At 42.0% G+C, this 71,794-nt stretch overlaps 2 protein-coding genes across 2 annotated transcripts; one reads left to right on the forward strand and one right to left on the reverse strand.

The window, feature by feature from the left end:
- The first annotated feature begins 4,621 nt into the window (after positions 1-4,621).
- MTAP (methylthioadenosine phosphorylase) lies at positions 4,622-36,897 on the forward strand. Its single transcript, XM_030969232.1, has 8 exons — positions 4,622-4,677; positions 9,654-9,740; positions 17,159-17,217; positions 19,488-19,655; positions 24,782-24,884; positions 29,585-29,824; positions 30,343-30,465; positions 35,956-36,897. Exons 1-8 carry the CDS (start codon positions 4,639-4,641, stop codon positions 35,992-35,994), a joined length of 858 nt encoding a protein of 285 aa, XP_030825092.1. The 5' UTR covers positions 4,622-4,638; the 3' UTR covers positions 35,995-36,897.
- An 8,913-nt stretch (positions 36,898-45,810) lies between these two features.
- Positions 45,811-48,506, reverse strand: LOC115915597 (cyclin-dependent kinase 4 inhibitor B-like). Its single transcript, XM_030969113.1, has 2 exons — positions 48,369-48,506; positions 45,811-46,107 (listed from the first exon to the last, which is right to left on the reverse strand). The coding sequence occupies exons 1-2, from the start codon at positions 48,504-48,506 to the stop codon at positions 45,811-45,813; spliced, it is 435 nt and encodes a 144-aa protein (XP_030824973.1).
- Between the last annotated feature and the right edge of the window lie 23,288 nt (positions 48,507-71,794).

A 71,794-nucleotide genomic window follows, 5' to 3' on the forward strand; every position in this document is an offset into this window, starting at 1 on the left:
GATCTGGTCCCATCCAGAGCACAGCTGTGTGGGATGGGCATGTAGTAACTGAAGGATTTATTAGGTCAGCAGTGACTACCCACACACCCATGGCCCGGAGGAGGCAGGGAAGCAGCCTCTGAGTCACTGTGCCTCCTGGGCCAGGACCTAACTTTTAATCATCAAGACCGTTCAGAAGTGATGCCTGAGCAGAGCCAAGGAAGGCACCTGAAGTCAAGATGCAGTCAAAGAGGGATATGAGAAAACAAAATCCAGCTGGGGTGCATAAACCAATGAAATACTTAGGCCACTCTTTTTCACTCTTCTCCTTTTAACACCTGTGTGGTGGCAGCTAAGCTGACATGTATGTTAGAAAAAATGCTGGAACTAGAACCATGTGCTAGAGGAGCAAGTTCCAGCCAAGCCACATGGGAAGGCAGCTTTTACTCTAGCTACCTACATTAGTTTTATAAGCACTTCTATGCACAGGTATATGGATGCACTCATGTATTTCATGAACAAAAACTAATTAACTGGTATGTGGACCAAATTAGAGAGAATCTCTCACATCTTAACACTAGCAGACCAAAGCAGATATTAATTAAAATAATGCTCATATTCTGTAACCATTTCCTACATGATCTGAGGTTCCATTTTCTCTGTAGCATCACTGAAGATAATGGGGACTTTGAGTCCATACATTACAATCAGGAAGAGAAGTATGACCACATAATTGCAGTTTGCATTTTATCTTCTGAACTAGCTTATGTCAGTAATGTCAAACGTCAAGTTTCTGAACTCCACTATCTTATCTTGTGCATTTGACATACCTGAGCTCACAGTGTGTGTTTCTTTGCATGTACGCTTTCAGAGTTATTATATCAGTAAATTGTCTGTAAGATGAAAAATTCTCTTCTGTAAATCCAAGAGTTGCTCCATCTGTGGACTGTGTAATCTTCATTAAATTAAGGTTATTTAGTGCACAAGAAGCACATCTCAGCTTTGAAGATGATGAGGTCATCTTCTTCATGGTTCCTCCTTGTGAAAAAAACCATGCTAGAGAGGGAATTTTCTGGTGTTTGTTTTGTTAAAACGGTCCCTTCAAGACACTTCCACTTGTTTCAAATTAGGGAAAACTCAGCTGCTCATTTTACAAATGTATGGACCAAGGTAAAGTGTTACAATCCCACAGCAGAGTCAGTGTAAAGACAGATGTTTTCAGCTCCTGCTAAAGATCGTTCGAACTTCCTCAGTTAGCCTTTTGCTGGCATGCTTTTGAGGGTTCACAGACCCCTCTGCTGCACAAGACATCTGTAGAAACAATAAACTAGCAGTTTTGGTATTAGATCTCAATAAAGAGTTTGAAACGGAAATTTTCAAATATTCCTGAACCTGACTCAGATGCTTACATACCGTCCTTAAGCTTATTTATGCTTTAAAATCTATTTTTCCTAGCACCAAACACAGAAATTAATTTTTCTTTGAAGTCAGTTGAAATCATAAATCATTATTTTGAGGACAGGGGCCAGAAAATTGTTTCCAGTATACAGGAGCAAAGATGAAAGCAACATGGAATCTGAAAGAGAAAGCCAGTCCCCAGTAAGAGCAAATGGCAAATATGGGCTTCCTTTTTGGGTCAAATTTTGTCTGACACAGAATACTCTTCTTTTAACGTGTGCAATATTCCATCACTATTTAAAACATTCTGTGAACTTTTAGGGTAGAAACAACAAAGTCAACAAGCAGTGCAGCATAATGGGAACTCTTGACAGGGAGATCAGCAAGAATGAATGGAGAAGGTTAACTGGACTTGACTTCGGCTTTATTTTCCCTTCTTCCATGCAAATACTGTTTCTTTGAAGTAACATTAGCAAAAGCAATTCAAAGCTCAGCTATGTGTGCACAGCACTGTTATTTCTTTACAGAAACTTTTGTTGTAATAAGAAAAGTAAGACCTTTTACCTTGATACAGAGCTTTTCATCTTCAAAGCATTCTCACAGATACATTCTAGCTAATCTGAACACCCCTTGACACAGTTGATGTTGATTACTATCACAATTCTGACTTCAGGAGGGACAGGGTTTAAATTATGTATATGGACGAAAGTATTTGATGTCTGAAGAGGGATTAAAACTCAAGGGTCACTACATCCTAATTGCCCACAACAGACTTTTTCTCAGCTTTGGTTTGTACTGTGAAGAATTATTTTCCTATACACAAACTGTTTTCTATATTTACCTAAATAATATATTATTTTTGTAATTAAAGTGTTTCTTACACTAACATGTTTCTGTCCATGTGATCAAGGTTTCCAAACTCTGTCAGCCCTATGACCAAAACTGTTAGAATAGTTGTGGGGGACTTAAATTGTCAGCTCTTCCCAGACTTCTAAGGACTTTCAGGGTTTTCAGGTATTGACTACATGTAGAGTTCCACAAAAATTCCCTCGAGACAGAAAAATTACTTTACATTTAAGTTTGAAAGGCATTCATCTCATATATTAACTACATCTAAATGTTCTTTTGTATTTTTGAATGGTGTAATGGTTAAATTATTTTTACACATTATTTTAACTTCAGCTAAGGAAACACTGCCCATGAGACAAAGCCAACAAAAATATTGCAAAATCAAAGCAGATAGATTCCAAATAATTGTGCATTTATTTTATTTTTGAAAAATGAAACATCATTTAACTGTTCATTTTTATTCAGATAAATGGATTTACAGATTCTCACTTAGAATATGAAGTACAAAATGCAATCTCTAGGAAAATACAAAGCTATCACTTTATTTTACAGTGCTCTTTTCTGCAATGCCATAAATGGAATTGTGAACTGGAATTGCAACCTCTCTAGTAATCCTGTAACAAGCTTTTTATAAGCAATTCAGCAGAGGAGAATTGTAGGATCAAACAGAAAGAATTGCCAAGAATTATTCATTAAAAGATTCTGTACACTAAAAGCAGAATATATGCCTTCAACAGAACAAGAAATACATGGTAAATTTCAGTCGTATTGTGGTATTATGGCTACACACTGAAGCATAAAATAAGTCAGCTACAACTTCAACTGAAAAACTGTAACTTCAACTGAAGAAGTTAAGATGTAGCATCACTCATGTCCTTCTTTTTCTTTATGTCACAATTTTCCAAAGTAAATTGCATTACCAGTATGCTCTACATTTTTGACCTGCAGTAAGAAAGTTTCAGCCTTTGTAACAAATATCCCAGCAGCATACCGAGATCGTCAGCACACACCGAAGACAGTATTTTAAAAAAAAGTGTTTAAAAAAAAAGTGTTTAAAAGTGTTTAAAGCTGCACAGAGAGCACATTCCAGCTGAAGCACGAGTTCAGCACTAGCTCCTACTGCCTGAAGTTATTGGGAATACACATTTCTTTCAGTATACAAGGAACTACCCCATGATCTTAGCAGTTAAAATGTAGGACATATGTCCAGTGACAAATCTGAGCCTGCATTTACTAGCAGATGTGTGACAGTTTTTCAAAAGGCAGGTTAGGTGGCATGTGAGAATAGCATGCCTGGTGGCCAAGGTGTCTCCAGTCGATAAAGTTGCTTCAAAGAAAATATATCAAACACTTTTACAAGCAAGTACTCCCAATCAACAAGATAGTGGCTCTTTTTGAAAGCTATACATTTTATTAAAAATATATATAAATTTGTAATACCTATAGAAAAAATGCATAAATATATAGAAGCTATTGATGTGTCTCAAAATGTAGGATTATGGTACAGTAAAATGAATGGTCCTCCTAAATATATGGACTAGCAGCAACAAGAAAAATACCACAGATAGGAAAATCTTAATTATTAAAACACAATAAAAGTGTTTATCTTTTTCTACCACTTGAAGCTCTGTTTAGCTTGGAGAGCTAAAGGTGTAAACTTTCTATGTGTCTGTATTTCAAAAAGAACTATTTTTCTTCTTTGCAAAATGTGCTCCAGTTTGTTCTGAGACATCTTTTTGGATATGGAAAGGACAACCCTTAATTAAAACTCTAAATTAATTAGGTTTTTTTTTATTTAAAACAAACCTATTTTACGTCATTAAGAATATTCTAGATTAGAAATTTTCATGTAGGTTAGAGCTAGAATTTTGGTCTCATTTTGCCGTTCTGGCACTGCAGGGCTAATCAGCACTTTTTCGCTTCATGTTACTGGCTTTTTTTTGCTTCGGGGATTTGTGGCTCATTTTAGTTCCACCTCTGTTGGCAAATTCAAGCATTTGAATTGTGGGGGGCGATGTCAAATAAACCGCTGTTTCCAGGAATATGGAAAGGTGGTCCGCCCGAAACATAGACCCTCTGACAATTACGTTTTCAGAGAGACCGAGCCAGAGCCCGGCAATCTGAGCACACAGTTACACCTTTAGGTAGACAAACTATTTCCCGCAGCACCACTCCGGCTCCACGCAGCGGAGGCTCCCAGAGTCGCCGCGGAGGGTGCAGGCGGGAAGGATTAAGCAGCAAGCAGGACGGCCTTGCGGCGCTGGGCACAGCACGGCTCCGGCTCCGGCTCCCCTCACGGCCCGGCGCTCCCGGGCCACAGCGCGGGCTGGTGCTGCCCCCTGGCGGCGGGCAGCGCCCTTCCCCGGTGGGCTGAGCGCGGCCCCCGCGGCACCGCCCCGCCCTCCCGCCAGCATGGCCGCCGCCGCCGCTGCCGCCTCCGTGCCTGTGAAGGTAAGCGTGCTTCCGCCCAGCGGCGCCTCAGGAGGGAGGGGGTGGCGTCCATCGTCGCCCGCAAACCCTCCCCGCCGCCGTCTCGGGCCGGGTGCGGGAGCCAGATGGCGGGGGCCGTGCAGCTGCCCTCCCGGCGCTGCCAACCGCGTGCCGAGAGGCGCTGCCTTCTCTGCTTGCTTGCTTGCTTCCTTCCTCCTTCCCTCCCTCCTGCCCGCTGCATTTTTCTCCGCTTCCTGCCGCCTTCCCACCCTGCTGCTGCGCCTCCTGTCGGGAGCGGGCCCGGGAGCGCGGCGGGTGCCGCTGCTGTGGGGGGCGGCGCCCGCCCGAGCGCTCCCTCGCCGAGGCCCGTGCAGGGGCGCCCGCAGCCGTCCCGGAAGGGACGATTATTTTTTTTTTTGTTGTTGTTGTTGTTGTTGTTGTTGTTTTTTTTTAATTCGGAGAAATCTCCTTTTCCGGTTATCTGACCCCCATGTGCGGTGTGTTGGATTTGTCAGTGAGAGGGATCGTGGAGGGTCTGTAGCTCTGGGCTCTGTTTTTAAACGTGCACGGAACTCTAAGCTTTGACAGAAGTAAGCAGTGCAAAACTTCCTCTCTTAAGACTCATTTCTTATGTGTTTGAAGAGCTGCGTAGAGCGGCGATGGCACCAGGGGTGAGCAGGCCGGTATGCAGCTGAAATTTGAGTTTTCACAAACTGTACGTTATTTTTCTGCCATGAAGTAAAAGATCCCAGTCCTTTTTGATGTACAAAAAAGTTAGAATACGTCTTCAGTGTGCAGATTTATTCTCTTAAGTGTAACTTATATGCAGTTTGAGGTTTGTCTCCTTTTAAGCAAAATTATTTGTAATGCCATCCCCGTCCCTTTCTCAGTATCCCCAAAAGGGAAGAGAGGAATACAGAAGGATTTGTGTGTGGTTAGTTGTCAAAAAGACCCATAGATGATCATGATATGTACTAGTTTAAGACTCACAGATGAACAAGTGTAGGCTGTTACTACACAGATACCTCTATGCTTTTCACTTAAACCTTGGAGAAGTTCACCAAACACCACATGAAGAAAGGCATACACACTTCAGTGTGATTGTTACTTGGACTTTGACAAGAAATGGGTTTGATTTTTGTAGTTACTTTGTGATAACTTTTTGTTAGGTATCACTTCTGTTGCTCTTCATCCCACTGTTTGAGATTCACTCAAACAGTTTGAGATTTAATTCTAGATAACCTTTGATACAGGCTCCGTTAAATTTTACAAGTTATATCCTTTGTGTCCCTTTGTAGGATGCAAAGTCTGGAATGGAGAATACAGTCTTACATCTTTCCATTCTTGAAGTCATTCCTAGGTGTGAGGTCAGTTCTCTGGCTTTTGAGGAAAGGTGAAACTGTTCTTCCTTGGTCACATCTTCTCTGCCTTCCCATGTGTTCAGCTCCTGGGCCGGTACCTGGGAATAGAAGTCAACACCCCTGACTTCTATTTGGGTGTTGTGGCTTAGACATGACGCTCTCCAGTTTAGTGTTCCCACTGAAGCCACTCCAAACCACACATCTCCCCATCCCAGCAGCAGAATGAGAGGAGTGTTGGGGGCACAAAAAGTGCAGATCATGAGTTGAGATAAGAACAATTCACTGGAAACAACAATCAGATAAGAAAAACAGTAAGAACAACTATATAATCGAGAGAGGCGAGCAGCTAATATGCAACTGCTCACCACTATGCACAGCCCAAAAATACCCAGTTGTCATGCTACCCTGACCCCGGGCCTCTTCCCCTGTTTTTGGAAAATGATACTAAATCATGTAGAATAACTGCCAACCAGTTCCTAGTCATGACCCTCCCAGACTACTGCAAAAATTAATCCTGTGCTGGCTAGAGCCAGGATGTAGGGTATCTCTCCCACTGAGCCTAGAGCATTTGCATTTGTTTTGATAATTCACTAGGAGGTTTGCAAAGCAGAATTTAGCGTAGAATCAGATTTTGCTGTCTAGTTCCCAGATACAAATAGTATTTCTGGAGATCATGTAAACTGGAGGAAAAAGAATTGTCAGGTAAAATTAATTTTAGGATGAGAGCTGCCAGCTCCAAGTTGACCTTACATGGTTGGAGAAGCAGCTACTTAGAAATCTCTGCTGCCTAACTTTCCTTCTACTGAAGTAGGTCTCCGGTGAGTTATAAGTGAGCCTAGCATTTCTCTGAGCCAGGGTTGCCTCAGGTAGCCTGACTGCCACTGCAGTAAGTTTGCAGTGGGTAAGAAAGCACAACAAACTCAACATAGTCTAGGTCTTCGGTGCTTTGGCTTCTGCATCCTGGGAGCTGTGAATATTTTGCAAGCTCATTGCAGCCTGCAATTTCTGACAGCAGGGCTATTGGTGTAAAATCCTGCACAGGAACTGAACAGTGCAGCCAAAGTACGTATTGGTGCCGCTGCAGCCCCTGGGTTATGGAGCCTGAGAGCAAATTTGAGAGCAAGCACACCAGGCCTATGCTGCCACAGGCCAGGCATGCTGCTTTCTGTACAGGAACACTGTTACTGTGATGGATCTGTGTGTTTATAATAACCTTAAAGCACTGCAGTTCCAAAGTAACTTTTATGTTGTGCATCTGTAGCTGCTCTCTCCAGAATTGCACATTTTTCCTCTGTCCCAAGAACTTTTACTTTGCTGGATGTAAAACTTCAGTTCCCTTTTGTATCCTAAGTCATAGGCCACTAGTGTTATACCGAGCTAAAACCAGTAAAGTGATTGAAGGAGCCTTTTTTTTTTCCCCTAGATTGAAAAAAATTAAGAAAGGCACCATTTTGGTCCTGTCCTCTGGCAATGTACCAATCATCAGTGTTTACTGAATATATGCATGAACAGTGTTAAAGATAGTCTTTTCTTGATTTTGAGTTTTGTGGTTGTTCCTGTTGCAGACCCTTCACAATTCTTAAGGCAATTTGTTATTCATCCTAAAGTGTATGTTGTTTTCAGGATTTTCGTGAGCAGTGCAAGTCAGAACCTTTGTGGTAGCTAAGCAACCCGAGTAACACGGGAGCAGACTTAGCAATATTACCGCAAACAGTGGTCTGGGTCTTCCCTAAAACTTGTGTGTGTATTCCGGGTCGGAGTGTGTGGGTTAGCGCTGCTGTTTTCCTTTGCACTTCTTCTCGTGCTCCACAGGGGGGTAGCAGAAGGAAGTGGGAGGCCGGTTGAAACCATCTCATGTATCAGCATTTGCACCACCGGCTGTGGAAAGCTTTTTTAAAGAGGTGTTTATTTGTAACCCAGACCACAGAGCCTCTCATTGTTGAAAAGAAGTGCTTAATGCGCCAGCTAATACAGTGGTTGAACAGATGGGATCTCTACGAATGTGAAAGTAAGAAAAAGCTGGAGTAAGAGACAGCTCTCTTCGTGTTGTGGAAGGAGGGGTTGTATGTTGCAGTCTGGAGGTTTTACTTGGGAAGTTTTCAGTCTTTGTGGTAATAAGTTACGTCATAAAGGTTCAGATTTTGAAGCAAATCAGTCATGATATGTATTCAACTTGAAAGTGATATGAACTTTGCAACAACTTCAGCAACTGATCATGCTGAAGAAAAAAAAGAGGCACTCTTTTTCTCTATGTGTGATACATGGTGACATAACTTTTAAGTACCATTACCAAGCTTTCAGTTGTGAAAAGCTTGACAATAGCAGTTCCGTCTGAAGAGTTACAAGTGTTCTGAATTCCAGAAAAATCTTCACTTGATAGAAAATCTAATTATCCCTAGAGAGACAAAAACCAAGTTACTTTTCAATGGCGAACTAGAAACAAGAAAAATCAGATGCATTTTTCTTTGCTGGAATATGCAATCACAGGCAAATCAAAACACAACAGGAATTTTAGTTGGGAAAACTTTTAGATTTTGTCGAGTCGGCACAAAAAACTTAATTTTTTTTTTTCCCCACAAGGTTTTCTTTCTTTTGGAGGTATAATGCCATATAGAAATGCCTGTGTCCTGGTTATGGCTGTAGTAAAAATTTCCCCTCAGTCACTGTTCCAGTGCTCTGTTTTGGATTCAGAATGAGATTGGTGTTGATAACACACTGATATTTTGGGTTTTGCTGAGTCATGTTAATCCTAAATCAAAGACTTCTTTTTTCCCTGTCTCATGCTGTGCCAGGGAGGGAGTGGAGGGGGTACGCAAACAAAACTGGGAAGGAGCATAGCTGGGACAGGTGACCTAAACTGATTGAAGGGATATTCTACACCATGGAATGTCATGCCCACTATATAAACTGAGGGAGTTACCCAGAGGGTGGCCATTCTAGATTTGGGAATAGGGTCTGGCAATAGTCAATGGGTGCAGAGCAATTGTATTGTACATTGCTAGTTTTTCCCTGTTTTATTATTATTATTATTATATAATTTACCCTTGTTATAATGTTTAACTTTATTTTCAGTTATTAAGCTTTTCTTATATCAACATAGAAGTTTTACTTTGATTCCACTCCCTGCTCCACCAGAGTGCAAGAGGAAAGAAGAGGGGTTTGAGCAAGTAGCTGTATGGTGCTTAACTTCCAGCTGGGCTTAAAACTATGACAGCCTGATATTCAGTATGGTGGTTATATGTAAGACTTTTTGTCTATATAAACAAAACCCCTTTGTTTTAGTTGGCTTTCTACATGCATTTCTCACTCATTACAGGCATTCCCAAATAGTCTTAATTTATATATTGGAAATAAATGTTTAATGGCACATCTTTGTGCATATTTTTCATAGCTTTTTTTTATTTGGTACTTAAAGAGGAGAATCATGGGGTAAGAAATTGGCAAGCTAAATACAGTTGTTTAAAATCAGATATTTGACATTTGCATTCTGGAAAAGTATGGTGAGCATATTATGATTTGTTGATCTGTTGTCTATCCTCATCTTGAGAAGATACATTTTGTAGCTTCCTGGTTAGTTTTTCAAGCATGCAGTTAAATGTGAATTGCAAGAAGACTAATATGTACTTTCTTTGTAAGATTGGAATTATTGGTGGAACTGGCCTGGATGATCCGGATATCTTAGAAGGAAGAACAGAAAAATATGTTGACACTCCTTATGGCAAGGTCTGTATAATCTTTTTATTTATTACTGAAAGTTTTTGCTGATTCTCAAGATGTTTGTATGCTTTAAGAATTTTCAGAGTGGTAAATGAATGTATAAAGGAGGTGCTGGCACAACTATTTTTAGTTGTTATGTATTGTGGGATTCTTAGTTTGCAAAAACAAAGTATTATTGCAAAGATCATGTGCAAAGTAGACTATACCTCTTCTCATTTGTGGATTGGATGAGTTTAGAAACTCACTGCTGAATTTGCAATCAAGGGATAAACCTCTCTTTCAATTTTGTACTGGTGCATGACCTGTATTATCTATCAGATTGGTCCAGGAACCTTTCTGAATTGCAGAAAACTGTTCTTTGAGGTATATGAGATACCATTTTCCCTCTAACTAATGAATTATGTTTTACATGCCAATGTAAGATCATGCTTATACCCAGATCATTTGAAAATAATTTGAAAATTAAGCTCTGAAACAGTGATTGTGAGGCTGGTACACCTAAACAATTCTCTTTTACATTGCTTCTGCCCTTTTCCTCAGCAGAAGGGAGTGGTGGCTGGGGCTGTTGCTCTATACGCAGCGCTGGGTACGTTTTGAAGGCCAATTCCTGGCACAAGACGTTTATAGTACAGCCAGACAAGACAAAGGATAAGGGGGTTTTATAGGCAGGAAATCAAGGGAGAGGGATGTTCTAGTTGTCACATGAAGCTCATAGAAGAATTGGATCTTAGGTAATCATGTCATAGGACATGGGGAGTCTGGGTGTTTATAATTGCCATTGGAATTATATATTATGCAGTCTATCAGTATATGCTGGTATACATTCAAAAAAAATCTGGTATCTGATAGCAAGTGCTATTTTGTGACTGGAAGCTTGCCAGAAAACTCAGTGGTATGGTGTGTGATTGAAAACCAAATCCATGCCTCCACTCAAAAATGGTTTAAAATGGAGTATAAAGAGCAAGAGGAGTTTGTATCCACACCATTAGGAAGGGGAAGTATATTAAAGGAAGTGAAAACATAATCAGAAGAATGCATTTGACTTCTCTATCCTCTTTTAGAATTAGTTAACAAATTGTAGTAGAATGAAGGGAACTTACCTCCTCTGTTTTCTTTACTCTGGCTTCCAAAAGTAGCCAGCTTTGGTCTGAAGGAGAGTCCACTGGCTAAACCGAACCAGTTGCCCTGCATTTCCTGTTTCTTGAGAATTATGGATGGTCATCATAGCATGGATGTGTTTGGAGACTGCTGACAAAGCAGGAGTAATACTATGCTTGTAGCAGATATTAACTGAAGCATTCCTATCTAGGAGAGATGGAACACTTCTCCCTTACAGGGTTCTGTTCAGATCAGAGTTAAGGGCACAGTGGCAGCACGGAATTTGAAGGTCTGTTCTGTCACAGCATTGAGGTGTCACAGGATTTGAGGAATGCAAATTCTGCAGTGCAGTAAGTGGCCTGCAAGGGTTCATTGTTCCTGAGAAGAGTAAGAATACTTGCAGGATGGCTCCTGCATGGAGTGAAATAATCTTCATCGGCCATGCAGCTTTGGTCAGTACAGAGGGCTTTTTTACTATTTTTTTTAACTAATAAGTAGCTTATCTAGTGGTTTGGGTTTTTTTTCTGTATTCTTCACAGAATGTAACATAAATAGCAGAAAATTAATGTTGGTGCCTGCTGTGGGTTGTGAGAGACCTTATTCAGTGGATTGCCTGTGTCTGAGCCTGCATGTTACATATTTAGCATAGGCTGAACTTAAAAAATAAGAGCTTATGAATATTTTTTCTTTTTGTGAGCGGGATGAGACTAGAACTGAGATACCATGGTATGAATCCAAGCCTGAATTTGAGATAATGTCCTGAGTTGAACTGGGACTGTTAAGCTGACCTAAATGGAGTCAGGACACAGTCAAAGAAAGACAGCAAAACAGGAAGCTTTTATCCTTTTACCTGTAATGGCCTGTCTTCCTTCTTTCTCTCTATAGATCTGAACTTCTGACAATCAGGCCATTGACCTGATGTTTGTTTCATGTAGATTTCCTTCTGTATAGAATCACATTAACTTCAGCAACTGAATGCAGTTTGCAGTTCAGCAGCTGATGGATCAGCCTTAGTGTAAGATGTGCAGAGCTTAGTCCACAAGTTACAGTTGCACAAAGTGCAATGGATTTTGATTGAAGAAAAAAGCCTCAAATTCAATTAGTATTATTAATTATAAATAGGTGGATCAATATTCACTTACTTTGCTGAGACTATTTAATATTCAGGAAGGAGGTGTTACACAACCTACCACACGTTTAAGAGCTACATAGTTGAGAGGAACAGCTATTGCTGAGTGCAAGAGGGCAGTTTTATTTTTATTTAAGTGTGCCTGGAAAAGTTTAGAAGTTTATGGTTTGTTACTATTTTTTCCTAAAGGTATATTTTGTTCTTGATTGTTACTGGAGTAAAATCAAATTGGCACTTTTCTGCCATAAAGGTACTTTTTCATAGAGCTGTGAAATCAATGGAGACATAATCTGCCTGAAATTTTAAAAAGTAAAGGGCTTAAATTAAATAAAATTCAGAACTTTGTGGCCCTTGATTTCCTGAGAAACAGACATGAAACATAAACCTATTTAATTCAAGCAAACCTAGGAAGAATGAGAATGAATGAATGAACGTCAAAAGGAAATTGCAAGGCATAGTTACTAGACTATATGTCTGTTTCCTTCTGTCATGTAAAAATGCAAAGTGTACAATTCCACTTCACTTAAATCTTTAATTCTTAAGTTTCTAGACAAGAAATCTTGTAGCAAAAGATTTTTGACTGATAAGCTTTCTGGGGTAGATGTTCCTTGGCACCTTTGACATTTGACAGCAGCAGAATACATTTTTCTTTAATGAAAAATGCTATTTTCTTTTCTTTTAAAAGATGAATAATAGCTTACTTTTTCTTTATAGAGAGTTCTTGAATTGTCTTCTGCTTTGGCCTTCTTGAATCCTAAGAATCATTTAACTACAAAATTTAGCATTAGGGAATGTGGGAAATATGGAAAGGTTTAAAAGAAACTATTATGACAATTTTTTGCTGTTCTCTATGTTGACTTTAGTCCTCTATGATCTATCAAGTTACATTAGTAATAGTGAAAATGCAGAACAAGAGTTTTTAAAAAAACTAAGTATATTTACAGCTGTTAGTATTCCAGCTGTCTTTTCTCCTTGGCTTCCACCATTTTCAGTACATCAAAATTTTAGTATTCTATGGAAAATATCCCAAAACCTTTTGAGATTCTATCTCCAGATATGGAAAATATTAGTCTCCTACAGGATAATAGATGCTGTTCTAAGCAATTTTATCTTCATAATTGAATTTTGAAGCTCCTAAAAGCTTTCTTCAGAATATATTTTCAGTTAGATTATCTTCCTTTCTGGATTACGGGTTTTGATTCTGAATCATCTTCCCTGGTGGGCAAGAGCTCTTCCCACTGTAGAAAATTATTCTAGAGGCTCTGTGTTTTTTGCTGGTCATAAATATATCTAGCAAACAAAGTAGGGGGTAGTTCCAGCTTTCAATGGAGTGATTTTTGCTTAGCATCAGGAAAACCTGATGCATCAGGAAAACCTGATCATGTAACATAATACTTCAGCTCTTCTTCTACCTCCCCAAAACAATGTACATTGTTTGGTTCCTAAACTAGCTCACAGGTTGAATGGAAGCTTACAGAACCTCTGAAGTACTTTTTCATCATGAATGTTCCGTATTCATTCTGTTTTCTGTTCCAGCTAGCCTCTTAGAAGGGAGACCAAGGGAAAAATTAATTCTGTAGACAACACATGAACGATACTTTATGCATATTTACTCTATAGACAAAGAGGATTTATTCTGATTGTTTGTTATTGTAGCAATTTAAGGTTAATTGCCCAGGATTTTATTCTTTCTATTCTGTTTTGCAACAATAAGTAATATATATCATACTTATATTTTGTGAAAAGAGGGAAGTAGTTAAAGACATTTATGAATTTTTAATGTTTGAGAACTTTTTATTGGACCTTTTATTAAATCATCCTTTAAAAATATAGTATTAGAGCTTTGATTTCAAATTGTACCATTGAAAGTTTTTATTATTTTATCATCACTCCTGGCTATGACCGTGATAATAGTAGAGAGGTACAGCACTTGGAAAGAAGTAGTGGGACAAAGAAAGCAGAATGGAAGTATACATTAGCTATGTTACATGGTTAACACCACGTGGTTTGAAATGTCTGTTTCTGTAACTTTATGTGTGTATCAGTAGTTGGTCCAGCTATTCAATCTCTTTACAAACAACCTGGATGAAGGGATAGAATGAACCCTGAGCCAGTCTGCAGATGATAGAAACTGGGAGGAGGGGCTGACACACCCGAAGGCTTTTTTGCCACTCAGAACGACCTTAGTCTGGAGAAGTGGGCATAGAGAAACCTAATGGAATTTAACAAGGACAAGTTTAGAATCCTGAACCTGGGGTTGAATTCCCACCTGCGGTGGGAATAACCCCAAGTACCAGCACAGTTGAGGGCTGGCCTGCTGGAAATGAGCTCTGGGAGAAGAAACTGGGGTGGTGGATGAGAAGTTCACCCTTGCAGTCGTGAGGGCCAATGCTGTCTTGGGGTTCAGCAGCTAGAGTGTAGCCAGCAGGTCAAGGGCTGTGATTCTCTCTCTACCTGGCCCTGGTGAGGCTACACTGGAGTGCTGGGTTGCGTTGTGGGCTCCTCAGTGCAAGAAATACCAGGAGCTACTGGAAAGGGTCTGGCAGAACCATAGAGGTTATTCAGGGTCTTACAGGGAGAGACTGTGGAAGCTGGGCCTTCTTAGTCCAGGGAAGAGAAGACTGAGGGGGATCTTGTCAGCACATATAAATATTTTAAAGGTCAGTGCCCAGTGGATGATACCAGACTCTTTTCAGTGGTGCTCAGTGACAGGATAAGCAGTAATGACCATAAACTAAAACACAATATGAGTAAGAATTTCTTTGAGGATGGCAGAGCACTGGAACAGGCTGTCCAATGAGGACATGGAGCCTTCCTTCCTGGAGACACTCAAACCACCTGGATATATCCCTGTGTGACCTGCTCTAGGCAAGCCTGCCTTGGCAGGAGGGCTGGACTAGCAGACCTCCACGGGTCTTTTCCAACCCTAACAATTCTGTGGTTGTGTGATCTTTATTTAATGTCTTTTAATGAAGCATGATGCAGTATCTGCAATTCTTTTCTTAAACTGTCCACCCATCATTTAGCAGTGCTCTCTTTGTTCCAAATGTTTCTTTTTCTCTTCCATTTTTCTAGAAATCATGTGCCAGAAAGATACTCAGTAAATTATGTGGAAAATGTGCAGAATGCATTTTGTGGAAATCCATGCAAAGGTGTCAGCCAGACTATTACACAACCATCCTGAAGCCTTTTGAAGTGCTAGGATATCAGCAGATAGGGAAGGAAACCCGGGCTACAGCAACTATATTTTGAAGCCTGTGAATTTCAAAGCTGTTATGTTCTTTCTGCATCATCAATGTATATCAGAATTCAGGGGACTTCTGTAATGGGAATGAATATCAAACTACCCTAAGTCTTTTGAATATGGGTATAAGCTTAAATCTACCTCTTGGAATAAATTTTAATCTGTTACTTATAAAGCAAAGAGCTTTATAAGTAACAGATTAAAATTCAGTGTTCAGTTTGCTGACCTTTTTAATAGAAGGCAAGAACTTTTGCTGGAAATCCTCTTTAGTTTTTAAGAGTATTTTTGTAGTCTTTTGGGGACTTAAGTTCCCAATTTTAATAAGTGCTTATTACTTAACACAGCAAATGTGTGTAAACGAAACAAAATCCCAAGTGCGAATTTTTGTGAACCTTCCTTGTTATGGAATGTTGCAATGGCAAGTTGCTGTGGCCAGTGGACAGCAAGGCTTTTGCCCTGTGTGAAATTTCTCTCTTAAAGCCATGTTTGTTTGAGAAGAGTGTATGTAAGGTAAAGATAAAACACTTAAATATCAATTGTTTAATATTAAATGGATACTTGAAAAAAAAAGAAGAAGAAGTCAGAATAACTACTGTTCTAAACATAAATTTTCTGGAATATTCAGTTTTTTTAAAAGAAGTAGTAAGTGTCTGCCAGAATTTCAACCTTGGTGATTGAGTAAATTATAGTGCTTTAGAGAGTTTTCAAATGAATAATTACCAAAAAGAGCAGTGCAATAGGAAGTAGAAGATGATGGGTTTTTTAGAAGTGGGTATCTTTAACGTGGGACTCCCATATCACTTCACTGCCAACCTCTGCAAATTTTCAAGTGTATAATAAAATCAACAGCTGTAAAATAAATGCTTATTTAAATCTTTTCATCTAGCATTATAATTTTATTTCTTTTCTATCAAATACCTGGCAGCAGAACATTTGTAAATGCAAATGTGTGAATCAAGACACTTGCAAACTTGTGATCAGTAAATAAACCATGGTTTTGTTAGTAGCTGTTTTAACAAAAAGGAAAGCTATGGCATAGGATATTTCAGACCTCTGAAGGCCAGGAGCAGAACACAGCCCATAGAGCAGTTAATTTATTGTAATGATGGTTGATGGTACTTGGAGGCTGCCTGTCATGGGCACGATGACCTGTCTCCGTGGCAAGATACACATTCCAGCTGGACAGCTAAAATCAAAATGTTCATCTGTTCTGGCTGATTGGTAGTCATTCGGAAGATAGTATTTTCTTGTTGTGTAGCTGTAAGAGAAATCCCTGGGCTAAGCAAATACAACACTGCTTCTGCCACTTATGTACCAGAATTTCTCTGTTGTATCACATTTCATTTCCCAAAAGCAGGACTCCCAGCAGCGGGGAAGAGAGTTTTTCAGGAAGGTGGGGTTGAGTGAAGGATGGGTTGGAGGAATCCAGAACTCTTCACACTCTACTGCAAGCCCAGGTTAGAAAGGGGACAGAGAAGAGAATGGCGAGTGTTACGGAAAAACACAGATTATATGGTTTTTATGTTGGAAGAGGGCTTTAGTAGAGAATGGCACCTATTTAGCAAAAAGAAACTGAGGTTTACAGGAAAGAGTGAGTCATGCTAACCAATTTGATGGTAACATGTGCATGCTACTATTTTTGTGTTTGAAATACTCTTTTGATACGTTAGAAAGTATTGCAGTTTCAAACCCTAAAGTAAAGAGTTGCAATGTTAATTTTTATATGAACACAATATTTATAATAACCCTTCCTGTTTCAAGTTTGATCTCCCTGTTCCAGGCTGTTTTACTAACCAGCCATATCAAAATGCAGGGCTGAGCTCAAGAAAACGTGAGAGTACAGTGGTAATCTAGTATTTTCTTCTGTAACTATTGTGGTTATTTTTAGGTGATAGTAAAGGTTTGTAATGTGATTGTCGGATGGTAACTCATTCTTATGTGTTTGTTTTGCAGCCATCAGATGCTCTGATTTTGGGAAAGATCAAAAATGTGGACTGTGTGCTCTTGGCAAGGTAAATGAGCATCTTAAGTGCTTTTGTATTAAACATCTTAAAGTCTTCTCAGAATTTTTTCTTTTCATTAGGTGAACTGAATTTCTATGCTGGCATGATCTTACTCTGTGTTGTTGCTGGCAAAGTCCAGCACAAGTTTGGGTTTTTTCATAAGCAAGTTTGATGCTGCAAGGACTGAGAGTATTAAAATGCTGTCTAGATTAGGTAAAAAAATCTAGTGGGAGGTATTACCCTAGTAAGAATGGTGGCCTGCAGGGCCACCTGCTCTGATGGTGGATAGGTGATGCTGATAACCTTACTAATTAGCTCATCTGCTCACTGTGTTTGCAGATTTCCTTTGTGAAATAGAGAAAATGTTAGTTTCCAGATGAACTATGTCTCTGGTACCACTGTAAACTCTCTAAATCATCCCCTTAGGTTATTGAGTCCTCTTGCTGTTACAATTATTGCTTAGGAGGCTGCATCCCCTGCAGTTCTCCCTCCCTATGTAGTTTTTATTCAGACATTTTTACTATACTTGAAGAGACTCTGGAAGCAGGATCTGCAGATGAATGTGCGGAAATTTCCCACTGGTGTAACCATGGGTGTCTAGGACCAACATGCTATTGGATTAAATGTAAGAATACTAACACAGTTCATGGCACCTGGTCAGAATGGACAGAGCAGGTGCTGATGACAGCATCTCTGAGCAGGCCAAGTCAAGTTAATTAGTCAAGCACAGCATCCATCCAGGGAATCCAGGCAGGAGCCTTAGGAGGTAAGAGACGAGGCTGTAGTGTGTGTCTAAAGCCCATCCTGCTCTGGAGACAAAGTACAGATAGGTCTGAAGGCTGTGGAGGAGACTGAGTTGGGGACTGGCACACTATGACATAGCTCAGGCCAGGGGTGAAGACTGGGGCCTGAGCTTGGAGGCAGGAGCACCCAGGCTCACAGGCATCAGGAGTTTCTGTGGAGGCCCAGGGTGAGACTGGCCAGGGCACTTCGGACCCAGTGGTGCACTCAGGGCCCTGATTCTTTTCATTCCAGTGTTTTTCCATTAAAGCTCCTGACTGCTAACCATCTCTATGACACTTCTGTCTGTGGTTTTACTTTTCTTATCTTTCATGGACTTTGCTCATGTATTTTATTACACCTGGACAACATTTTTCTCATTTTCTCAAATGAACTGCTAAGTCAAGTTCTCATTGCTGTACTGTTTCAAGCTAGACCTTGAATAACAGATGTCTGAACAACTTGGCTGTGGTTTACTTTCTCCCTGGGATTTATGACCATTCATATAGAAACCTCCTGAGTTTACATTTAGGGCTAAGGTCCCTGCAAATTTTTCTTTGTGTTTTGGCTTCTGAATCAGATTGGAAAAGGCATGTACATACCATAAGAAGATTATGACATCAACTGCAATAAAGCAATAGATCTGTGTGCCTAGTAGCTTATCAGAAAGGCTAATGACAACTGACCTGGCTGACAGTGCTGGATCATGTTGTGTGTAGTTCCTGAATGATCAAATTCTTAGGGCTTTTTGGCCTCTTAAAAGATCAATTGAGAAATTAAGTTCCTTCTTTTCTCTTACATGGTTGAAAATAATTTTCTAATATGTTTAATCATGTAAATTATGTGCTTCTGTAGCAAAGACAGAGATAGCACAAAAGCTTGTGCTTATAAGACCAAGTATTTCCTGTCTTGGTGAAAAAGAATACTGCAGCAGTGTGAAGTCATACTTTTTTAATTTATGAAAGCTGTCAGATCACTTAAAGATCAAAGAGAAAAATGTGATGATTCTACTGTTTTCTTTGGAAAGATGACAGATTAGAACACAGTGTTCTGTGATGTGCCGCTCTTTGTGTAGGAGAATACAAGCAATGCTTCTGGGCAGAAAATTTGTGGAGGTACATATAAATCTTCCCTGTAGTGTTTGGAAAAGGGGTTTCCGAATCTATGGAACTGACTTAGAAGATTCAGAGAAAAATGCTCATTTTATTCTTGAGGCTGCTGAAATGTATTTGAATTGTATTTTAAGGTTATTTTCATTACAGTCTTGAACTTGAAGTTTTGCATTTAAAAAGAAAATTATATCACTGCTGCTTAAATTGAATTGCAGGAAAAGCTAAATACATTTAGGAAAACAAAATATGGCAGAAGTAGCAGAAATGGTCAGTTCCACTTCCAATATTGTTAGGGGAAGTATGTTTCCTGAAATTCTCCTTACTTGGAAGAAGGAAGGCAATTTGAGTCTGATTTATTTTACTCTCTTACTTCATGTATCTTTGCAGACATGGAAGGCATCATACAATTATGCCATCAAACGTCAATTACCGTGCCAATATCTGGGCATTGAAAGAAGAAAATTGTTCCCATGTATTAGTGACTACTGCCTGTGGCTCATTACGAGAGGAAATACAACCCGGTGATCTTGTCATAATTGACCAGTTCATTGACAGGTGAGTAAGAAGGAGGAAAAAGAGGAGAAACAGGGTTACACCGTATAATAACATGTTCATCTTAAATTAAGATTTATAAAATAAGATGATAGTAGCCCCAGTTCTTCTGTCAAAAAGCAAGATTCATTCAAGAAAATATGATAGGAAATGGGAATGTTATTATAAGAAGTTCAGTTCTAACAGACACAGAAGTACTAGGCTTTGAAGAATGGCCATAAATGAGCTAAAGTGTAGCTCTGTGGGAAGACTGTTCAGAAGTAAAAGAAATCTTCCATTGTCAGATGTGGGAGAGAAACATGAATAAAAGCACAAGCTATTCCAAGCTTTATGAAGAATCTGAAATGAGATGGAGTGCTACAAGAAAGCAGAGTAGGAGTCAGCTAGGTAAATATATGTCATAATAATGAGGTCCTGCAGAAGAGCAATAAATGCAGCACATTAGCAAAAACTAGGAGGTTGTTTTAAAACAAGAATAGATGCTTACATATCTTATTTGTTAAGACACATAAGGAGGTCAATTTGTTTCCAAAGTCTCTGTACACCAGCTGGTCCTATCCTTCATCATTGACTAGAAAAATTCAAGCAAAGCTAGAGGCAAAATAAAACTACATTTAAAGATCACCAGCAACACCAATAATTCAGATATCTGGTTGCACATTTTAAAGGTAAATTTACTTTTAATACTTGGAGGAGTATTATATCTTGAAGTCTTATTTTGGAATTCCACATAGTTTGAAGTATTTAAAATGGCTTATGCAGCGTCATTGGGCATTTGTGGTGCTGGTGGTGGTATTTAATTGCCAACTGAACATGTAACCCTAGATTGTTCCCCACTGCAGTGGGGATAGCACTGTAGTGCTATTCAAATTTTGACTTACTAACTTTTTTTGCATGTGTAACTGAAATGCTTTTTTTCTTGGAAGAGTAGGTTCTAGGTACAGTGTTTCTAAATTACTAAGTACCCTGCAGGGGCAAGCCCCATATAAAATGCTTCCTGTTATACTAGAGTGAATTTATGGGTGAATATGAGCTATATTGCTGACAATACTCTTTTTTTTTTTTAAGTATTGGTACTGATTTATGTAGGAAAGATATTAAACAGACTTGGGGACATGGTTTGGATGATTGTGAGTCAAGCGCCAGTTATTTTGACTGCATTATCACCTGGCAGACTCCTGGGTAAGTGACAGGAGCCTCTATTTGCCATTGGTGAACCACACCTGGAGTACTGTATCCAGTTCTGGGCTCTACAAGGCAATTTGGACATGGACATTGTAGAGAGAGCCCAACAGCAGACTATGAAGATACTGAAGGACTGGAGCATCTCTCCTAAGAAGAGAGTGAAGTGAGGAAGTGGGACTTCCCACTGTGGAAGTGGGACTGTTCAGCCTGGAGAAGACCAGACTCAATGTGAATATCATTGATGTGTAGAAATACCTGAAGGGAAGGTGCATAGAAGAAGCCAAGCTCTGTCCAGCGGCGCCCAGGATCAGAGGCAGTAGGAGCAGACTGAAACACAGGAGATTCCCTCTGAGCCTCAGTGAACACTTTTTACTGAAGGTGACTGAGTACTGGCACAGGTTGCCCAGAGAGGTGGCAGTCTCCATCATTGGAGATACTCAGTGCCATCTGGATATGGAACAGGGCAGCCCATTCTACATGGACCTCCAGAGGCTACTTATACCCTCAGTTGTTCTGTTTTCATTTAGAGTTTATTCAGATGGTCACCAGTAGTAATGGTGTAGCCTATTTATGAGCAGTGTTTTATTTGGGCAAGTAAGTTTCCGTTTTGATGTAGGCAAGTGGAAACTTGTTCTGACTTGTTTAATGGCATCAGGAAACCAGAAAGCTTCTCAGAAAAGCATGTGAAAATGTTTCAGTGTGGAAAATGATATGTAATATGAATTTTTAAATCATCCCCAACATGCAGTTTAATTCAGAAAACTGATACGTTGTAGTAGTCTGTCTCTTTTGACAGCTGAATTTCTGTGTCAAGTCTTCTTCTCATAATGTTCTGTGCGAGGGAGTGTTAGACTGCCAGGTCTTTGGAGATAGGGTCTGTATTTAGCCCTTCACAGCAGTCCAAGAGTGATTGCATTATATAAGTCACTATGCCAACAGTGCTGCTGATTGGAAGATATTTTCATTGGGCTGAATATTTTAGTTGTCCACCAAAGTCTGAAAATATGGAATTTTTCTGAAATACCTTCTAATGCAAGATCATGGTCGTGCAAACAATGTTAAAAGTCTTGGAGAGATGGTACTGGTTAAATTAGCAAAAGTAGTCAGTTACTTCTCTTAAAAGGTATTCTGGCTTCTATATAGTGGTTAACCCATGCCAGGCAGTACATAGGAAAGAAGTCATGGTCTAGGTGGCAAGGCTTTACTCAGGCCACCATTAAACAGTGCCTTCTGGTGTCCAGGTACCTTTTAGTATCTGGCTCTCTCTCTATATATTCTCAATAGGGAGAATTCCTATTCTCAATTCTCCTTATAGGTGCGAAGCAAAAAGAAGGAATAGTGAATAGAAATTGAAGAAGAGCTAGAACTCAGCAAAAAACTGTTGGCAGATACTGTAACTTGCTCTCCTTGGGCATGTGCACCATGAAATTAATGACAGGATTGCAATATAAGAAGTTGTGTAGGACTTCTGCCTAGCACAGATTTGATTTTCAGTGTAAAACACTGAATAGGTGTAATTAGAACTGTATAAGGTTTCCAAACTTTTGGGAGCCCAGTTCTGCAAGTCATTACCTCACCTAGTGTTTGATTCTGTATATAGTCTCTGCTTCCTTTGTGCTTATTATTTTGTGTATTTAAACAATAAAATATACATTTTATTAAATAAATACAAAAATACATCTATTGTGTTCTCCTTGCTTCCAAATCCAAAATAACCACTTGCTACTATAGGCTGCAAAAGTTGTTCTCTAAAAAGGTACTTTAAAAATATCGGATAATTTTTTTCCACCTTTGACTCCTGTTAGTTAATTGCAGCACTGTTAGTCAGTTGATGACATCAGGCTAATTTAGGGCTTTAGAATACTTTCTATTTGGTTTGCTGCTAATATTTGCTAGGAAGAGAAGAGCAAGACAGTAACTACTTACTTGAATGACTGAGCTCAGTTGGGGAGATGCAGAAAATAGCTTCCTGTAACAGCTGCCAGTTTTATTGTTTCAGTTCTCTGTGTCACAAACACAACTACAATTACTGCAACATTGTCACACTTTGTAAATTTTTTTGTAGAATTTTCTTTCAGTGTCCTTGAAGATGCAGAGCATACTGAGATTCATATGCGCTTATGCCAGTCTGAATTTACATTTTGTTCTTTCATTACCAGTAGTTTGATAATTCAGTCCTACTGGAAGAATGAAGCTGATGATGGAAATGATAGAGGGCTCTTTGTCACAGATGGAAATGACTGGTTTGTTCATTTGTTTGGGTTGTATTTTGCTTCCTAGAATCAGTCACAGTCAGAATTGCCAGAAAATCCTGTGTTACTGCCATAAAACCAAAATGAAGGAGCAAAAGCCACCTTATTGTCAGATAAAAAGTGTAACTGTTGCTGCAGGTACAGGGGCTTAATGTGGTTTAATTTCCAGGTGGGTTTAAACTACAGCAGATGGAGAAGAGAAATTATCTAAGTGGAACACATTGCTCAAAGCATTTATAGGTCTTATTGTTGTTACTTGGTCCTGTGCAGCTTGTATGAATAATGCTAAACGTAGTTGGATTTCTTTATGAAGCCATGTCATGATGTTCCTGTTCTCTTCAAAGAACATGGAGCATCTGAAAGTCAGATATTAATATTTCTGCATATGAGATCTTTCTTTGGGCTTTTCTGATTGAAAGTGCCTGGCTAACAGCATCTGAAATACCATAATGCAGGAAATGGATTGTGGCTTGTACCATTTCCTCCAACTCTAAATAATTCATTAGCAGACAAAATAGAAAAGTGGGAAAAATTGCATATATTCTATTTGCAGCTTTTCAGTATCCCATAAAGGAAGAATTAATTTTAGTGTTTCAACTGATTTTAACAGCTCTACATTTTCCAGATATTTTTAATTTGTCCATCTGTTTCCTGTTTTATAATCTCATTCTTAAGAATTGGTGATTGGCAGTACTTCACATTCTTAATGCATCCTATTGATGCATTTTTGATGCTTTTTTTTTTGTCCAAACCTACTCTTTTAAATACATATAAATTGTATTTAAAACATTATTTTAAATATTTCCTAATGAATTTACTGGGGACCTGTTATAAAAAGTACTACCAGCAGATACTTTGTATTTCAACTGCAGATTGAATTTGGGTATTGTCTTTATTTTCTGCTGTAAAGCACAGTAGGGAAGAAGGGAGTTTCTGAGAAAATTATTCCAGATGGTTTGCACCATCCAGTTGAGTGGATTAGCTTGAGGCAGTGCTTTTGAGGGTAAAGTGGTAGTGGGTAGCAGTTCCATGTATTCCAAAATGGCATGCTGAATGGTAATTTTAATTTTTGACCATTGCAATCCATTGAAAGAAGAGAGAAAAAGGATTCTTTTACTTGGAAGCTGGCACTGCAGGTGTGTGTGATCTTTCTGAGAACATGAGGTTCTCAGAACATCCTGTTCCAAGGTTTTTTCTAGTTGAATTCATACTTCCTTCATCCTAGAAGCTGTTTCTGTAAATTCCTGTCCTTTGGGATGTAGGAATGCAGTGATACAAACAAGTTCTATTTTGACTGTCCTTGTGGTAGTTGAGATTTTATTCCTTCCCTTTCTTAAAGATTACTTATATGTTTTTCCAGAGGTTACATCCCTGACTAATAAATTAGCTGATTGTTTTGCAGTAGAATTGCATCACAATAGGAGTGTTTGTGTCATTTAGGAACAAATCAGCGTTTCACTGTCTTGGTTAACAAAAGATTTTCATAATGAATTGACAATGGACTAGTGGAGTAACAGTTTTATAGTCTCCAGCTCAATTCTCAAAGGTTTGTGCAGAGGCAGAACAGGATTACAGGTGGTCGTAATATCATCCTGTTTTTTCCTTCCACTCCCAGGGATGCTGTTTTTTGGTTTGTATCAATTTGTTGCTTTCTCTTTTTCTTTTCTCTAAGCAAGTTTTCTGCTTTTCTAGGACAACTAAAAGACATTGTACTTTATATGATGGACAGCATTCCACTCTCTCAGGAGTATGTCATATTCCAATGGCTGAGCCTTTCTGCACCAAAACCAGAGAGGTTAGTGAATTCTGTAATAGTATTAAGAAATGTTGTTTTTATGGCACTTATTTGTGATATATTAGTCTAATTGTGCATTCTTAGAATACAGAGGCAATATGCACCTCTTTATCCTGTTTCTCAGATACATCACGGTATTAAGGACGAATGTTACATTTAGAAAGCATGGGAAGTAAAAGATCTTGTGTCTGTCTTCTTAAGTCAGTTGGCAACATATTTTCCTACAATCTTAATAACAGGACAAAAGATCTTTATTTTAATCAAGTAACCAGCCAAGAACAAAGCAGTTAGAATTAGAAATTAGTTCCATTTTTTTCTGAATAAAGCTGCACCTATGGTAGAGGCACTCTGGATACTCAGATATTTAAACAAGTAGTACTTTCACATTAACAAAAATAGCAGTATTAGCATTTGCGCTTTTGTGTATTGTAGAGGTGGGTGGTGGTGGAGAGTCAAGGCTTAGGATGTTAAGCATTGAAACAAGCCAAATTGTATTTGCCATTTATTCTTAGTTGTTGCTCTCAGTTGCGTCACTTTAAGATTTTCAGGCTTCTCAAACTACAGAGTGTGAAACACTTGTCTATTTTTCAGCACCTTTATAAGCTTCTGGGAGGAGTGTATCTGATTAAATATGTCACCTTAGTGTATTCCTAGAGTTGAGGAAAAAGGAAGGTGAAGATTAAACTGCATATTTTGTGGTGTTGTGGAATGCTCTGATCAGTAGCTGCAAGGAGGTACATTCTTCAGAGGAGCAGGAGTACTTACAGAATCAGTCACAGTCATCTAAGAGACCTGCTGTCTGCAATCAAGACAAAGCTAATTGTGAAGCAGGTGGCACAAATAACCGGAGCATGTACAAACATTTGGACTACTGAGCTATTCTGCTTTTGGCACCAATTCACTTCAGTGTCATGTGCTATTTTTGTTAATTGGCCACGGTGGTTTAGACATATCCGCATTGGGAATCAAGGTGTTTTACAATGACCTAAAGATACTCTAAGTCTCACAAAGAAAAAAGCCACTGCGTATTGTACATTTGCATGTTTTTGCCCTTCTTTCAATGAGCAGCAAAATATGCAAAATACTTTGCATTTTTCTTGCAAAAAGAGCCTAGCTACATGCTCTTAGCAAAGATTAGTTGGTATTTAGTTGCTTTCTACTGCAAGCATGATGTCATGTCGCAGCAGATGCAAGGAGTTGATTAAGAAATTGATTAAAAAGTGTTATTACTTTGGTGATTGGCAGTACTTCACCTTGTCCTTTTTTAAAAAAAAGCAAGTACTCATACATAAGACATTTCCTGAGACTGCAGGAAGCAGTTTTCTTTCGGTTGTTAACTAGCTAGAGATGTTATTTGGGTTTTTCATTTTTTTGAAAAGCCAGCAGAGAAATGTGCCTTTTCAAACTGAGAAAAAACATTTAGGTACTTCCCAGTCTCACATGTGATCATTATCTCGTTAGTTTGTGCATTCTGATCAGCCTGAGAGATGTTTTAAAGAACGTGTGGGTTTGAGTCTTTGTCAGACTGAGAAGGAGAATTTTCACTTCATTAGAAAATACCAGATAAAAGTGATTTAAATTTTTTCCTTAAACTATGTCTGCAAATTGTTAAGATAATTTCAGCCTAGGTTATCCCAGTTCAAAGGAATTTCATAGATAAGTGCAATAATAATAAAAAAGCCAAGATCATGCATGTAACATATTTAAGGAATTTTGCAACAAAATATCTGAAACCTTCATATATTGCATTTATGCAAATACATTAAAATTATCTGGTTTAGTTGGTTTATGCACTGTAAGTTAAATGAGAATCTAAATGGAGTTTTGTCTTTTTCTCTCAGAAGTTTTGAATAATATAGGGTATCTTGGGTATTGCTGCTTTTAGAAACTGAGGCTCAGCACAACATCCTATAGGCAGTAAAGCTAGAACTTCGTAAAGAGTTTCAGAAAGATAATGTGGCTTACCTGTGGTTATGTCATGTCAGTTGGTCAGTGGATTTATTAACAATGTAATTAACTGGCATTCTTCTAAACATATATTCAGAATTAATAGCATCAATAAACCTAAATATTAGGGATGATTATTACTAGATCAACTTACAGCACAGAATGATTCACAGAATATTAAGGGTTTGTAAAGGACCTTGAAGATTATCTAGCCCCAGCTGCCACTGCCATGTGCAGGGGTACCTTCCACTAGAACAAGTTGCTCAAGGCCTTATCCAGCCATGCCTTGAACATTCCCAGTGTTGCGGCATCCACAGCCTCCTTGGGCAGCCTGTCCCAGTGTCTCACCACTCTCACATTAAAAAATGTCTTCCTAAAATCTAACCTGAATTTCCCCTCTTTCAACTTGTGGCTGTTATTCCTTGTCTTATCACTGCAGTTCCTGACAAGGAATCCCTCTCCACCTCCCTGCAGAACCCTTCAGATATTGGAAGGTTGCTATGAGGTTTCCCCGCAGCCTTCTCTTCTCCAGGCTGAACAGGCCCAACTTTCTCAGCCTGTCTTCACAGGGGAAGTGCTCCACTGCTGTTATCAATTTCGAGGCCCTTCTCTGGATTTGTTCAAACAGTTCCAAGTCTTTCTTACAGTAAGGACGCCAGAGCTGGATGTGGTGTTCCAGTAGGGTCACCTACTGGAGCAGAGCAGAGGAGCAGAATCGTCTCCATCGCCCTGCTGCCCATGCTGCTCTGGATGCAACCCAGGATCCTATTGCCTTTCTGGTCTCAGAGTGCTCATGGCTGGGTTGTGTTGAGTTTTTCATCAGCCATCACCCTCAAGTCCTTCTCAGCAGGGCTGCTCTCAATCACTTCATCCAACCTGTAGGTGTGTCAGGTGTTGCCACCCAGGCAGAGTACAGACTTGCCTATTTACACATATCTGCAGTGTGGTGGCTGATGCAGGTGGTCCAGCTTTATTTTGTTGTGCTGCTCCACAAAATCCACTGCTCTGCACAATCCACTGATCCACATGCCAGAGACAAGGCACCCCACAGGATCACATAACACACTTGAGCTCTTGCTGCCTGTTGCATCTCTTTGTGTTGAGTGTAGTCTTCTCACAATGTTTTGCAGGGAAGCTGCTCCACAGGGCATAAGTCATGATGCTGAGTTGTATCTAGTGGTATCATCCTAGGTTTTTCACTGCTGCTGTGTTATGAAGGTCCTTCCTGGCCTACGACAATTTTTGGAAGTGCTTTTGCTTTCTTTTCTATCCTTTTTTTTTTTGTTATTGATGGCCATTTTAAATAGAAGGCATCATGGTTACTCTCACTTTTCTACTCAGGACAGTGATTGGCATCCTAGTCCCATTTATCTAGGCCAGTATCCTCTTATTCCAGTTGTATCAACTGGCATTATCCAGGCTGATTACCAGGAAAGTCAGGATTATTCTGCCATATATGAAGTTCTTGTTAGAACTAAAAAAGCTGATGGGAAGTTGTCTTGGTTTGAAAGACAGGTGTCTACTAGGGAGGGCAGGAGCCAACCTTGGAATGGAGAATGTAAACCCTTTCTCTCTGAATTATTATAATTTTGAAAATAAGAGGCTCTCAGACAAAAAGAAATGGGAATAGGAATAACAGTTCATAACGGGTATGTGTAATAAAGCAAACAAACAACAACGCCTACAGCATTAACACAAACAGGGCCCGGGCCCGGCCTGCTCGGCCGCGGCCCCTTCCCCCTGCTGCAGTTCCGGGCTCGGCCGGCAGGGGCGCTGCTGCTCCCGGGGGCGGGGCGGGGGCGGTGCCTCCCCTGTGCCTGCAGGGGGCGCTGTGGCGGTGGCGGCTCGGCCCGGACGGGCAGGGGTGGGGGAAGAGGCCTCGCTCCGCAAACCCCATGGCCCCGATCCCGGGCTCCAGCGGGGCTCTCGGGAGCATCGAGCTCACAGCAGAAGAAGCAGGACCGAGCTGGGCTCTGGCGGCAGCAGCGAATTGCCTTCCTGAAGCATCAGTTCGGACCATCCTGCTCTGAAGCCACAGAGCAAAGTCACAGAGCAGGAGAGCTAGCTGCTGTCCCAGCCCTGCTTTACCGGCCCCACTCCGCTGGCCCTGAGCCTGGCCAGTTATTTTGTTTTTCTTTTGTTTTTCTTCAGTACGCTGTTTTTCCCTTAAGTACTCAGTCGTTACAGTTTCCTAGCAACTTACGGGGAAAATTCTGTAAGTAAAAAGGACGAAAAGGAAGGAAACCTAACCCCCAACAGACTACATGCTATGTCCAGTATGCATTCAGCCACTGGAGTGGGAAAATGTGGTAACAATTTCTGTACAGATTCCCAGGGTACTCTTTAAATTATGTGCTTGTAAAGTCTTACTTTCAAAATATAAATTTCTTACTACTGTTTTCAATGTCTCAGCTCCACCATGTGATAGTGTAGTGCTCAGTGGAATGCTTTTACCTGCAGTTCTGCCAGCAATGTAGGCACAATGTAAATGTGCAAAAAATTCTGTTTCCCAGTCTTCTTGGTCTGCATTGAAAGCAGTAATCCAACTGATACTAATAAAATCAGATGAGTTCAAGTTTATCCTTGTTGGTAGGACTATTAATTTTTCTTGTTGGGTGAGGAAAACAAAACTCATCTTTGGCTTTGGACTGCTGTATAAAGCTAACTATTTTTCTGTGCAAGTTTGTGATGGAATGCAAAGACAGTGCATGAAGGGAATTATTTCCTTTCTTCAACATTGGCATGTTTTGCAGGTGCTTATTGAGACTGCCAAGAAGCTGGGCCTCCAGTGTCACTCCAAGGGGACAATGATCACAATTGAAGGCCCGCGTTTCAGCTCTCGAGCAGAAAGCTGTGTGTTTCGCAGTTGGGGAGCTGATGTTATCAACATGACTACAGTGCCTGAAGTGATTCTTGCAAAGGAAGCTGGAATGAGTTATGCTAGTATTGCCATGGCAACAGATTATGACTGCTGGAAGGAGCATGAAGAAGCTGTGAGTGAAACTTTTTTCCTCTGGTGTTGCCCTGAGGAATTTGAATGAGAATGTATAGGTTTTGATCAATGACCTGCTATCCTAAATCTGTTCTTAATTATGTTAGAATCCCTGGGTTATTCTTGATGAATTATTGTGAAAGTAAAAATAGAGTCAGTTGTTGCTATTACATTCATTTTCATGAACCTGCCTCACTACTAGCAAACCTTTTGTTTCCTATTATCTGAATCAGGGGGTCTGTGAGTATGAAGCTCATGAATTCTGTGTGACTTATCTTTTTTGTGACTGTGATTGGTCTGGTGATTTTACTTTTGCAGCTCTGTACAAAACAATGTATATGCTTTAGTTCTCCTCTTTGTTTGCAATACACAAGTATAAGCCATAAACATACAGAGGAAAAAACATTTGCACTATCTAAAAAGACTGATATTCTAAGGCTTCACTTTTACATTTCTCAGTTAAATTTATTTGGGTGTTTAAAAATGGAGACACAACACTCAGTTGTATTGTATTTCTAGGTTTCAGTGGATAAAGTTTTAAAGACGCTGAAAGGGAATGCAAACAAGGCTACAAGCATACTCCTTTCTGCCATACCTCAGATAGGCTCCATGGAATGGACCAGCACCCTGCATACTCTGAAAGTAAGTACACGATCGAGGCTGATGACTACCAGGGACAGTGTATGTGTGTGCACAGGTGTATGTTACAGGATGTTTTTGCTTAAATCAAAATGTTTCAGAGTAAATGCTTCAAGAAACCAAATTCATTCAAGAAGGGCGGGCAGATTCTACACGATTCTTGCAAGTTTTGTTGCCAAGATCTAGCTTCAGTTTTACAAGAAGTTTCGGAAAAGGCTAAAAAAACCAGATAGCTACATATGGTTGATGAAGTGAGACGTCAACCATAAGATGTTCATAAGATACAAATAAATGAGATACACAGTAAGATACAAATATATGTGAGTATCCAAATGAAACCCTGATCGTGGATCTTAGCACAAAGAAGAATCAACTGAAAGAGACTGAACCAAACCAAAAATATTATGCTCACTTTAATATGTAGATCAGGAAGAGTCTTAAAATGGATGGGTAATAACCAATTTGGAATTACTAGAATTGTGTTCTCTGTAGGTTTTAAGTCCAAGGTACATTAAAAAAATAGGGAAAAGAAAAACATTTTGAAATATATTGGCAAGGGAGTTCTTAAGGAGAATTTTTCTTAAACAAGGTTTACTTGTGTTTTTTATCATCTGTATTTCACAGGCATACTCGAGATTCATTTGTGGCTATAACAAAGAGGGGGAAAACAATGTTAAAACAGTTGAGGTTCTATCCAGCTTCTCAGTGAGCTTTTGTTGGCTGGGTTGAGATAAGGACCAGGAGGGATCATTCGTCAAATACTGTCATGAACAAAACAGGCTCAGCTTAGACATATTAATTGAATTTATTACTAACAAAATCAGAGCAGGATAGTTCCACCCCTGGCTTCTATGAATATTTAAGAATTATTATCAAAATTACACTCAACATATAACACTTAGCTAGAACAATAAATAACTACTAAACTAAACAGAAGAAAAAAATCGCTACACTTAATCTAAGGTACAGTCATTACACAGAACCAAAAAGACAAATTGCACAAAAAATCTACCCCTAGATTTTCACTACAATTACAGTACAAATTTCCTACTATCATTCTACTTAATTTTGTGATTTAGTACTTGTTTTGTCTGTTATTTCTCCCAATTAATATCCTTATCACAAAGCCCTCATGTTTGCCTGCATTCTCCACCAAAAATGTTGCAATTTTGACACTGGCCAAATGCCAGTGCACCCATGAAAAAGCATTCACTCATGCCTCTCTGCTATAGTTGAGCAGAGGAGGGGGACAGAAAAACAAATTAAAAGGCTCGTGGGGTGAGATAAGGGTTAGGAATAAACACTCTAAGGGCAAAACAGAGTCAAAGCTTTAAAAGGTATAAAGAAAAATTTATTAACAGAATTAAAAGAGGTAGATGAGAACTAAAACCTTTAGAATACCTTTCCTCCCCTCCTCCAGCCCTTCTTTCCTTCCCACCAACAGCAAAGAGAGACGAAACATGGGGTTTTAGTTTTAGAGTTTGTCACCTCTAAAAATCTTCCATCTTCCTTAGGGAGGGGTCTGTTTTGCCATGCCACCCTGTAGACCCTTGCTACCAAAACCAGGCCACGCAAACCCAATATGTCATATCAGTGATTCTCATCTCTAGTTTAGTCAATGTCATGAAGGGAAGGCATATTCAGTAAAATGCACCTCAGCCACTTCTTAAGCATTAATGACCAGGTCAGATTTGTAGAATTCTAACCCAAATTCTTAAAATTACTCTTTTACCAATTCTTTCTTGAAAAATATACTTTTCTTTAGGAGTGCCTGAATTACCTTTATAAATCTTCCTCACCTGGTTATCTGAAACAGTTATTTTAATGTTCCCTCTGTACATGAGAGAGATAACTGACATTTTCCTTTCCCTTTTGCATTCGTTAGGAAGTTGTATCATTGGATGGATAAGGGAGGCACCAAAATCACTATTGATTCTTCCTTCTAATCCACTGAAAACATTTTCAGAGAATAGGACTGCATTTTTTAATACAGATGCCTAGCTATACAGCAAACTCAAGAGTTTGAACAAATAATATAAAATGTGCTAGATATTCCTCAGGCACTTTTTTTTTTATACTGGCATGAAAGGAAATGGTTTCCAAGTATATTATGCTGCTTAAGTACTGATGAATCTGCCTTGGTTTCTGGGAGGCATACTTCAGTGAGCAGTGTCCTCCTGTGTTCCTTTTCGTGATTGTCTTGAATCTTCATTGGGAGTGAAAGAGAGCTGGCACTACATTTGCAATATTCCCCTTTAATGAACACCAGCTGTTCTTTCAGTTCATTGTCAAGTACTTCTTCCAGCTCAGTCCCCTAAGTACTGGAAGAAGAAAATGTGATGCACCAGAGGAAGGGTCACTTGGTCCTAGTGTTGCTTCTTAACTTTTTTTCTCTTAAATACCTACTGCCTCATATCAATGATGAATAATAAATTAGTTTCACTTACAATTCTTAGATGTTTATGTTCTTTGCAGACAGGTTTGAGTGATAGTGTACTGAGAAAGAGAGTTGATCTGAAGGCTCTGGAAGAGCTGGAAAGAGGCAGTGGGGATTGAAATTTTATGTCAAGAAAGTAGGAGCCACAAGGATTAATGACTTGAAAGAACAAGAACTCTGGAATAGTGAGAAATTCTGAAGCTCCAAAGGCTTTGGAGGCTTCCTTTAATTTTACATAGGAACATCAGGAAAGGCTACAAATGTTCCTGTTTGGGGAATTCAGTGGTGATAAAGCAGAGTAAGGATTGGTGTTAACAAATGAGAGAGGCAATTTTGCAGGGAAGCAAAGAGAAAGAGATGTGTATGTGCCTCTGTACAAGTATGTAATTGAACCATAAAGAGTTTTTAAAATCTATTGTCTTGTATTGTACTTCAGTATATTTTATAGCGCGAGTTTTGAAGGCCAGATGATGGACTATTTCAACTGTTTTGGAGCTTTTTTCCTAGACCTTGAAGGCAGCAGGTCTTGCACCACTGTGGAAATGTGTTAAAGAACACAGACAAGGAGCAAGCTGAGTAAGACTGCAGCTGGTACACTCCTTTCAGTGACAGAATATAGCCAAGCCATAGCTGTGCATATGAAATGGGCCAATGTCTGGTTTAGTGTTGGGGCAGCTTGTGAAACAGTAAAGCTCTACACAGACACAGCTTTTCTTCTCCAAGATCTGTAATGTGTCTGCTTTGACAGGAGGAGCTTCACCTGGCAGGAGAAAATGTGCTGTCAAGTCTCTGCCCACCTTTATTTCTCTCTCTCCTTGTGTGGAAGCATTAATCCCAGATCAACACACATGCCAGTGGTATCTCCTCTGAATCTCACTGTAATTTCAAGGAGAGACTTTGGTGTTGAAACAAAATATCCAAGGGCTGTTTTTTGGATAAAGGATAGGCTGCTTGTCATCACTTCTCTTTACTGTATCATTTAATCTTCGATATGTCAGCGAGTGTAGGTGTATTTCGAAAGTGTAAGATTAATTTAGGGCAGTGTTTCATGGCTTTCTTGCTGTAAAGAGATATGTTTCCAGTGTCAATTTAAAGCCCTCACTCTTTCAGAACAGGGTATGACCACCTGCTGTTTATGTCAAGTGTCAGGAAACACAGATGATGCTTTTGATGACACTAGTCGAAGTGATTTCTGGTGTCAAGGAAATTTCTGGGTAGGCTGGTCAGTCATGGGTGATATATAGCTGGATATGCTGTTAATTGAGAAGAGTTGTTTAGTGAGGTGATAATTACTGACAGTTGTTGCTGTAATCTTCATGAAATTGTGGCATTCGAAATCCTATGAGGAGCAAGTAATGCAATTAACAGTACAGGTTCAGGTGAACAGGGCTGGAGTTCAGGTGAGCATACTTGTTTTCTGAAGAGTCAAGGAGCCCCAGAATGTTGGCAGGTCTTTAAGGGCAGCATTCTGATCCACAGAAAGATTTTGACTGAACAGGAAACAGCTCTAGGGCAAAAATGCAACAATCAAGCATTGGCAGCAGAAACAAGCTGCAAAGAGAGAACCCAGATGGAAGTGCAGGTATGTTAGAGATGCTTTCAGGACAATGGGAGCTTGTCTGTAGTTGACAATTGGAAGAGATGTCAAAGGCAGCAAGTACTGCAGCCAAAGCATTGATAACAAAAACTTACCATGTAAAACACAGGCTCATTGTCCATAAAGTAAATGAATTGGTGGCAGCAAACAATTTCATATGTTTCAAGACTTTTTTTTAATCTTTGCTAAGAAAAGTATGAGTTAAAAAAAAACTGTCCTGTTGAAAAGAATTTTAGCTCATCATAACTGGGAATTGAGCTCTGTACCTTTATTACATTACAATAAAGGTTAACCCCATGAGTGTCAGGAGAGAATCTGTACTATAATGGTGAAAGGAATTTCCTGTTAGAACTGATTTTTTTTTACAGTGTGTCTGTAAGAAGATCAGCTTGTGGTAAGGTGTCAGAGCTTTTGTGAGTGCTCCTTAGGTAAATTTCATTACTCTCTGGGGAAACCTGCTTGTACTACCTGCCTTTTTCTTGAATTTCTGCACTAGCTTGTGAGAAATGTATTTGTCAGATCTCTGATACAAGGAATAATGCTCTATTTTGAGAGTTGTGGTAAGTGAATACTCTAGGATAGATTGGTAAGGTAACTGCAGATGTATTTCAATACACTTCATCAGGGAGTCACTTGGGCATTTATGTGATTTGACAGGTAACAAGTTGAAGGGCATAAAGCTTAGTATTTTTTCAGTAATTTTTTCTAGTCTATCTCAAACTGAAACTTACATTCATAAGTTCTGTATTTAGAACTCTAATCTTGTAAATATCTTTGAGTAATTTTCTTCCTCAAAAAATATCTCATCTGTGATACTGGTCAGTGAATGTACATGTGTGATCACAGTATATGGGCACAGGTGACTAAAGCGGAAGAGGAAAATTCATCAAGGCTTCACTTCAACTGTAGTTGCATTGGTCTACATGCAGGGGTACTTGCAGGCCAAGAACTTCTCACAAAAGCTGAGATTAAAATGTTTCTTAGACCTTGCCTTTGAATGTGGCTAATGTCAAAGTTGCCTGTCCCTGCATAACCTGAGTATTTCATTCACTCACAGTCAGTGCCATCTGGCTGGTTTCTGTTCTTGATAGATGTACTTCAGAATTGATAAAAGTCATGTAAAAGTCACAGAAAGCATGCTGCACAATTTTTCCTTTGCAGACTGTAAGCCCAGAGTTCATAAATTAGTGGGTTTGCAATATGGTTGTTCTTCTCCATACCAATAATCCTATCACATAGCTTTGTAAAAGTTTTAATGAAAACTCATTGTGTGTGTATGCCCTCCGTGTAATAATACTGACTTCTGTGGTGTTGGAAAAAGTTGGAGATACTATGCACATGAAAGGATTTACACATGTTTGTACCCAAATGGAAGCTACGTAATCTACCTTTACAATGAAAAGTAATTCTCTCTGCATTGGCAAAAGAAGCACTTATCTCCTGTGACTTTGTATTTCAGACAACGGTGCAGTGTTCGGTTATCCTGCCAAAGCAGTAGCAACCTGGATGAACCTTGAAGTTTCAGTGCTTTCAAGGAAGAGTGGATCACTTTCGAGCTTTCAGAGGTCATAATATCTTCAAAAATTGCTACAAGCTTAAAAGAATGGACTAAATATTGGCCAATAATCATGTGTAAGGCTGCTGTTAAAATCTTTGTTGGTTTAATCACATATAAGATGGTTAAAATTAGATTTTGAGCACATTTTCAACTATAAATAGCTCTACTGGCAAACTGTATCTGACAGAGAAAAAAAATCAGTATCCTCTATTCAGTGGTACCTTTTAACTGGTGATAGGAAGGAAAGTCTAAGTAATATTGTTGTTGCAGTTTCATAAAATAAGGTCTACAAAAGCAGATTCACAGGCTATTTGTGTTGCCGTTTCTACCTCCATCTTTTCCTTCAACAAGGCACATGATTACAATTCACTTCAGAAACATAACAGAAAAACTGAACAATTTCAAATTAAAATTATACTATTTTTATACATTATCCGTATTTTTTATTCCAGTGATTTTTTTTTAAGCAGCATATTTGTTTTATGTGCTAGAAGACCTGGTTTAATAATTATGGTGGTTCTGTCACAGCAGCAGGTGTGTAATGAGTTAGTGTTGGAGACCGAAGTAATGCCTAAACCAAATTTGTGCCTGAAGATGTACCTACATGACTTGTAGAACTGTACAGAAAACGTACTTTGCTGACAGTGTCCCAAACACACCCATTTTCTGCTTTATTGAACAGCTCCAATTTTAGTTCCTGTATTAAGTGATGAATGTGCTTGAGTGGTTTGAATGTATGCATTTCAATTTTTTAATACAGTTTTATTTTAATAAAATAACCTGCTACTTCTTGTCTAGTAAATAAAACAAATGAAACATATAGTTCTCCAAGATGTGTGGAAACTGGGGGCGGGGGGGGGTGGTGTTTACTTCTAGTCATTATGTATCACAATTATTTTTGCCATTCATTAAACAGGTTGATGATGATACCTTGTAAACAACACTTTCAGAAAGACACTTTTTAGAAAATACTCTGCTGCTCAGAACTTTAGGTTCTAAGTCCCTGAACAGGGATTGCTGAGGCAGAAGTGGATCAGAGTGCAAGGAAAAGATCAGAAACATAAATGGTAAGGATCCTCATAGTACTGTAAAAAAAAACCATACTAATCCAAAGGAAAACAGAAGAAAGCAGGTACACAACAATTTAACTTCCTTGTCTTTTTCTGTTAGACACCCAGTCTCCTGCTGTGAAATCCTTTAGATCTGGATGTATTCTTTCTAGCAAAACCAGTAGAGGTGCTTTTCAAGTACTGGGGAAAATAGTTTAACCAATTTTCTATATTCATGGTGTTTTTTTAAAAAATTGAATTGCAGGAGCTACAGTTGGAACATACATTTCATTACCTTCCACTAAGCCAAATCATATATGTGGCCTTAAGAATGGTTTCCATTTTATCTTCCTTCCATTGGCACTTCTGGTGAAATGGATCAGATCTTTGTGTTCTAAAGAGATTTTTTTTTTCCTGGGTGTTCATTTTCAATCCCCTTGGGTTTCTCTTTTTGCACTTGGTAGTGACATATAATGGTAATTGTTATGCTATTTTTTTTTTGTTTATATACTGGGTACTTAGTGTCACAGGAGAGTGGCACAGAGCAGGTCCATAGGTAGTGGGTTCTGTTATGCATTTCTGTTACATATTCTTCATATGTGAGGCTAGGTGAGAACATAGATAAGAATAGCTGCATCCAAAGAGTCGCAGTCAATAGCTCAGTGTCCAAGTGGAAACCAGGAACAGATGGTTTCCCTCAGAGGTCTGGGACCAGCACTGTGTAGTATTTTCATCAATTAAGTAAGAGAGTGAGATTGAGTTTGTGGAAGAAAAAAGCACCAAGCTGGGTGGTGAGTGAAGGAAGGAATGTGATCCAGAGGGACCTTGACAGCTCAAGGAGTGAGGCCCAAGTTCAACAAGGCCAAGCAGAAGGTGCTGCATTTGAGTTAAGGTGAAGGTGGTTGAGATCAGCCTAGTGGAGATGGACTTTGGTGTGCAAGTGGATGAAAAATTGAACATGGGCCAGCAATGTACACTCACAGTTTAGAAGTCCAGCTGCATCCTGGGCTGCATCAAGAGCAGATTGAGGGAGGTGATTTTGCCCTTTGCTCTCATGAGACCCTACCTGGAGTATTGCATCCAGTTTTGGGGTACTTTGTAAGAAAGATGTGTTGGAGCAAGTCCAGCAGAGCGCCACAAAGATGACCAGAGGGATGAAGCACCTCTCCAAAGAGGACAGGCTGGGAGAGTTGGGGTTTTTCAGACTGGAGAGGAAAAGGCTCTAGGGACATCTTAGGGTGGCCTTTCAGAATATAGAGGGAGCTTACGAGGAAGAGGGAGAGAGACATTTTGCTGCAGCCTGTAGTGACAGGACAAGGGGCAACAGTTTTAAGTGGATATTTTTAGATTGGATGTAAAAATAGTTTTTATGATGGGGCTGCTGAGACAATGAAACAAGTTGCTCAGAGAAGTTGTGGATGTCTTTAGAAGTATTCAGAATCAGATAGACAGAGTTCGGCCAAGACTAGGGGAAGGTGTCCCTGCTGATGGTGGGAGGATTGGGCAATATGTCATTGATGGTTTGGGCTGGAAGAGACCTTTCCATCATATTTACTTGCTTGGTCAACATAGGCTTGGTACCTAACGGTATCTCATGCATAATTTGTATATAAAGTCTATAAAACTCTGGTAGTGTATAGTGTGTTTTTTGCAAAGTTCAGTGTACGTTTTATAGTCTGAAATGTGCTGCAAGTAATTTATCCATAGGACTACAGACAGAGATGGTAATTGGCAAGAAAAGCATAGGATAATGTTTAATTATGTAAAGAAAGGACCAAATATAAGTGATTTTAATGGTCTTTCTAAACAGTCTTAAGAAATTTATTTATTGTAGGCAGAACTGCAGGTATGATAGAAAAAAGATACAAATTGTATGTATTGCATTACTAAAACCAAGTAAACATTCTAACAAAGAATCATGGCCCTGTCTTGGTCTCAGATTGTGTCTGGTTTCACAAGAACGAGACAGTGATTGGCAGAGGGCTTCACTGATAAAAGTTGCCGCACTTTAGTTTGTGTCTCTCCATTACTTTCTTTCTTTTTTTTTTTTTTTTTTGCCACTGTTTTTCAGTCCATTTGCTGTGAAGGATTTGGAGTGCTGCCTTCTGGTGCAGAGTATTGATGTTGCTCCTATATCATAACATCAGAATCAGTGTTAGCAAGTATCATTTTGAGGCTCTTAGAAAATTGCATCTTGGCTGGTAAATAGCTTATCAGGATATAGGCTGGTAAACTGTGGCTGTTACCTAGTTTTCAAACATTCCAGGTTCCAACGTGTGGCCTCCCAAGCTTGACTGATATTGCTCATCTTACAGAGACTTCATGGGTTTGGGTTGTTAAGACACTTCTGGTTTTACACTAACATGTCTTACAACAAATGCTGTCTCCTAGAAAAATTAACAAAGCTTTCAGTAGGAAACCTGTCTCCTTTCACAGACCACTTTAAAACCTTCTCTAAACATCATTCACTTAAGGACAGGTACATAAATAGTGAGCACTGAAGCAAATGAAGTAACTTCTCTGTGCATAAATTACATGGATTAGAACCATGGAAAGCTTAATAAAGTATTAGCTGGTGGAATTTTACTGAAAGTTTTCCAGGTCTGCTTCTCCTTCTCCAGCAGAATTGTGCTAAACTTACTGATTTGTATGGCCTGAATGCTGTCTCAACTTTGAATTGAAGAGAACACCCCCAGACCTTGCAGGAACTGCTGAAGAACAGATCAGTCTCACATGCTTCTCTGCAGGATATGCTTTGGGGGAATAGGGAAATGCAGCTGGGAAGCAGTGGGTATGTTAGAAATAAATGCTCAAAGCCTAATTTTCTTTCCCACATACATAGAGGGGAGACTGAGTGGACGTGAGTGCTTGCAAATAGCACAGATACACAAAGCAAGAGGCATGCCAATATTAAGCAAGGACCAGGAAACGCCATAAATAGCCAACTGATTTCTTACTGGATTTTCAGCTGGCATCCAAAGGCAGAGATTGAAACTTTATTAAGCATCCAGATCTACACAGACCACAGGCAGAAATGTCACAGCAGGGTAAGTTCAACACACAAATGACATGCAAGAGAAGACATACACCCACTCACAGGAGCTTTTGTCCAACTGTCTCTTCAGTGATGTTCTTTGGGAGTTCTGCTTCATCTTGGCACAGGTGTCCCAGGCAACAGAACTCCTGCTTTGAGTGAAGATACTTCTCTATTTGGACTCGGTAGGATTCAGCTCCCTATCTATATTCCAAGCCCACACTTACTTGTATCATGAGCACTTCCTCTCCAAGTGTGGACTTGCTGTTATCTCCTACCCCACTCTTCACTGATTGTTTGGATGTTGTATTTTGCTTAGCAAAGTTATCCATGGCTTTTGAAGTCCTTTTATTTTGGATAACATCTCCCTTTCTTTTGCTCAGAGCATCCTCCATTGTGTATATTAGCAGTGTAATGTACTGCTGACAATGCAATACTGTGGATTCAAATTCGGCACAAATTAGACCAGGAGGCAGGCCATTAGATTTACTCATTTTCTCATTTTTTGTTTTCTCTAAAGCATTCTTTGTGGCCTAACATTGATCTATCTTGCTAAAATACCCACTCATATCTCATTCTCACTTATCTAAGACTTAAAACTCTTTCATGCTAATATCGAAAGCATTTGGAGAATTTGCATAGGTGGCATATGACATCAGAATTGAGTTTTTGTATTAGTATTCAAAACAGATCTATGAGCAGTTGGTGTTCCCAGAATGAACCAGCAAGAGAGTATTTTGTCTATTGAAACCAGCTGAGTATCAGTAAGAGGAGAAATTAATTCAGGAGGTGCTCAGTACTGGGCGGGATCAGCCTTCTAAGACGGAAATTCTGACTTAACTGGTTTAACGACAGCTTCTTCTCCCCGGTGTCATTGCAGTGTTGGCTGAAGCAGGACAGTGCAAAAGAATTGAAATTAACACTTGATAGCACTTTTGCAGAAGTTTGCCATTGTTTATTTAGATGATTGTCGATTTCTCCACCAGCTTAACATTTGTGGTGTTAAGGCCTGTGTTTAAGCATACTTGAAAGTATGTTTTCAATTTGAACATCAGGATGTCATAGATTAGACCCAGCTGTAACTAAGAATAGTGCTTCTTGTAAGTGAAACATATTCTAGAGGACACATGCTGTCCTGTTGTTTGGTTTCCTACAATGTGGTTCCTCCAGCACAAGAAGGAAGACATTTAATCTGAAATCTTTTAATTTGACCTTAGAACCTTAATAGTTAGTGCTTTATAGGAAGCAACTTTTGTATGTGCTTTTATCAACTGCATAAGAAGGTTCTGAAATACATTTTTTGTGTTTTCATAACATAGTCAAACATTAAAATCATTCTTCTGCATCTGCGTCAAGGGCCAACCAGCAAGATAAGCTAGTGGGAGAATGGTGGTGGTAGGAGTTTCTTTCCCCTTAATTGCACGTGAGGACAGTGAAATAATCTCTGTCCTTGGATCAGTTTAGTACAAGTTCTCTGCTCCATGTTGTTACTGGTACCTTGGGTTCACTCTCGTTTTCTTCTCTAGCCCTTAGGCTGCTCACCATCTAAAGAGAAAACAGATGTAAAAAACAACAACAACAACAAAAAACCACGAAAAACAACAACCAAAAAGAACCCCAAAAAACCCAAAACAAAAAAAAAAACCAAACAAAAAACCCCATAAAGCCAGCAATGTTCAAGTGCTTGTTCTGCATAGGCAAGGAGTGCCCTCTCACCCACACCACCAAGCAGGGTCTGCTGTCTGCTTTTAAGTGCCACTGCTCATCAGCCAATGCGCTGGATTTCTGCAAGGATGAGTGTTAAGAAGCCAGTCAAAACCATTGGCCCAGGCTACATGGAGTGGGATAGGGATATATGTCCATGGTGCATCCTTTCAGGCACAGGCAGCCATGTTTTCCCTCTACTTTCCCCAGGCACCTCTTTCTTGAGCTGGACCTGTGTCTCCTCTCCCCTGTTCTGGATACCTTTCCCCCAGGGCTCAGCATGCCTGTTTTCTTACCTGTCAACAGCCAGCACCATGGAGAGAAAAAGTTGCCGATGCTGGCACTTTCCCCACCTGGGAGGTAAAACTCTCATATTCTAGATCGCCGCGCAACTCCTCAAGTAAGAATGTTTCTCTTTAGAAATCGTGAGGGAGGTTGCTTCCTGAAAGGAGTGACTGGTTCTTGTTAGCCACCCGGGCTCAGGGCGGGGTTTTTTTCCTCCGGCGAGCGGCGGGGTGATTAAAGGAGGGCAGCAGGGAAGCGGCGACCCGGAGCGGGCAAACGGGCATGGCACGGTAGTTTGTACGGCAGTTCGCGCAGGCGGGGTAAGCAGGCAGGGTTGCAGGTTTCCTCCTGCTAGAAAGGTTTTTCGTTTGTTGTTTGTAGTGATTGGTTGGTTTGTTTTTGCTCTTTTTGTTGTTGTTTTGGGATTTTTGTTCGGTTGGTTGGTTGGTTTGTTTTTTTTTTTGTTACATCAATGGCAGCAAAAGCTACCTAGTTCAGTTGTAGGAAGGAGGGTATATCTAATATCGTGACCTCTGCTGATGGTCTAGCTAAACCCTAGGTGTTTTGTCCCCTTGGTCCTTATTTGCCTGAAGCTGTAAGTGTAAACAGGGCTTCTCAGAGCCCACTGTCAATCCTGAACTAACACTCAATAACAAGAGTAATGCCAGATCCAGTGGCAGTCATCTGTGTACCTTTCTGGGAGGCAGCCTGACGCCTTTAGTTACAAAATTCTTAGTTTTCAACACCTAAGGACCGCCTCCCCTTTCACTACGCCTTCTTCGACTTTTTCCACAAAGTCCAGTTTCACATTTTGTTTGCAAGTGTTTCTACCAAAAGCATAAAGATACTTACAAATACCTAATAAGAGACAGGAATGTGGAAATATTGGTCCTCTGGGGACATTTCCACAAAGACTTTTCTGTCTTCTGTTTTTTAAACTTTTGAACTACTTCTGCCTCTTTTTCCTGTGAGTTTGAGACAAAAAAAAAAAAAAACAACACGAAGAAATGTTTAATTACTTCAGTGAGTGTTGGTTAAGGATTGGTTGAAATCTGATTTAAAAATAATAAAAACAGAACAACTATGTGTATCATCTCTTCCCTGGGAGTTATTGCCCCACCGGGGCACTTAAAAGACACAAATATCTTCAGAGGTTCCCTCTCCAGCACTTGGTACTTTGGCTTGCTTTTTCCATCTTCAAATCCTCACTTTCTTCTGTGAGGGCTCTGAGCATTTCTATTTTCTTGCTGAGATTTAAAGTACATGAGGCTTATTTTCTGTGTAAGTAGGCAATTAAGTTAATGTTATTTCCACACCTTTGTTCCAGGCTAGGTGGGATAATGACTTCCTTTTCTAAAACAGTTTTTATTTTTCCTGTTTTCCCTGAAGCTTTCAAAAACTTTGAACATGGGGTTTAAAGCCTGTGAACCCTTAGACACAAAAACCTGGGTGAATTTGGAGGGGATGTTTCCTGCTTTAAAGCTTGGGAGTCATGTTCTAAAAGAGTAATTTTTTGTAGTGTGTAATAGCAAACTGTTTTTCTAAGCGCCATTACACCTGAAGGTATTTTATTAAAGTTTGACAGAGAACACCACAATTTAAAAATATCTTGTCAAATTATTCAGATACTGCCTTCTGCATGCAATTGAGGTGTGGTTTTTTGCAGCTCGCAGCACTGTTGGCTCCTTGTCCAAAGAATGAACCACATTTTCATCACCTCTGAAATCAACATACATATCTCCATGCCTTGAACTTTCCATCTTCTTCAGGAAGTTTTGGGCTTTGGCAGCTCTGAGGCTGGGAGGGTTACACTCTTTTGGCACAGCTTTCCCGAATGGGGAGAGGCTGGTGAAAACCCCGTGGGCATCCCGGTGTGAATGCCACTCCCCCTGCCATGTTTCGGAGGGGACTTCCCGGAGCTCTGCCCTCCTTCCCACGGGATGGGCAGCCTGCAGGCGGGAGGGCCGGCGGCAGGGACCGGGACAGCGAGCCCAGCGGCTGGGATGGATGATGTGTGAATGGATGCGCTGCCGCAGCGCCAGCCGAGCTCTGCCAAACACTCCTCCGGCTCCAGCTCGAGAGGTTGAACTGGGCTCCCGCCCGCCTGGAGGGTCGGGACAGAAAACGAAAAGCTCCTTCTCAGAATTACAGGCTATTCTGAGTTGGAAAGGGAGGCACCAGCACCATTGGGTCCGACTTGTCCCACCCGCCCTGCTCCAAACACGCTCTGTGATGGGGCTCTCTCTCCATTTTCCATTTGTCCCTCAAAGGGCTAGGAACAACTTTTTTTTTTTTTCTTTTTTCCGAGAGGAAAATGATTCGCCGTCCGTGCTACGCTCCCACTTCTAAAAATAGATCATAAATTATGCAAAGAAGGTACAAAGTACAGATGAGCTTATTTTTTTTTTGTACTTTAAGTGTTGTTATCAAGAATGAAATAAACGATTTGGCGATTTTTAACTCTGTGTGTATGTGCTTAAATAATGCATATCTACAAAAAGTCCTGGTATCTGACCTGCGTGATTGTGCTGTGTGTATCCATATTTATTTATGCAGACACATACACAAAAATTGAAAGCAACGAACAAAGTTGAAATAAATAGCACCACTCAACTAAGTAATGCTGCATGCAGAGCCATTAAATACTCGAACACGAGAAGTGAATTATTTTTAAGCCAATCTTTTTCATATTTTATTACTGAATAATAGCAGGTATTTAATCACGCATAAGTGGTATGAACATCGGGTAGATGGTAGAAATTACATAGGAGAAACAGAAAACAGAAGCCAAAAGGGGTGCAAAAGTCCAGATTTATAACGAAAATCGGTCATTTGTTGTTATTTCCAAATATCTGGTTTAGAGAGCCAGAAAGCTGTCTTAAAAATAAGAAGCTCATGGTCTATATCTTCTGAGCAAATGGATCTATATCTTCTGAGCAAAAAACTACTCAGTAACTAATTGATTGCCAGTTGTTTTCTCACACAATTTTCCATAAATACAGCTACACAAAATGTTTGTAGTTCCCACACTGTAATGCTCATCAGCGTTAAAATTTTTACCATTCAATTACTGTTACACCTTGGTGTTAAAACTGTATGTTGAGTGGGTTGGTGAGGGGAGAAACTCTGGGGATTAATTAAATTTATAAATGATATGGCTAAAGTATTCAGTCTTTTGGAGTGCAACAACGTAAAAGGACCTCAAGGAATAACTAAAATACAAAGATTTGCAGGACAGTGAGCAAGCCAGTAAGGGAAACATAGCGTTCTCACTTCTCTAAGCAGCTTTACTGTAAAAAAAAAAAAAAAAGAAAAGAAAAAAAAAAGAGGAAAAGGTGAACATTTACTTTTTTTCTCCCCACTAGAGCACAAAAGGACCGTCTGGTGCTTGTGCTCTGACCACCGAAGAGTATGAGAGGGAGAAGCAGGAGCGCTAGTCTTGATTGTGTTTTGGACCTTTTTCCTCTTTCTCTCAGGAAATAGCGAAAATCTCGGTGCAAAAGCGGGAGCCGGAGTAGCACGGGAGGTAACGGGACAAAGGAGCACTAGTGCCAGCAGCAGATGGACATCGGAAGCGCCGCCGTCCGCGATGGCTCGCTGATGACCGGCGGCGGGGATGCTCGCCGGGGAGGTGGGCTGCAGGGGACGGGGGGACAAGGACCCGGCGGGACGGCCGGGGGCGGGTCAGCGCGCAGCCTTCTCGGCGGCCTCCCCGGCTCCCGGCAGGGGCGGAGGGTCGCGCAGGTACCGCCCCACCACTCCGTTCGGGCCCCCCGCCGCCACGTCGAGGGGCAGGCGGCCGCGGCCGTCGGGGATGTCGAGGCGCGCCCCGGCCCGGTGCAGCGCCGCCAGCGTCTCCACAAAGCCGGCGCGGGCCGCGTCGTGCACCGGGAGGCAGCCGGTGCGCGGGTCGGGGCGGCTGGGGTCGGCTCCGTGCCGCAGCAGCAGCTCGGCCACCCGCGGGCTGCCCAGCATCATCACCTGCGGGGAGAGACAGCGTCAGCGCCCGCCGCAGAGCCCCGAGCACCGCCGGGCGCCGCCTCCGCCGAGAGCCCGGGGGGCAGCCGGGGCTGGCAGCGGCCTGACCGGCTTCTCTTTTGGGGGGTAATTCTGCTGTGTCGGCTCCTTGTAATCGTGACCCGCATACATTGTGACAGCCGTTTGCGACTATCCGTGCGGATCCCTTCCAACTTGAGATAGTCTATGATTAGATGATAAATTAAAAATATTAGCTAGTGGTTTCCAGACTAGGTATAACACGTGTATGTTCTGCTTCACATTTATATAATTTATATACATCATGGTATAAATGGTACTTGTGGTGTGTGTATAAGCACATATATGTATACACACGTTTATACGCAGATATAGACCAGCTCTGTGTGTGTACAGATATATGCACACAATACAGACACCGTTTATGTAATTATATAATAAATAGTGCATGTATCTATATTATAAATATATTTAGACATACACACATATAAAAATATATTAAATATATTTATACACATGAAGAGTTTCTAAATATTTGTATGCTTTATATACACACCATGTATTTTGTGGCAGTAAAGGATCTGAGGGATCTTGCACTAAGGCTGCCGTCACTTAGAACGCATTATCGATTAATCAGCTGTCAGCACAACAATGGGAAAATGCAGGTGGGTGTGGCTCTTTTCGGCATTCGGTGTGGATATTTAAAATTTTCCCCTCCTGAGTTTCGGATGAAGATATTTTTTCTTTCTTTTTTTTCTCTCCCATCTCTGTCTTCTTTTCAGAGGTGTGAGAGCAGCTGCTGAGCACTCACAAGCAATGCACAAAACTTAACTGATGGAAAATTCCGGATGATAATGTCTAAATGGCAAATTCCTAATGACAGTCTGCTTTTCTGCCAGTAGCAGAAAAAAACTTCGGGCAATATTTGATCATACACTAAACGTACAAATAAAACGTACAAAAAACCCCCAATCAATCAAAAACCAATATAAATTTGTACATGGGCGTTTACTTCCCTTACTGTCCTGGTCATTTTCAGTGGAATTTTAACCACCATAAATTGTGACTTAATACTATGAAAAATATCTTAAGACAATAGGTTTTTCTATCAATTTCTATCTCGGGACTTTGGTTTGTCCACTTCAAATAATTGGGTTTATTTATAGTATAAGTGTGAAATACTTATGAATGTCATAATATCTAAATTCCCGATATTAATCTTTTCCAGAAAGAAAAAGAGGGTTCACATAGTCGAGTGTCAGCCATTTTGCAAGTTGCTGACAAGAGAAAGAGAACTTAGTCTGAAATGGGGAAAGGAAAGAGATAATTTATAAGAGTTTGGAGATTCTTTTTATCTGCAATTTGAACGTAAATGGAAGTAACATGAATAACTTTCTGAGAGCTTTTCTCGGTAATACACTTCTGAAAAATATTTCTGAATATTTAATGTAAAGTGCAAGGACCAAAATAGCTGTTCAGTTTAGCTGAACATTAGATCAAATGTCATCAAATATATCTCTTTAAATAACAACTCGAAAAATCTTCCTGAGATACACAACTCTAATTTAAATCACAAAATATTAATCGTTCAATGAACATTTTAAAAGTGTCTACTTAAGTATTCGATTAATGTAACACCTTTTTAACTCTCAAACTTCCTGGAAAGCAGCTCTACCTAATGGTACTTCTAACATCTATCAATAAATATTGTCACTATTGATGGATAGAGAATGTTAAAATTGCTACTGCAAAAAGACAAAAAAAAGAGGTGGCTACTAATATATACCTAGTTTCAAGTAACAATTTTTATCAGTGCAGTTTCTAGGTTCTTTGCTCGTGAGTATAGTAGAAAGGGACCCCACTTCGATTTCCTGTGGAAAAAAAAAATACCTCTTCAGGCTATATTTTAAAAATCAAGAAATTTGCTCGAAGTGCAGATCATTCCCCAAACCTATCTGGATAGGTTATGTGGAAGCGGATTTTGCAGTCCAACTTCTCCTTTAGACTATCTCCTAGAAAAATTCGTTTGCTGTCAGCGGTTCCCCACTAGTCTCCATCTTGCGCTTATAGGACGGCTGGACTTAGTAAAAAATAAAGGTCATGTTTGAATTCAGACAGCTGCGGCTGGAGTACGGTTCCGATCATAGCAATAAGAATTCATTCTAAACACGAAATGCCCACCCATCCCCGCCGACGTGGCAGAGCACAGCTTCCCCCTGTCCCCCCCCACCCAGCGTACGTCGTACCTGCAGCGGGGTTCTCCCAAAGCGGTTAGTCCCGTTGGGATCCACGCCTGCTTGCAGCAGCCTCCTCACCTCTTCGTGGTCCCCGCGGGCGGCGGCGCTGCACAGGCTGTCGCCGTCGCTCCGGGGGGACCCCTCCATCGCCCCACGCCGACCTGAGCCGCACGGCTGCCGCTGGCTTTCCCTCTCCCCTGGCTGCGATCTCGCCCGTGCTGCGACCCAGCTCGTCACTGTCACCCAGCTCTTCCTTTCCCGGAGGCAGCTCCCCCACCCTCGCACCCGCTCCCCCTCCTGCCCCTCCCGTCCCCTCCCCGCTCCGGGCACTCCTCCAGCGGAGCGGCGCTGCGGTGTCCGCTCTCGCTCTGCCCCGGCTCCCAGCGGCTGAGGGAAATACCCGCACCCGCCCGGGGCGAGGGGCACCGGCAGGGCTGCCAAGGACCGCGGGATGGCGGCAGCCTGGTCCTCAAGCACGGCACCTCGAAGGGCAGCGCAGTTTCATCCCCGCCTCAAGAACAGGCGGTTCTCGCGGGGTTTTTCTCCCACCGGGGAGAGGGGGTGGGGGCGGCGGCCTTGCGCCCCCAACCTCTCCCCACATCGGAGCGGGCTGCGAAGGCAGGGGAGCGGGGCGCAGACCCATGGGCAAACAGCTTCCACGGCAGCTGCCTCGGGCGGGGCAGGTGGGTCGGAGACATGACGAAGGGACGACGGACCTGAACTCTCCCGGAACAGAGAGGGACTCTTCGTGCGAGTGATGGCTCTAGTTTCTGTCTCCGAAAGGGTTCCTGCCCTGCCCGAGCCCATCCGAGCGGGGGGTCGGGGGTCCATCCCTCCGTCCTGTGCCTGCCGAGAGCTGGCAGACCGGATGAGGAAGGGAGCCGTGCCCGCAGCAAGTCTGCGACCAGCCTAATGGCAGCGCACAGAAGAGGATCGCTTCAGCCGGGCCCTGCCAGAGCCTCCCGGGAATAGGAAAACCGCGGCGAGAGCCCAGCAGGGTTAAGGTGCAGCTCCAGCCGCGCAGCCGGAGGCTAGGCAGAAGAATCTCGCCTTGCAGTCATGAAAGATCCTCAAAATCCAAGCATCTGCTCCTCCCCTTGGCTTTCCGCCAGGCGTTTCCCCTCTCCAGGCCCAGGCGCACGCCTGCACACACACCCCCGCCCCAAGAGACCCCCCCGCGGACGCCGAGTGGGAGCGGGTGGTCGGCACCCACAACCCACGCCGTGAAGTTCTTATTCTGCTACCTCGAAGTTCCTGCCTCTTACAAAGGAGGCAGGGGGAATAAGGATGTTTTTCTGGGTTTTGTTTTCCCTTTTTTTTTTGTTTGTCCTTTCCTTTTTTCCCCTCTCCCCCACAACCCCCCCGCCCCCCGCCCAATGTCAGTTCCCTAATCTCCTTTTTTTTTATTTGCAGGAGACCGGTGTGACACCACAGACGTATCCGCTATGCAGGTACAACCCCCGAAGAGCTTTGCACAGCTAACAGAGAAACAGTGATTATGTCTACATTTACTACTAGCCAAAAGCAGAGACATCCTCGGATGAGGAGAAATAAACACAGATTTATCCCTGAGTAGACATGTGAGGTTCACTAAAATGTCTTGGTTTAGTGGCTTTCGGAGCTTCCCTTGCGAAGTTTCTGGGGCAAGTGGCATGGCAGGATCAGGGCCCAAATTTTGAGGCGACACCCTCGCTTGCCAGGGACCGGTGGTGAACTCCCACCACACCGTGTTTTTTCTACAATGCATGGTGCAAAGCAGCCCTCGGGACAGATAGGCAGTTTAAAACAAACAAATAAATAAATTTTTAAAAATTAAAAATTAATAAATAGTGTTTAAAGAGTGGATTTTTAGAAGTCTGTAAAGTCTAAGAAAGTAAGATGATCTCCCAGCCAAAAGGCAAAGTATCTTCCAGTTCTTTTTGTGCTCTCTGACATTAATGATAGCCATACAGAGATAAATCCAAGGGGAAAACCTCATTGGTTATGTCCGTCAGGTGTCTTAAAATTTCAAATCAGTAGTGATGCGTGGCAGGGCTGCAGGTATCACTGCCTAGCCTGGTTTTCTGTGAAATGGTATTGATCATGAATTTTATGCATCTGTATGTATAAGTACAGGAATACACATCTTTTTCTGAGTATATAAGCATAAAAATATGTGGGAGTCAATGACCTTAATTAAAGGTCTTTTCCAACCCAGTTAATTCTGTGAATAAAAAAAATGCACACTGACATGTCAATGTGTTTGCAAATAAAGATGTCACTTCGAGTCAGAGGGCCTGTCTGTATCTCCATCTCCATCTCCATTTCCACTATATTATGTTAAAAGCTAACAGTGTAAAACAACAAATACCGTCCCATTATTATGTCCCAACATTATCGAGCCCCCAAATCGCTTATCAAACTACTAGAACGTTTTTAACTCACAACATTTTAAATTACATGGTTGAAATAATGGGATTTCTTCCCCCTTTAAAAGCAAATCTTATATTATACAAACCTAGTACCAACAAAAGACCTCTAAATAATCAAAACGAAACAATCCAGAGTCATATCTGAAGTTAGGGTAATAATAATAATACAGCCTATGCTAGTGTGTTTTGAGAAAGAACCTTGTATTGCACTTGTATCTCGGGGGGAGGGAGGAGAATCCACCTTTGCCCCCCAGCAAACCTTACTGCAAAGATATTTTCATTAAAAATATCTTTTTTGCAGTATAAAAGTAAAAAAAAAAATCATGTTAAGAATAAATAAGCAAAGATTTAAGAGAAGGAGTAAAAAAATATAAAGAATCATGTTAAGCAGTGTCCCTAGCCTACATTTCTGTTCTTATTTAATTTTAAAATTATTATTCAACTATACAGATCTTTGACACTGAAAACAGATCCATTTTAATACTACAGTGCAGCAATCCTGCAAATTGTTCTGAGATGTTTTGATAAGAGCATAAAGAACGGAAGAGGTAACTTTCAGTTAAAAAAGCAGCCATTTTATGCCCCATTTAAGGCTTAGGAAGTATTACACTTTCAATAACAACAACAACTAAAAATCAAAATATTTACATTTTATCTAACAAGTATTTGGATAATAGGTTCAGGAGTTAAATAAACACTATAAAGAGACAAATCGTAAAGAACATAATATTGGGATTTCCTAGCTTGTAAATAGGTAAAAAGCACACAAGAGAAGCAGGGGTAGGAGGTGCAACGGAGAGGTTGCATGTTAGAAACCTGTTTTATATCTAAGGGGAGTGAGGGAAACAGTCCTGAGTAGTTCTGAGTTACACCAAAAATTAAGCAGTACCTGTTTACAGAAATAATTTAACATTATCATTCTTTTCTTCAGTTTAAAATGTCAGAATATTTGTGAAGATATTTATTCTGATTACCGTATTGGTTAAAACCAGGAAAATCTATCACCTTAATTTTAGTCTTTCAGAAGTTGTGCCATAGGGGTGTCTATTGAACTTAAAAATTATTGGAAAATTATCCTGAACAAACCAAGACAAAACCAAACTGCACACAAAAGCTCAAACATATCTCAGAGAAACTTCAGTAAAAATGAATAAATATTTCACAGAGTATATCTTACAATCAAAGACTGTTAGGGTTGGAAAGGATTTCAGAGATAATACTTCCAATCCTGCCCCACCCCACCCTGCCTCATCCAGCCTGGTCTCAGACACTTCAGGAGATGGAGTGGCCGCAACCCCACTATGTGTTACCCTTGCAGTTACAAAACTATCCCTAGATACTGCATTTTTTTATGTTTTTTTTGGTTTCGTGTTCTGGTTTTATTTTTTAAAATTAAATTTAACACACACATGTGTTTCACTCCATCCCAAGACCTTAAAAATGCGATTTGCAGTCTAGAGCTAACTGGCATTTTAGAAAAGCTTATTCTCCCTGATTAAAAGCTCGGGGGAAGGGAATTTAAAAAAATAATTATTTATGGCAAGTGTGGAAATAGAGTGAGAAAAGAATAGCCATACTTTCAGATCCATGAGGGCTTTTGTCCTTGCTACAGAGAGTTTACTTCGTGGTGATTAGCACCCTCATACTCATGTTTGTATTTGAGATTCATGCTTTTCAGGTCGGACAGAGTTTATAGTTTCTTTTTCCCCTATTTAGTGCAGAATGAAGAAATGAGGCCTACTACAAATGCAAAAAAAATAGGCAATTTGAAGGCAACAAGGAAAACTGTCTATATTTTCTGATTTATATATATTATATATATATATGCATAATTCATGTGCGTGTATCTGTGCGTATGGCCCCACAATATTTATTCACTGCACTGGGAGCAGTCTAAACAGAGAGTGAGAGAGTGGAGCTGGAAAACTCTGAATTACTTTATCTCCACACCCTGAGTCTTATAGCTTGACAGGTTAAAAATTTTATACATCTATTTATACATGTATAAAATAAATAGTGTCTATTTTTGAAGTCATTTTGAGGCAAATATTTCTACTTCTCTTCCACCTCTGTTCTTTCCAGGCTGTGCTGTATTAAAGGAGGTTGTGGAATGCTCTAATAACTTTCTATGAGGATTTTGCAGAACAATCCTTACATTCTCAGCAAAATTAATATTCATTTTAGCTTCAGAGTATGTCTAATTATTATTGTTGTTTTTTATACGTGATAATCAATGCCACAACAATCCGATTTTGCACTCTGCAATAAGCAAAAAGTCTAAAACTGCCCGAGCCTCGGATGCCTTTCAAGGTCCTTCATACGAGTGTATTTTAATTACTCTTTCTGACGCTGCTCGGTTGCTCTGGCCCTTATTTCCCATATTTTTCTAACAGAAAGGGAAGGAAAAATAGGCCACTGTATTTCACTGTCGTTTACAAGAGTGGAAAGTAATACACGGTCGGAAAACAGTGGCCATTTTCTCTCTTCAGAGCAATAGCTATGTTCCTTGTTTGCAAGAAACTGTCTGAAAAGGATGGGAAGGGATGGTGGATTTATATTTTTGCAATGTACTATACATAAAACGTCTCAAAAAGTGGGAGACAAGTCAGAAATAAGTTACAGTAACTTTTCAAGAATCGGACATTTTCTACTGCGTTAAAAAACAAACAAACAAACAAACAAAAAAAACCCCAAAAACCCAAAAAACCCCCCCAAAACCGCATAGAAACATCCCGCCTGTAGAAACCTAACGCGTTTCCCGGTGCCATCTGAGCATGTGGCGCGGAGGGGTCAGGAGTCCCCGCGGCGCTGCCACGGACGCTGGGCCACCGCCTCCCACTCCCGCTGCCCCGTCGGGCCGCCAGCGCCGCCCCCGAACGGCCCCGCTGCCGGTGTCCTACCTGGGCCGGGGACCCCTGCGGCGCCTCCGCCGCAGGACCAGCTGCAGGGCAAGGCGCCGCGGCCAGCGCCGCCCCAGAGCCCCGAGAAGGCGGCGGAGGATGCGCCAGCCCAGTGCCCGGGCCCGGGGCCGGCTGCGGGCGCGCCGAAAGTGGATGGTGCACCTTATCCGCGGGGTCATGGGTGCGGGGAAGCCGCGGGCGCGTCACGCTACAAATACCTCCCCAGCGGGGCCCCACCAGTGAATCGGCCCTCTCAGCCTCCATTCATTGGAGAAGATTTTATTTATCTCTTTTTTATTCGTTCTTTTTTTTTCTTTTCCGTTTAACTAATTTCGACTCCCCATTTCACTTCACACCCCCTCCGCTCCCCCCCCTCCCCTACACCCCTCTCTAAACTCCTCCCACGATGATGGCTCCCGCCTCGAAAAGCGGGCAAAGGAAGACTGGGGGTGGGGGGGGGAAGCTCGCCGGGGAAGAGCACCGCCACCAGATGGGCGTGGGGACCGGCCAATCGCAGGGCGCTCCGAGGCTTTCAAATAAAGCCTTGACGACATCTCCTTGCCCTCCCCCCGCTCTGTCCCTCCAAACACACCGCCTCCCGCTCCGTTTGGGTTTTTTTCTTGCTCTTCAGTTGCTCCCCGACCGCACTCCCCCCGGGAAAACCCCGACGGGAAAGGCGGCCTGTGGCGGCTCGGAGGGCCGCGCGGGCACTCGTGAGAGCCGGCTAGCGGATCGCTGCCGCTTTGAAAGCGCGGGCCACTGTTGGCCCGGGCGAGCAGCTATTTCCTTGTCACATGGTCATTTGAACGCGACGCGGGGGAGGGGGGGCGCCGGGAGCGGGGAGAGAAAAGAAAAGAGGATCTCTATTTCCCCGCGCCGGTCACCGAAACGGGTAATGAACGGTTCCCGCCCAGCCCCGGGCCTTCTCCGCGGCCGTGCTCCGCGGTGTCGGACCTCTTTGCTTTCCTTTTGAAGGGTGAGGTTTTGGAGCGGGGTGGGGGGAGCAGCGGAGGGTCGTTGAGAAGCCCCAGTCCACCTGCTGGCTCTCCCCTGCCCACTCGGCTCCAGGAAGCACCGGTGAGCTGCCGAGACCTGCGACAGCCGGTGCTGAGCCAGCTCTGCAGCCCTGGGCGGTGGAGGGCTTACTGCTACCTGCCCGTCCCACTCCCCATCCCAAGAATCCTTCTGCCTGCGCTGCCCCCCTCCCGGGTGCGGAGTACCTCCGTGCGAGGCGTGAGAAGAGCGATGGGCAGGGAGAGGGTCATTTCTGCTGGCGCATCTTCCTCCTCCCCGGGCGCGGCGGGGCCCGGGTCGGATGGTCGCGGCTAGAGGCGGCGGGGAGAGGGACCGAGGCAGCTCCGGACTGCAGGGAGCCGCGGGAAAGGCGCCAGGTGGGGACGCAGATTGGCAGTGCCTGGGAGGGGAGGGATGGTGAACGTACGCGTGTGCAACAGCCTCTCACTAACAAACACGTCCTTCTCTCGGACGGGCAAAAAGTCGAAATGTCAACAGAGGGTTTCTCCTGCCTCGGCTCGGAGTAACCCTAACAATGCTGATAAGGAAAAGCCTGTAATCATTTCTTTTCAAGTCCGATTTCAAGCCTGGGAAACTGGATGAGCAAAATCGGAATCGCCCATTTCGAAATGAAAGCACCTTTCGAGAGCAGCATTTTTTTTTCCCCTCCCCCTGTTATTTTTTCCTCCTCTTCTCCCCTGCGATGACTTCTGCTTCCTGACAGGCAAGGCAAAATTCAGAGAAATGAATGCCTACCTGGCTGTGGGATGCAGGTGCCAGAGCAGTGGTGAGAGGACGGACCGACAGCTTTGGCAATAGAACCCGAATACCCACCAACGCTGAATGCATGGCCGATCCGGGGCTCGCCGTGCACAGGGTGCAAACCCTGCTGCAGAAGGGTGCACGTGTGCTCACACACGTACTCGGTTACAGCGGCAATATTAAAAATAAAAATTGCCAGTACTCTGCCACCTTAAACATAATGTTTTTAGGGCTTTCTTGGTAAAGTGTACTGCTGCTGCTGTTTGTTGTTGATTGTTACTATTCTTCTTTTCAAGGAGGACTCCAAGCCCCGGAGCTGCTGCTGCTGCCAGTAGAAAAGGTGTCCGTGGAAGCTCCCGCAGCCAAGTGGGACCTCTCCCGTGATCCTCATCCTTCCATGGAGTGAGTATTCCCCACCATGGGTCTGTCCTGGGAAGGGGCTCCGGACCTACTCCGTGAGGCAGATTTATAACAATTAGGTATTTAACCTTGCTGAGTTTTGAGGGCATACTCTGCTTATTTGGTGCAATCAGCCCAGCAAATTGTGTTTCCCTGCCAACTTTATAGAAAATAACAGCAGTAATTAAATATTACTATTTTAGTTGCTGTAGTTTCATACGCCTAAATGGAAATGCTAGAAAATTGAAATAAAATCTGGTTCTTGGAGAAAATGATGGTTTAAAACAGGAATATGGGTCCAATTGAGGATGGAAGGCAGTTTAATAGAACCTTACTGTTCTGTAAGGGATGTGGTCAGGCTCTACCTTTCCCCCAACTCCACATCTGGTCTCAGCTCCATTCTGGTTCCCACAGGCTTGGGATGCAGGCACTTAACTGCTACATCACCAGAGTTGTCCTTGGTTCAGCTATGCCATGATCTAGGGCAGAGTGCAACGCAAATTAATAATCACATATTATATGTTGTTATGATGATAATGTTGCATGTTTTCTATTTATAGATATTTATAAAATATATGTTTTAGGTATTCTTATAATGAAAAAGTGAATATAGACTAAAGATAACATAAATGTTTTGTACGTGTTTTATATATGCATTATTTCGTTATAATTAAACGAAGAAGCATAATTAAACAACTAAGCATATTATATATAAAAATAGTTATTAATCAAATATATCACGTTGATGCATAATCATAACGTTTTATATATGTGTGTTCTATATATGTATCGTGTATATTTTATATAGATATTACACAGATCCATTATATACATGAATGACATAACTAAATATTTTATAGCATGACAACAGATAGGAAGTAACTATAAAGCAGATATTGTATGAAATTACATTATAATAAACAGCACGTTACAAAGAAGATATATACATTATTTTTCATGTTTCTGTATGAGATACCTAGGGGTTGGATACTCAGTAGGAATGCAAAACCAAGATAAATCTTTTTCACCTTTTCTACAGGTAGCTCTGCAAAGTGCCCAGGATTAGCGCTGGGGTACGAGACCTGAACTCTGTCGCTGCTTCGCCTGGCTTCCCTTTCTCAGCCCCTAAGGTGGAGGACGTGTGAGCACGTCCCCACTTGGGTTCCAGGGAGGGAGGCAGGGTCTACCGCTTGTCTCTCACCGACTGGGAGCAGGGTCCCTGCCTCACCGCCCGGCTCGCTGCTGTCTGTGCGCTCCCGCAAGCACACCTCTCTGGGGGTTTGGAGACTCGCTGCCGTGAGATCGGCTCTCCCCGCCTCCTCCTTTCACCTCGGCAGAGCCTGGGCTGCCGCTGTATCTTTTTCCTGGGGTGCTCGTATCCAACTCCCCCGCGCCGAAGCAGCCAGTGAAACATGTATCGGCTGTCACAGAAATAGCAGATAGCCCCCCTCCTTGTTCCCCTGTCAGCAGCAGAGCTGCTCCAAAAGGTTTCCTTGTTTCTTCACCAAATATGTCACCTCCGAGCATCTTGGGAAGCACTGGAGTTGAGTTCAGATGTATGATTTTTAATTTTTCGTTTATGGCTGCCTTGGTTTCACAATCACGTGATTTTTTAGAATTACTATAAATCAGAAAAGGTCACTTGCAAATTGTTAAAACAACAAGGATACTTCAACTGAGGATCGTATCAGGCTTGCAGAGACACAAATTTCTCTTTATTTTCTCTTTCCAGCTCCTATAGTTGCAGCCTACACGAGGAAAGCTACAAATGTGTAGCTGTGAGTACGTGTAGAGATATGCACAGCATCCTACGTGCTTTTAATAAGGTATTTACCAAAGCTGCAATGACACCAGGAAGCATTTGCCAGAGAAAGGCAGATTGGCTTCAGCACCCCTACAGATCCTTTTAACCAAAATCAAACAGGAAGCTGTTAGGTCAGGGAGACCCTGAAATCTCCCCCATCTTCTACAGATGGAGGGCTAGCAAGCATGAATGGGGAGCCACTGGGAAGCAGAAAGTCCAGATGCGGCCCCATGAAAACAGAGGAAGGGTTTATAGCACTGTATCGCTGTGCGGGGATTTTCCTTCATATTTAATATTCAATATCTGCTATTTAATATTTTCACATTTAGCATGTTCTCACTTCATATGTAATACATCCTACTTCATATTTCATACTTTATATTTCCTATTTCATGTTTCATATTTCATACTTCATATTTCATATTTCTCTTCAGTGTTTGGACTCTTGTGTGAAAAAAGGGGCCTGCGGAGTGCCATAGGATTTCCAGCGCAGGATAATATACAGTCATGAGCAAAGAATATTGTCCTTCGTGCATCCAGCAGGGAAACGCGATCCGGGGTTATTCACAACATCGCATGAGTACTGTTCAGCTTGGCGTCCCCCGAGTTGGGCGCGGGCAGTAAGTTTGGGGAGGAGGGTCGGAGGGTCGCGCAGGTACCGCCCCACCACTCCGTTCGGGCCCCCCGCCGCCACGTCGAGGGGCAGGCGGCCGCGGCCGTCGGGGATGTCGAGGCGCGCCCCGGCCCGGTGCAGCGCCGCCAGCGTCTCCACAAAGCCGGCGCGGGCCGCGTCGTGCACCGGGAGGCAGCCGGTGCGCGGGTCGGGGCGGCTGGGGTCGGCTCCGTGCCGCAGCAGCAGCTCGGCCACCCGCGGGCTGCCCAGCATCATCACCTGCGGGGAGAGACAGCGTCAGCGCCCGCCGCAGAGCTCAGGCTTTCTCGCTCGGCCCGGAAGGAACGGAGATCCACAATGGAAAGGAGAAGAAAATCCGCCGGCGAGGGGTAGAGATCGGCTCTGGACGTGCCACGAACGGTGGAGAACACGTACCCGTCGGAGGAGTTGCGCCGCATTGGAAAATTCTCCTTTACCCACGCTAGGGGACAGGAGAGAACAGGTGGGGCAGAGAGGTGCGGGACTCCTGTCGGGATCGGGGGGTGTGGATGCACACTGGGGTTGCTCCGCGACAGGAGCGGGAAGTCGGTAGGCTCGGAGCAGACGAACTGGGCGAAGGGGCTCGCCCTTCTCCCGGAGCGCTCCCAGAGAAACCCAGGTCAAGTCCCGACTCGCTTTGCACGGTCCCCGCGGAACCGTGCCGCTGCAGCGGCTCGAGGGGGCCGCCGTCGTTCCGCTGGCACCCGTGACACTTCCCTAGAGTGTCCTTGGCAAGGGGAGTGCGTAATGCAGGGAACCCACCGCGTCTTCCCTCACCGTCAGGACGGAACGAACCTTCAGCCTTACCCGCGTGTCCAGGGCAGTACGTACATGCCCGGCAGCCCTCCCCAGCGGCCTCGCCGTTTTCTTAGTTGGGCCTCCCTAGCGCACCCAGCAGTGCGTTCAGCACAGGGGATAAGTCCCTGCCGCGAAGACTGGGGGAAAAAATCCCCAAAACCGAAAAAGAAAAGCACTGCTAGACGGCAACAAATACCTGTTTCGAGTGAAATGCTCCACCGACATTTTGAGTCGGAGAGTGTTTTGCAAGCACTGGCAGCAAAACTTAAATATAGCTTCTCAGGTAATTCCAGTTTCGTTATATTTAGAAATTTTAAGAAAAAGCTGTCTAGAACTACCTCGAAAACGAACTCAGCCTTTATAAAGGTAACCTCTACTACAGCTCCGGGCGCTACGTCTACCCACACGTTCAGGGGAGTGTAAAATGTGGGCAGACTGAGCCCCACAGGGATTGCTTGTTGTCTACCTGCACCGTCACCTGGGCAAGGTTATCGCGACCTGGTACTTCTGTTCGTGAGAGCCACCGAATTTTTTTTTTTTCCCCCACAGGAGAGGAGACAAAACATACAGTCATATAAAGCAGAAGACGAGGTATAATGAAAGAGAGATTATTTCTACAAACGTGACTTGTTACATTTTATTGCACGTTTATTGCGAGATAAGCATTAAAGTTCTCGGATTTGAGTCATCCTATCTCAGTTGGTTCAAATAAAGTAAAGGGTTGCTAAGACTAAAACCTCTCTGTTGCGGCCGTCACTGGAGAAGACTTTCTCGTTCCCAGAGAGGCGAGAAAAACCCCTGTGCCGCGCCACCTCGACAGCGGCCGAGCACAGTGACGGGGGCGGCCGCTTCCGGGGCATCGGAGGGCCCGCTGCTGCCCGGCGCTGCCGCCGCCCCCTCGGGCACGGCACGGAGGGCCGCTGCCCTCGCCCAGCTGCCAACAGTCCGCCTCCCTACCTGAATGGGGGTCCTGCCGTAGGAGTTGGTGGCGTTGGGGTCGGCCGCTCCGTCCAGTAGGTCCTGGAGGCGCTGCGGGTCCCCGCGGGCGACGGCGCTGGCCAGTTCATCCGCCGCCGCGCCACGTCCCGGCCCGCCGCGCTCCGCACGGCGCCGCAGCCGCCACTCGGCCGCCCCGCGCTGCCCGCGGCTGGCGGCGATCCCGTGGGAATCGAGCCTTGCCCATGGGAACGCCCGGCCCCGCCCCTGGCGGCGGCCCCGGCCCGGAGGCTCCCGCGCGGTGCTGTCGCCGAGGCCGCCTCCACCTGCCAGGATGCGGCGGAGGCTCCCGGCTCCCGTTTTGTTCACCCAGCTGGTGCCGCCCGGCCCATCTCGGTGTCTCCGCTGGCCTCACCCTGACAGGGCGGAGCGACTGCGCAGCTCTTCGGCGACAGAGAGGGCCGGGCTCCCGGGCGGGCCGCGGGACGGGCTCTCTCTCCTCTTTTATGTTCGTCTATTATTTTATTCTCCTGAGGGCAGCTGCGTCTAAACCAATGCCTGACTGCCATGAGGGAAGCAGGGGCAGGGGAAGGGGAGGAGCAAAAGTAGTAAAAAACTTTAACGAGAGCGGGACATAAGGAGAGTGGCCCCGGGACCGGGGCCTAATGTCCGCAGGGCCCCGGACCCCCGGCGCTGCCCCCTCGCCCTCTCGGGACACCCATCGGCGCCTGAGGCCCAGAAGACGGAGGTGGCCTCCCCTCTTTCTCTTCCCGTGTGGCAGGGACGCTTGGAAAGACGGTGAGCTCAGCGGTGCCCACAGCCTTCACTGAGACAAGAATCGCGGCTGCGACGTCTTCACCCCACCGCCTAAACCGCCCTTTTCTTCTTCTTCTTCTTTTTTTCCTTTCTTCTTCTTCTTTTTTTTTTTTTTTTTCCTTAAAGAAGTTACAAGCCAAACAAAGGCCTCTGGGAACAAGCGCGCTCTGCGCCGCCAGGGCAGGGTTTCAGCGCCCGCCTCCCGGCGGCACGGGCGGGCTGGGGCGGAGCGCTGGGGCAGCGGCGCCGGCAGCACCAGGGACAGCTCCCGCCGCCGCCGGCCCGCCGCCTCTGCCCCTCCTCGCTCCGCGGCACCCCCGCCTCCGGACCTGTCCCTGAGAGCGGCCTTTCTGAACGCCCCGCATGTGCGCACGAGTTAAGTGCGATGTCGGGCCGCGTCCGGCATGTTCCTAAAACTGTAGTGGCCCAGTGCCAAATTCTTCTTCATCGTTACACTTTGCTTAGAAATGAGGGAAGTTTCACTCACAATAAAGAGCTTCTTGATATAAATTGTTGCTTCTGGTTAAATAACTGAGCATTTAAACACGGTCTGGTGATTTCCTTGTGTTTGAGTTTGGCTTTTGGGTTGGTTGGTTGGTTTGGCTTGATTTTTTTTTTTTTGCTCTTTACTAATGAATTTTCCATTCAAGTACTGGATGCCATACAAATGTGAAAATAATGATATTTCAGAACTCCATATTATATAAAAGGAAACAAGTGGAATAGTTTAATCTATACACCCTAGTATGTAGATGACAGTTTGATGGAAACACCCAAGCTGTGAGCAGTATAGTTAAGCCTTGAAAACACTGCAAGATGATCTTTACAGCAGCAGCAGTAAAGAGCAATATTATAGAATCAGTTTCACAGAGACTAGTCAGGATCAATAGTGTATTGATCCTGACTTTCAGCTACAGGACAAACAATAAAGGAAAAGGATTCTGACAAGGCTTTGATGCCGGTGATATATCCATAAGGTAAAAAAAAAATCAGTTCACGTGTACTGGAATTGTGTGAAAGATTTAGGTGGGGCACTTTATTTTAACAAAGAAAAAGCATGAAAATTATGTCTAAAGAAAGATAAGCTTTCTACTTATTTGTTTAACTTGTTATTCCAAGGCTAAGTGATAAATAAGATAACCAAAATATTCCTTCACACTGCTTTCAGAAAAGGGAAGCATTTCCTACCAACCTCATTAAGTAGCACTGTCAAATACATATGAATAACAAATTAGGGACTCCTTCATAATTTTTCCTGCAGATCAGAAAAACCCACACTGTGCCATTAGGGAAGACTTCCCTCCAGCAAATTCATAAATGTTCATTTTCCTGACCAAGAAAGGAAACCCTGTCCATTAGCAAAAAATTAGATGTTTTAGCTGGAAACTGCTTGCCTTGGAGCTGGAATCTCAGACAGAGTTTTCCTTTTGTTCTGAATATGCATTTACTGTCTGAAGGACAATTTCACTGTCCAGTTGATGGTAGCTTTAAAGAAGCAGCTACACAGTTGGAAGTGACATCTTCGTGTTTCAAAGTTAATATTGGAAAGGTAAATTGTACAATCATGACCTCAAAACAATCCTTTAGGGAGGCATCACACCTTTCTGTGCTGCAGGATTATTAATTATGTATATGGAGAGTGACAAAATGACAAATAAATACAAATCTCTTGGCAAGTAGAAAGACTTTGCAAGCACTGCAACAATACAGTTTTCTACAATCAAAAAGAGGAAAGAGAGACATTGAGAGATTCAAGAAGATGCTCATTAATACGCATAATGTGTAATCAACTTAGTATTTCTCAAAAACACCAACCTAATTTTTCCTGCTGAGGAAAAAAATTATTGGCAGTTTGTCCCACATATGTTTTCTTCTAACTGACACCTTTTAAGTAGTTACATTTGGAATAGAAGGCTCTGTCTTTCCCTTAGCTGGGTCTCTTTCTCTGGGAAGTGGGAAAATAGACAACACTAACATTCCTTTTCTGGATCGAAAGAAATGTGCAAGTAAGCCAGAACAGAAAAACATCCTGGTTTTGCACTTCTTTCAAGTGGAAGCATAAAATCACTAACTCTAATTTAGTTTGTCTTTTTTTTATGGTATTGTCAGTATTTTGGAAGTTTATTTTCTCTTTCTTACCCAGTTGTTCTTTATGTTCTTTATGTTGTTCTATATTATTTCAAGGGAAGTGGACATCAGCACTACAAAACACTGCATAGCAACCCTTTTGGAAATTTTATGGCTATTTGCCCAACTGTATTTTCAATGAGCTCTCTGTGTGCACTATTACTGAAATTGTAAGTTTCACAGATGAAAGGTTTTTTTCAAATTTACCTTGAAACTTGCTCCCACGTTTGCTTATCATGTTGGATGTGTGATTTGCTTTCTTGTGGCTCTTTGATAAAATATTCTCCCAGGATAGCCTAATCAGTGGTAGAAAAACTAATCTGTTAGAAAACCAACAGCAATAAAACCAATGGCACGCTCCCACTCCCAAAAACCCAAACAGAAAACCCCTAAAAACACCCAACAAAAACATCAAAACAAACAAACAAATTCAATCAAAAACCCAAACCAAACCAAACCAAACCAAAAACCTGAATCACTTTCTTATGTTGAAGAACTGTAAGCTACTGAAACACCAAAACCAGGTGCTAGCCAGATGCCTTGTCTGTAAACTATCTCTGATTTTGTTTTTTGAGAATAAGGTTTTTTCTCTACCAGGAAGAATTCCCTGATCCATGGCTGTCACACTGGTTTGGTCCCATGGTTTGTACTATGGAAATCCTGATAAATCACAACACCAAAAAATGTGCTATCTAGATTTAGGTTTTTAATTTGTTTTTTCCTTTTTTAACTTTCATTTTATATGCCTTCACATTCAGAGATTCAGTTGGCTGCAGAGAAAGACATGAAAGCAGAATCTAGGACACCTTATTAAGTTCCCCAAGTCTTGCACAACCCCAGTTTTGCATCTGTGGCAATTGCAGCAAAACTTCCTAGAATCTAAGTAATAATTCTCTTGTCCCCCTCATTTTAACTGTACAATGCTGAGCAAATCCCTCTGTCTCTTTGGCTCACATTTACATGTAAGGATTGTGGTCATAGACCTGAAGGACAGTGGGAGAAAAACTACTGAATTTGATATGTTTTTGATATAAAAAGTAAAACTAAAACCTTCCATACACACTGTCCATGGGCTTTGTGATTCTGCAATTCCAGGGAACAGTCATCCACTGTCTGAAGAAGAGTGTGAGTCAGGCAGTGTGCTGAGGGCTAAGCCAAGCTTCTGGCAGGTATCAGGCAGTTTCCATAATCAACAACTATGTTGCAAAGTTACATAAAATTCACACTTAGCATGAATTAAGCATTTAATCAGTTCCCCAAGTGTATGTACTGGTATAAACATTGTTAATGACAAGACTTCTGCCAAAGCTGCAACACACCGATCAGCTTGCCCTGGAGAATCAGTCCCTTTGCACAAGCTTTTTCCATTTTGATCAAGAGTATGGTGGCCAAAATCAGCAAAAAGCTATTGATTTCTCACTACAGTTGGACTGCATACAAGCACACTGAGATTATGTAGGTTCAATTTAATCTGGTAGTAAACTATCCTTAATGATTGTTGCATCTTTATTGCTATGTACTTATATCCCCACAGGGAAAAAAGGAGAAAGATTTCCCAGTTACCGTCAACTCGTATTCAGCTAATGTTGAATGATTCCAAATGGGGCTGGGGGGTCAGAGGCAGAGCAATTTAGTACATTATTACAATACACAGAAATTTTATTTACCTGAGCCAAGAGACATCAAGGATTACTTACTTTTTTCAATCTTTATCCAGACCATATGTCAGCTGGTTGCAAAGTGAGCTTTGCTGGCTGAGTGTTTAGTGAATGTTTCTGAACTTTTTGGCAGCTATGCTTGTTCTACGCTTAAGTAAGGAACACAGGGAGAAGATTAGGATATCTTTTAGAAGATGTCCTGCAAAGAATTTGTATTAAATTAGTTTCATCCCACCTTTGTAAAGCCCATGAAGTTTGAAGAAAAAGAGAAGCATTAGGAGTTTTCTTTCCCTCTAGCCCAATTTGTTTTGTAGGTCAGCTCGAATGTTAGTTGTTAGGAATACCAAACTTGATCTTCCCAATCTGTTTGGCAGACTACTGAGGAGAGGAGGAGTCTCTATTCAGTACAGCTATTGAAAACCCAACATATGAGTCACTATATAACGTGCTTTACATTATCACATTATAACTCCAAGTAATTTAGGTGATCTTTAGCTTGTCTCTTAACTTTATCATCTCCTGTGGTCATATTTTCAACCTGTTTCATAAATCTAGGATCTTCCTTTTACCTAATCACATAGACCTATAAACTGACTATCAAAAAAGCAGGAAACAGGATAATGTCACTGCCCAGACTTGTCAGCAACTGAGACTGAACTCAGGCTGGCAGGGCATCTGAATCACTCATTGATAGACAGGAGCTGGTTTTATACATTATTTCAAGGCACGGTATTTCCTTACATGGTAATTCTCACTACGTGATCTATCCCATGTTGCCACATCAGCTTTCTAAATGTCCTTCTGTGGGATGATCACGCCCTCTTCACCCATCTGTCACCTTTGGACAGGCTCCTCCCCCATGGGGATCTGCTCAGTGGCACTTCCCCCCAAGGTCAGGTGAAGACAGACCTCTCTGTGCTGCCATATGCCTCTCTGTGCCACTGTGTGCTCCTTCGTGCTGCCAGGTGCTTCTATAGAGGCATCCCACAGCCCACAGCACAGCTCCTATCTCTTCCCACACAGACTGGACATATCAAAGCGTGTAAAAATTCACCAGAATGGTGAAGCATTGGCTTGACTCTAACCATGGCATTCTTTCTTCATAACATTCATTAAGTGCTGGAAGTAGGTGTTTAGCTGAAAACTAGAGTATTTTCAAACCCATAAGCAGTTTTATTCCAAATATTGAATTTTCTTGCTCCTTGTCATGTCATAATTTCCCCTATTCATCAGGCTTCATACAGTCTTCCAAAATAAAAGAGGTATTTACTCTGATAAATCAGCTTTACCTGATGTCTCTCAGACATCAAAACCAAGTCTTCCCACTAGCTTGTCTTTTGTTATTTGCCACTCAAACCCCTTTTGCAATAGCTAGAAAATGGAAACATGGATATGCAGATGATGCCTGAGGCTTTAATCAAACCTCACTCTTAGGCAGGCAAAAGTATGAGTCTCTGTGCTTCAAAAGGGATGGTACTGTTGAAGTTACTTTAAAACATTTGTGTCAAGACACTCTGATCTCACAGAACTTACCTTAAACTATTTGATACTTAAAACACACTTACTTTTCCACCTACTAACTGACTCTTTGATAAATTACAAGGCAAATCTCTTTTGCCTTGGAAAAGGAAGCATAGGCTGGAATTTTAGATTCTATCTAGATTCCACTTTTGAATATGGACAGTTTTTCCTTACTTTCTTATGAGTTTTTTTTTTTTTAAGTATGTATTATACCTTGAGGATATGCTGCCAAAAGTAACATCAGATAGCTCCAAAATGTCAAGGGATGAGTTTTGGGTCTGAACGTGGACCAAGGCCAAACCTGGGGATATGGTAGATCTGATTGAAGACATTCAGTATTTAGTAGGACTGATGATGGAATGGTGTTTGAGGTTTGGATTTCTTTATTATTCTGCAGTTTTTATGTACAGCACCACCCAGGAGGACTCATTATCCAGATAACTTGTTTGCAAAGTGTTTACACAAGTAAAATAATCTTCAGCAAAATGCTGAGTGCATCTTATGTATGCAGTATTGATCCATTTAACATGTACTTTGTAGAGTGCGTATTTACTGCAGAAATGTTGATGATGGATGAATCAGGTAGCGGAAAGATATCTTCCCTACATTTCTAAAACACGATTTAGTCTTTGTCTGTAATCTACTTTAATGTGTTCACTGGTGTTTCTGATTCATGTCTTGTGACATGAAGTGTATCCTTTCTGTGATTCCTTTCTAGAACCTTTCTATGGTTCTACAGTTTCAACTGTTAAACACTCTTTTATTGGTAAGGTTCTCTTCTCTTTAAACAATTTCAGGGGATGCTGTGTTATGTTTGTGCCTGTAGGCACAGCTGGTGGTGAAAGTTAATAGCTTCCACAGAAAAACAGGACTAATAAGGTGATCAAATCTGGTGTTACATGTGTACAGTTATTTTAGTATTTACTGATGGTGTTTTCTATACAAGAATCTCAAAATACAAAATTCATCTATAAAACACTTTTATTATTTGTAGCTCATTGTTTATCCATAATAAGCTACAAGGAGACACCTTGTGATCACGAAAGACTTCCCATAATATTCTGCTCATTTCTAAAAGGCCACAGCCTTGGACTGAAGATAATATAGGTTTATTTTTAACATGACAACACAGATGCTTTCTCTAAATAGAATTATAAAAGAGATTTGCCTTGGAATTCATCAAAGGGTCAGTGAGTAGATAGGATAATAAGTGTCTTTTAAGTATCAAGTATTTTAAGACAAGCTCAGTAAAATCTGAGTACTTTGACACAAATGTTTTAAAGTAACCTCAAATTTATGGCAGTGCTGGAATTCTTGTGCACATATGATCTCATCAAATAGAATGGCATATTTTGTAAGACATACATAGACTATATGGTTTTAAACAAAAAAGAGAGCATGATATGGTTTCAAACTAAACTGTTTCTACCTGAGGAGATCTCTGTTGTTTATGTTTTATCTTTTTCTTATTAGACTGGTTAAGCTGTAAGATTTCTGTCATTAAAACTCCTTTTTGGCTATTTAATTTTTTTTTATTGTAATGGCAAAGCTTGTGAAAGCCTTGTGTCACATTGCATTTTAAATTTCTTATGTAAGCAGCGTTTTCTAGGAAAACTTCGGTAAGACTACTTGTCAAAGAACAATCCTGTGGAAATGTAGGTTGAGACATTTTTGTTTATGAACAAGCACAGTTAGTACAGTTTTCTCGTGGTCAAGGAGACACTGTGATTCTGGAGATTTTATGTGCAGAGTGATAGCAGACTCCTCGCTGCTTGCAGCCTTAAGGTGCTCTCTTAAAAGATGAGTCACCTGACTAGCCTTGTTTCTCATGATGCTGTATTTCATTATTTCTCTTCCTATTTCTGTTTAGCTTGGTTACACATAGTCACTGTAGCACCACAGACTTTGGTGAAATTAATCCAGCAAAAGCACAACCATCTGTCTGTGAGCCACAGAGGGTGCTCAGAGTGAGGAGAAGACAATGGGTTTACCAGTCTGTGTTGATGTTTTTTTGTGAGGGAAAAAAAACAACCCCCCCCCCCAAAAAAAAGCAGCTCAGGGTGATTTTTGTGCCAAACAACTATTGGCATCCCATTTCAGGGACAGGAATAGCTTCTGATTCCTTCATTGCTTTCCTGCAGAGGCTGAGTAGTTAGCAATGCAGCAGCTGCTGAGCATAGCAGGAGTACATACCTAATCTGCTGCTTTTGCTGCTCTGCGGATGCTGCAGTGTAAGTTGCTGTGTGTGGTACAATGAATAACCACATGCTGTTGTGTTGGGGATTGGGGACAGCCTATGATGGCTGCTGTCAAGCACATTTGGACGTGTTTGTTTTCAAGTTATATGTTCACAAAAGGCCACTGCCTAGGAAACACAGGTGTTTTGCTTTCTCTTGCCTCTTGAATGGCACTGTGCCCTGCTGTCATAGGATACTTGCACATAAGTTACCACTCCTATAGTCTCAGATACCCTTAACCACTGTGCAGTCCTCTATAAAGCTGTATTTATTAACTCCCAGTTTTATTTAAGTACGAAATGTGATTGAAAGTTTCTACTGAAAAGGAAAGAAGGTTTTATTTACAATAAGGGGAAGCTGAGGGTTTGTTTTTGTTTTCCTTCCCTTTCAGTTACTGATTTCTCTTGTGTTTAATGCATCTTCCATGCGCTGTGTAATCTTGCAGTGACCCATAATGTACTAATGTAGTACATTTGCTTGATTGTGCTAGCTGGTCCCTTCAAGTCTAATATTTTACAGCTCAGGATCCCTTCTTCTATTACTCACATAGCAAAACTTCATTATCTGAAGTGAAGCTTCCTTTGTGATTCCTCAGAGTAATGACAGGGTTTCTGCAGCTAGCAGGACAGCCTCCTTTGCAGGGGAAAGCCATTAAATCCCAGCCTAGGACCTGCTTGCCATGTCTTCATTCATCAGGCTTGCATCAGCCCTTCTGGTTCGGCTCCAAAGCAGTGACTGTGCCAAGCTGAGAGGCAGAAGCCTTGGGTGCAGGAGTGTGCCACCTGCTGCAGCAGGTGCAGTGCTGGCCTCCCAAGGATGGGTTAGTTTCGGTTAGTGTCATTTTCAGATCTCTACAGTGTGTATCAAGCATGTGATTTCCTCCGCTGAATATAGATTTTCCATCCACCCAGTTGAATGTGAGGGCTTCTGACCAGCAAAGTTTTATGTGGATTTTGAAAAAGCAAATTTTAAAAGACAGAAGAGTTGCTTAACAGTCAGCACTGAGAAAATGGAGAATTTTGGAAGACTTTGAGAATTGTACCTTATAATCTTAAGTTCATCCCTTTGCATTTTCTGATTGTATGCATACCTATATGGCCAATGATGGTGATGGCCTGTGGCTACCCTAGCTTTATGTGCTATTATATCTCTGGTGTTGCTTCGAGGTGACAGCAAAGCAGAGCACCATTACTGTGAGTGTTGTATGAATAAAGTTGTATGAGTAAAATAAATATAATATGGCTGTTTGCTTATTTGTTTGTCCCTTCTCCCCCCAAAACCTCCATATTTTTAACAGCATACATTCAAACATCAGTAGTAAGCACCAGGACTTCCAAACACAGAGGAAAGAGTACAGTGAGGAAGTGATTAACAAGATTACTGCAAGAGAGGAACTCCCAGTGGTGAAGAAACAGGGTGTGTGGTGAATGTGGTGTGTTCATCCATGGGTAATGCCTGCAAGTAATGGGATACTGTTTTTAATGGATGCGTGGTGTTTATACCTGTGTCAGACGCAACCACGGGCCTTGTGGGCTGCAAAAATAGACCAGGCAGGGGCAGCGCATGTAAAGGGCCTTGGCACACTCCAGTTCCAGCAGACATGGCTCCTGCTTTTGGGGCTGATGGTAAGCAGACCTCCATGTCTGTGGGAGATGGAAGGTTGCTCTGAGGCAGCTCTAGGGCAGAACCAGGCTTTCCAATAATCTTCACGTGGTTATATTTTAATATACATGTAAGACTGACTTTACTTTAACAGTCCAACTGTTTCCATGCCCTACCCCCAGATTTCAAAGCCAACTGCAATTTTTCAAGCATATGCTTTTTGAGGAAGGCCTTTCCTCTTTGCAATCATTGCATTTACCGGGGGATATCCAGCACGGTGCCTCATACCACACCTGCTGGCCGGCCTCTCCCTGCGGAGTCTGCAGCCTCATTCCCTGCCGGGGCAGCTGATCTGCTGCTTTTTATTTGTTTTAAAATTCGCAGGCTGGGAAGTCTGCCACATGCCATGTCGGAGGCGAGTGCGAGTTTTAGGAGAGGTACGTGTGCCATCTAGAGGAAGCGCGGCCGCCTGAGGGGAGGCAGAGGAGACAGGACGCGCAGCGCTGCGGTTTTGGAGCAACCTGAAACGAACATGGGAACCGGCAAAAAATCCCCCCATCACTCATCGGTGATTGAATCCCCTTGGGAAACCTCAGTAAATGGCGCGCTATACCTCTGTGTGTGCAAAGCTTTTGCATATCCCTAGGAAAAAACACTGAGAATGTGATATTCTTTTCTATTCCAGTAAAAGAGGGAATGCCTGTTTGCATATTTTAGTAGCCCTGGCATTTATTATGCTATCCAGTTCCTAGGATGCAGCAAGAAACAGCTCCAACCTGGCAAAACTAGATTTTATCCTTCCTTCTTTGCCATGTCTTTGTTTTTTGAATGTTGCACAATCTGAGGCTTCTGGCATGTATCAGCTTTCATCAGTAGACAGAAAGTTCAGAAATTGTTGGTTGTGAGGGTGTGAGCACCTTGAGAGCAAGAGACAGAACCCCATAACCTCACTCCCTGTGCTGCAGATCTTGTAAGGCAGCAAAAAACCCCAAACTTTTTCAACCATGCCAGCAAGATGAATCTGTGTCATGTGCACAACATTTCCTGCAGGTAAGAAACCCTCAAATACTGCAGGTGTGAATCTTCAGGCACTGCCACAACTGCAGAGTGAGGTTTCAGTGTGGCAGTCATTGCCTGACAAGGTCAGCTGGATATTTTCCAATCATAAGTTTTAATGAATTTACCTTGTTAAAGGAAACTGTCTCATCCCAGGGCCTTATATTAAAGTTGAAGGAGGAGAGAGGAAGTTAGGTCTTGTTAATTCAAAGTCTGCTAAGCATTGGCTCCTTGGAGACATGTAAAAGCTGAGGCACAGTGAAATTGATTTGTGATTGTTGCCGCAAAGTGTACAGACAACCAGCTTGTTGTATTAGATAACTTTCTCCTGAATTTGTTGTCACATTAGAAGATTTCTAAATTGAAACTATTGGGACTCAATGGCTTTAAAGAACTGAAAATTTTCCCCAAAGCTCCTTGCCATATTGCTCGCAAAAAAAAAATCTTGAATAATAGTTAATATGCAGTACAGCCTATCCACATTTTGAAACCTATCATGACTTCTCTGATAATTAACTAATACTAGGGGATGACTAACAAGGATCAGTGTATCTTTGACTTGGTTTTCTCAGTGACTTCATTTGAATGACATTGACCTCATGACAAGGATTCCATTCGAAAGGACATTTTATAATGTCTCAGTGACTGTTTGATACCACAAATTTTCCAAGTGTTTACTGCAAATTGCAAACCAGTTAACAGCAAGGAATGTGAGGTACTTTGTCCTGTAGGTACTTCCCTT

The sequence above is a fragment of the Camarhynchus parvulus genome, chromosome Z (assembly GCF_901933205.1).
Source record: "Camarhynchus parvulus chromosome Z, STF_HiC, whole genome shotgun sequence".
Classification (NCBI taxonomy): Eukaryota; Metazoa; Chordata; class Aves; order Passeriformes; family Thraupidae; genus Camarhynchus; species Camarhynchus parvulus.

What these genes read in the sequence shown, in the direction of transcription:
- MTAP (XM_030969232.1), top strand. Translation starts at nt 4,639, where the DNA reads ATGGCCGCCGCCGCCGCTGCCGCCTCCGTGCCTGTGAAG. An exon ending in TCTGCACCAAAACCAGAGAG is followed by an intron (nt 24,885 to 29,584) that starts GTTAGTGAATTC and finishes CATGTTTTGCAG; the next exon opens with GTGCTTATTGAGACTGCCAA. An exon ending in GCACCCTGCATACTCTGAAA is followed by an intron (nt 30,466 to 35,955) that starts GTAAGTACACGA and finishes TTTGTATTTCAG; the next exon opens with ACAACGGTGCAGTGTTCGGT.
- LOC115915597 (XM_030969113.1), bottom strand. Translation starts at nt 48,506, where the DNA reads ATGGAGGGGTCCCCCCGGAGCGACGGCGACAGCCTGTGCAGCGCCGCC. An exon ending in TTGGGAGAACCCCGCTGCAG is followed by an intron (nt 46,108 to 48,368) that starts GTACGACGTACG and finishes CTCTCCCCGCAG; the next exon opens with GTGATGATGCTGGGCAGCCC.